A 72,089-nucleotide genomic window follows, 5' to 3' on the forward strand; every position below is an offset into this window, starting at 1 on the left:
AATAGCAGGCCAAATAACCTAACAAGGAATGGTGTTCTATTTGTGTGGTTTGGATCCATGATTTGGAATGCTCTACTGAAGCTGTAATTCCCTTAAAATCATATGGATGGTATAAAAAAGCATTAGAAAGATTTTGTGCTTTTAACTATATAGACTCTTATCAGGTAAACTTTTCCTTTCTGCTCAGCAGCCAACAAACTGTGCTCTGCATGGAGTAGCTGTGGGTTACTTGGGTAAATTGGATTTAAATGTTGTAAATTTTAGCACCACTGTACCTAAATTTTGATTGCCCAGAAGAATACAGATTCTTTAGTGTTGTTCCTAAATTTTCCATGACGTAAGTGAGGCAATTACACTGGACAGATAGCTGATTAAAATAGGCCCTAATAAAAGTGGATGTATCTTTTTAAACTACTCTCAGGCACCCCTTGGCAGATACACACTGAGAGGTGCTCCATTTCCCTCCAGTTTCTCTACTCTGGACCTCCTGAAGGTAGGTACCTGAGACTTGATTTAAAGGAAAAAAAAAGCAAAAAATTTACTTTTCTTCCCTCTCTGCAAATCACAGTTGGTCAAAGCCTTATTCTACTTCTTGCACAAGTCATTTTGGCTTTGGAGCCATGATAAAATCATGCTTTCTTTGCGGCTAGCTCTTCTACAAGTCAGAAACTGTGTGGGGTTGAATTCTCTCAGGAAGAAGATAAAGAGCTACAGTTTCTTGCACCTTGGGTGAGTTTCCTAACTGCTGATCCATAAAAGAAGAAATACCCTGTAGGTGTCCTCATGGGATGCATAAGGCTCAAGGCTCTTGTATAAAACAAGCAGAGCAACACCAGGTAGGCTCCCAGGTGTTCACCTTCCCTGAATGTGCCCCACAAATTCCAATTCTGAAACCCGCTGTGCTTCTGCACTGCAGTGTTTTCAAGACTAGATGGTACGTTATCGTGGACTTGGATGATCATAGGATGCTTAAATTCCTACATTGATATCATCTTCATTCTCCAGTGTATAGGATAGCAACAGAGGATATCACAAAACACTTTATACCATAAATCTGTGTCTGTATTACTGCCGCTACCACCCTCCCCAGCCCATAACATGCTATCTCATCACAGGGTTTCCTAGATGAAGCTCGCATGGTAGTGATGTATTGACAATGTAGAGAATGGATAGGTGCTCATGGTGTTTTCCAGCATCTTCAGGCATTGCATATAAAGCAAACATGCTGGCTGTGCTGCATTTCAGAAACTAAATCTGCCCAGAAGTTGAGAAGGGATAGGAGTGGAACAAGGAAATTCTTGAAGGGTCTCTAGTTCAAGAAATAAGTTTAGGGTATGTCAGCTTCTCATCCTGGAGTGAGGACAAGGACATTCCTGAGCTGTCTTTGGAACTAGATGTAGCATAATCACATTAGATGGTATTCCCCTGAATTATGTTTTGCTGACAGCCAAGACTTGTTCAGTGCAGAACCAGATGAACATGGCTGATCTGTATTTAGCTGAAAAAACACTGTCTCTATGCAGTGCTGTAGCTGCTCATCTCTGTTAGCACTCCATTGCACAACTGATGTGATCTTTCAGTTCATGTTTTAAGGTCTTAACTGCTTACATGCTTAAACAGACACTTCTAAAAATCAGTGTCTGAAAATCATTGCAGTAGTTCTGTTGATAAAGTCCTTAATCCCCCTTTTCTCATCCCAGGAATGGCCAGGCCAAAGAAAACACCTTTTTTTTTTTTTTTTCTTTTTCTTTTTTAAAGATTCTAAATCTTTTGTAGGATCAAGATGGAGCAACCAGTAAACTAAATTATCTGTGCCAATCTGACACTCAGGTTAAATCTACCCGAAGGGCCCATGTATTATTTTAGCATACAGGATGTTCTGCATTAACGGATCACACTGTTTCCAGGTAACTATCCATAAAAAAGGGACAAATAAATCAAAAATAAGTAGCTTGGTAACACAGAAACTAGAGCAAAACATTTTTTAAAAGGTCAACCACAGAAGATGAGGAAGTGCCTCATTCAGGAAGTGGTGGTAAAAGTGCATTGAACAGTAGTAACGGGGGAAAATTCTCAGCTGATGTAATATAAGCACAGCCATACTAACGTCAGGCCTGCTGAATCCTTGATATTACTGTTCAGCGTTCACAAAATGAGAAAACATATTGACACATTTGCTTGCAAAATAATTATTTACTACCTTCCAATATACAGGCTTTTGCCACTTCGATAGCAGGGATTGGATGCTTGTTTTCCATAGAAAACAGCAAAGCCCCATCGTTCAAGACTGTCAATAGGCAGAGAATATTCTGCCACGTATGCGTTTCAAAGTTGGATTGAATGTTTGTGTTCCCACCACCACCACCACCACTGCACTATGCACTAATCAGCAGATGCGCTTGATTCTAGGTATCAGTTCTGGTCCCTGTGTATCAGTTCAGGATTATTTTATTAAGACTTTTTCTTCCATGTGAGAAGTGTGTGGGTGTCTGAGCTCACTTGATCTTGAATTCAGTGTGAATGTTTGTGCTCACTGTTTCTTTGAAGGACCACTGTAGGTCAGTGTTTTAAAGGCCTGGATAAAAGCTTTAATTCTCTTATCAGTCGGTCCACCAATGGTCTGGTTTAGCAGAATGTACAATAAGCTGCAGATTTTCTGGCATGATTGAGACTTTTTTTTTTTTCCTTTGTAAGGCCATTGCAGCCCATTCATTTTTTGGGGGAAAAAAAAAGAAAACAAAAAGAGCTTTTTCTTAACACAAGACTGCATTTGGATGCAAATACATTTTGAGATGCTCTTACAGGACTGATGTGTTTTTGCAAGAAACACTTAGTACCTGGAACGTCTTGCAGGTATAGACAACATTTTCCTGTTGTACCAAAGTAAAGCCATGAGGGTGCATACCTCTGTGTTGGTCACAATAAGTACCTTGCAATTATCTTCAGTCTGTTTTACACGCATGCTTGATCTAGGTAGGTCCTGAAGAAGTACTCATTAGTCTAGAGAACAAGCATACTCTCTGTTTTAAGGAAGGGTGATCCATATATGCTTTTAGGCTAATGGTTAACAGAGAAATCAATGTATCTGTGGACAGCATCGTTTCCATCACTGGTGCTGCTGGTTGGTTCCCTTCTCACTCTGGGAGTCTTGGCAAATTACTCAAGGCTTTGAAGATGCCGAAGTTCTACTTCTAGCCTTCCCCTCCATTTGCAAAATGCATTTCTGCCTCTTCAATTTATGTTAGTAAATCTTGAGGTCCTGGCACAATCCTGAACAACATCACTTTCCTCCTTTTTTTTTTTTCTCCTTTGGCTGGAGGTTGTAATTCTTCAAACCTTTGGCATTCAGTGCTTTGCCAGGCTATCTGAGGCTCTCTGTTGTTCTCTGCCAAACAAAACACAATATCCTTCTTTATAGCCTGGTGACTTAGCGCATGCTGTATATTACCCTCTGCAGCCTTGTATGGGAAATAAGGATTTGTACATTTTTGGGAGACCCAAATTTTTCTGCAACATCACACACAGATATATATATCTGTCTATATATATATATATATAATCATGCTGTGACATTACTCAAACAGCCCATCTTGATCAAGTTCATTCATTGAGCTTGAAATTAAAGAGTTAGTGAAAAAGTTACACAGTTTATCAATTAATCTGTATTAGCAGGAGGAAGTTTGTTTCCATGAAATTTTCAGGTAGGGGCCTTAAAATGATAGCTTTACTTTTTGGGCCAGCTGAACATCTTCACAATGTTGTTTCTTTCTGCTGTTACGGTGTTTGTTCTTGAAAGGAAAACCATTAGTGCTGTGAAACTGTTTGACATATTAAAACATATGGCCCATGTGCATTCTTTATGTGATGCTTTCTGCTTCATACTTGATTTATTTGCAGAGCACGTCACATGCTGCAATTGCAGCTTTCCAGTATTGGTGTTTATAATCTTCACTTAAGCAGCAGAGTCCAGAATTCTGTGTTATGAAAAGTTTTCTGCTCTCTTTCATTTTTCTTTGTAAAGTCAGTCTCTTCCTGCTTTGGAGCCAATTCTTTTCAGGCTTTCTGTGATCTCAGCAAACATTTTGCTTGCTATTTCAAGTTGACTGGTTAGACATGCGAAAAGTTACAGATTTCAGACCTCTGTATACAGCAAAGTTGTTCCCTTTTTCCCATTGCAGATATCATGACCTGCTAGACTTATCCAGTCTTCTAGACCTCACTTAAGCTCTTAGACTTGTCAACTGTTTCCAGATTTTTTTTAATCCTGGTTCTAGCTCTAAAGAAGAAAACACAGAGTTAGAATAAAATTTTTTTAAAATCTTATTCCCCAAATATGTCACTTAGGATTGACTGAAACAATTTTGAGCACTTCCAAAAAGTAAAACTTTGCAGAATAGTCAAATATTTAATTTAAAAACATTGCCTTTCATTTTAAAAATCTTCTTCCTAGCAAGCTAACTACCTTTAAGTAAATTTTGAATCCAGAAGTAAACCTGAATTAGTGGTATGTACTGCCTTTATAATTTCCTATTGTCAAGATAAAGCAGTTTTCTTCGGATGTTTTTTAAGGTTGGCAAAAAAACAACAACAACAAAAAACCCAAAACCCAAAGAAAACCCATACCAGCAAATATTCACTTTGATTAACAAATGAAAAAGCAATCCCAGCAATCTTGAGCACAGGTCTGGGGCCAGTTCTGGTGCTGGAGCCTGTAGACTTGTCTCCCCTTTCCCTACAGCACTGGGGTCCCTCCTGATTCTGTTCTTAGTCAAGATTTGAACATGTTAGGCTTATGGGGATCTATATAAGGGTAAATATAATGCAATATTACATGCAGGATGTGAGCATACAGGTACTGAGTATATGGGAACATCTACGCAGCTGCATCTGAGTTCCCGGTTGCTGTCTTTATTAACTGCATCCAAGTATACTAGCCCTCCAGATGTGATTGAGCAGGCCTGCCTCCCATGTGGAAGGCAGAGACATGAATAAATATTCCATTATTTCTATACACTATGTAATCTGTTGGTTTGATAGCTGAAAATGTGTGCCAGTATCTGTAATAGAATCTTTCCTTGAAGAGGGAAAGGAATGTTTTTATGGACAGGTACATACTTCTACAGTTATATTTGTAATTAGCCCCCTTGAAAAGAAAATATACGAATCTCAGGGGAAGAGCAAAATTCATTTGAAATTAGCTCCATGGGGAAATCCTGAATAGTATTTTGAGATCTGCTTGAAGTGTGTTCATTTATCCTAATGATAATTTATTGGGTGGATTTAATATTTCTAAGTGCAATGGGACTTTGGGTTTTATAATGCTGAAATAGATCGTATAGCTTTTCTAGCAAAACAAAGGGGAAGAGGCTGAATGTAAACCCCATTCTCCCCTTGAACATAAAAAAGCATGTCTGGAAAATGGTGAATACAGAAGAAATGTTTTGTTCATTATTATGCTTTTCAAAGGAATGTAACAGTAGAGTGGTACTTCTAGAAGTATGATAACTTTTTGGGGTGGGAGGGTAAACGATACTTAGAGTTAGGGATGCTTCAGTAATACAAGTATCCAAAACAGTGCAGGCAGCAATCTGACCACCCATTCTTACTGCAAATACCAACAGAGCACCACCCTACCAAGAAATGAAAATACTTCAACTGCTTCTAGGAAGTAGCGAGAAAGATGGATTTGAGCAGATGCCAGGAGATGTGTAAATAACGACTATGATTACATTGGCCTTCCTGCATAATTAAGGTCAAATGAAAAACATGGTCAAGCAATCTGTTCTGAGGATTTAACCCCTGAATGTCTAGTGGTGAAGCACTGTCAATTCAGGCACCCATGATGGCCACAATCTTCTCGGCATGTGCTGTGAAGGTCAGGGTACTGGAGATGACCTTCTTCCCCAGCAAAACACACATCTGTCTCTTCACTGAGTCCCAGAATGTTTCATGCTGCTGCAGCAGGCTCAGAGGCTTGATGATGGTGCAATATGGTGCCAACCAGCATTGTGGTGCTGGTTGGCACATGTTTTTTTGAGGTCAGATGTGATGAAAGTAGTTCTGGATCTTTCAGTTTCAAGCTGACTCCTATGGATACCAATAAGTGCAGGGGAGGGATCTGTGATTTCCTACCTGATCAACGGTTTGTTCTCTCCTTCCTGATGTACAGCCATCCACTGTCTTTCCTTGGACTTGCAGATAGACCAGTAGCATTATTCCTGGAAAAGCCATATGTGTGTTATGTCCCAGTTGCTGGCATCCTGTTATTTAAAAAAGCAGTAACTTCCTGAAATTGATCTGTTTCTGTCACTTGTAATAACAAAAAAATTGTACACAAGTCCTCTCTCACACAATGATGTGAGAGAACACAGGGGAAAATCACAGGGACATGTTTCTCATTATTTAAAAAATGCTCCAAACTCCAGAAAACAATAAACTAATAAAAATCAAATACGTGTGATAGTCCTTTAAAAACAAATCATATGGGTAAAATCTGAAGAGTAAAAATTTAATTTCTTACAGAACATCATTGTTTTCAACCTGACCTATCCCTGCAAAAGGAGTCTTATATTAACCATGTGCAGAATTTTGGTAAAAAGCCGAATGCATTTATTTCCTCTGCTTCTTTCACTGGATGAGTGCAAGACTACTGTAGAGATGTCTTTGTCTACTTGGATTAGCATTTGTGAGATAAGCACTTCTAAGATCAATTATGAATCTGTGACATAATGTTAGAGCGTAAAAGGAGTGATTTAATCAGGACTTTACTGATTACTAAGTTTCTAACCTATTTCTGATCCTTTACATCAGCCTTTACATCATTCCACATTACTGTTTCTCAAGTAGCAAAAGTGTTTCCCGCTGTCCTTCAGTTCTCACTTTCCTCCCAAACTCACTTCTATCCCCAAACAACATTTTATTGTCCATTCATCTGCGGCATGTTCCAGGGCTACGCTGACAGAATGTCCTATCAAATAATCTGAGTTAGATTTTTTTAAATCATCCGCAGAGGTTGTTTAATTGCCATGATTGTTCTGTTCTGTTTCTTTGTTAATCAAATTGTTTCACTAAGAGATTCCCACTTTCCCCTATCCTTCAGCAAAGCAGTTGCTTGTTTGCTTCTGTATAAACGGGATCATTTCACTTCTATGGTTTATTGCACAGCCCTATAAACAGAACAGCAACAGCAATAAAGTGCAGATTGAGAAGAGGAATAAGCAGTTAGGGCTGGGGAGTTCTTGTATCTGGGAATTTCTTACATTTGCTCTATGGCCTGGGAGAATGTTGCATGGAACAACTGCCTTGCTTTTTTATATTGTGGGCGGCTGGGGTGATCACGGTGGTAAACTTCAGCTCTGGATGTGCCTGAACTGTCTGAAAAGTTGGTCTCAAATCAGTCTTCCCGGCAAGTTTAACCGGAATGGTGCTTCAGGTGCTTGAAGTCTTGCTCTGTTAGGAGTTTCAAGATATTCCCTTGGCATAGGCTCCGTTTAGATCACTGGAGGTTGAAATTTCAAAAACAAAGGTAAATATGACTTACAGTTTGGGCTGAAATTCCAATAAACTCTCTGAAGTTGGAATAAGTGGTCACGGTCACCGAAATGACATTTTTAAGGCCTGGCTGAGCTGATCCAGTTGCTGTGGTTAAGCGGTAGTCGTGTGCGTATCGCTTCCCTGCTGCCCTGCTTGGGGACGTAGTCCTGCTCCTCCATGTGCACTGGCTCCGGCAGACACCTGACCCTGCACTAAGCCCACGCTCTGGGGACCGCAGCAGAGAGTAACCTGTTTGCTCTCCCGCATAGGTCAGCTTGCTGTAAATGTAGGTTTCTAAACTGACTCACCTTAGAGTCACATGAGTGATGGCAAAGCCAATGTGAGTTTTTCAGAAAGACCTCCAGGCTTGGCTGGGAGACATTACAAAGCAGAAATCCATCTTCTCTTTGACTGTCTCTTCTGGTGGTTTGCACGCTGAGGTGGATTAGCGAGGATGTGAGAGAAGCAAGGTTTTATGTGTAAAGGTCCCAAAAAGAGACACATAAAAAAAGTAGAAAAGCGTGGCAGCATGGCCATTTTTAGCTCCCTCCCATTACATTTTGTCTCCTTCCCGCAGGACAGAGTCTGGCACAGTGACTCTGAACGCCTGACTGTATGTTCTGCAGGAATACAGCTAATTACTTAGACACGAGTAGCGTCATTTCTGAGGCTGAGCAGGGAACACTTCTGCGTCCACGTGCATTAATACTGCTGCACGTATTTCTGCAAGATGGGAAGATGAGGTGAGCTTTTGCAAAAATGATCATTCTGCTTCTCCGTATATAAGCAGTTGGTTTAAGTGTCTTAATTCCTAATTTTCTTCCAGAAAAAATTCTGAGCTGTCTCATTTCTGCTGGAGGCAAAATTGCCCAGCATTCAGCAGTCCTGAGTAGCTTAATGACAACCATAAACCTATACCTTAGGTAAGGCATTACCCTACCTTGCTTCCATTTTCTAGGTGTGCTCAGAGTAAAGCTATTCCCACACAAGGGACTAAGAAATGAGTGGCATCTTGCATTCATCCTGCCAATATTTAGATGTTTCAAACCTTTAAAATGGGCATGGTGGAGACTGAATCAGCTCTCCTATTACAACTGGAGTGTATTTATTTTCTCCTTTTGATGCTAGTCTACTAAATACAGAGTGCTAAGTAGTTTTTGGAATAAGGCTGAAATCTAAGTTGCCCTGGTGAGTTCAGTAACAGGCTTTCTCTGAGCTACTGAAGTTCTCCCATCCATATGGTCACATGGATTGCAACTGTCTCATCTGCTAAACAAGGACTGTAAAGGCTAGACATATGCATTGAGAAGGTTGGTCATTTAATGGCTACATATGTTGAATTTAAAAGAAGGTTTTCACACCTCATAAGTGCTAAAGCAGTGATCAAATCATCTATACAGATCTTTAAGCACAAGGCAAGAGTATACGTGTGACACTGAATGGGGAATTACAGATAAATAGGTATTAAAATTAATAAGCTCAATTCTTATACCAATTAAAATCTAGAAAAATAACTTAAAAATCCAGTGACTATTATATAATGTGCCAGGGCACACAGCTGCAAGGAAACGGAACCATTACCATTGACTGGCTGTCAAACTGACCCAAAGGTGTCACAGAACTGATTCATTATTTTCCTTTCAAAAGCATAAAATATAAAAATTATCACAGTTCCCCTGCCTTGGGGACCAGAATGCCATCCTCAGTCTTTATGGAATAACACTTAGCTGGGAGAAAAGCTTACAGCTTCAACAGGTCTTTACAGCATCCCAGGAGTGTACAACATTCACACTTTAAGGAGCTTGTCACAGTTCTCCTTTTACTTATGTAAACAGAAACAAACATTTAAACTGTAGGCACAAACTCTGCTGTAGGCAGATCCCAACAGAGGATTTATTTTTATTGCTTTCATTTTTTTCCCCACATAAAGGCTGTCTACATGTAGGTGACAGGAAATGTTCTCTATCTCTACAAAGACATGAGAAGAGAATTTCAAAGATTTCAGTAACTATGAAGTTTTACTTACTTTGGCCTTTCAAACTGTGTGTGCCCCTGATTTAGCTGAAAACGGGGAAGTCTGAGGCAGGCTAGAGTTTCCTCCATTAAAGAGTCTTCATTCTGGTTTTCATGTGGAAATAGAAGAAGGTCACGTTACCCTAAAATGTGCCTTGCTGGATCAAAGCCCTGGTGCTTTTGAGCCGTGGAAACTACATATTGCAGCTGACCAGCCTCCGAAGTGCCAAGACTTTTTCCTTTAATCCCAGCCATACTCACACTGTGCCAAAGCCTGCCCTATAAATTGAAGATACTCCCTTGTTCAAGAATCACCATTGGCACAAGAGGCTTGGAAAATGCCTGTTTGCTATGAAAAACTGCACTTACGTACCTTACAGCCCATTTTTACATCATCCTGCTTTTAATTTCACGAGGGGGTGGATATTACTCATGACAGTAACACCTGCAGAAGGTCCCGGTGCCATCCTTGCCCCCCAGCGTGCCCCTGCCAGGCAACAACCCCTTCTGCAAAGCAACATGCGTTTCTGGAACTGGATTTCTCCCCGGTAGAGTGCCAGGAACTCAAAGGGAGAACTCAAGGCAACTAAATCAGTGTTAGCTCTCTAAATTGCTCTCCTTACTGAAACAAAAAACCTGAGCGAGTACATTTTCATTTCACCCCAAGAGCTCTGCTGTGGGTAAGCCCGTACCCCTGCATAGCCAAAGCCATTCCCTGGCACAGGTGGGATCTGCTGTCCTGGGACCCTCCTGCACCCTGCCAGGTGTCTCTGGGTGCTCTCAGACACATGCAGGCAGCCCTGTCAAAGGCAGCTTTTTAGGCTGTCAGCGAGGCAGCCTGGTGGTTGGGAGGCTCTGAGGAGCACACTGGGCTCAGTCCTGCTCATGCTTTTGCCCTGAGCTGCAGTGATGCTACAGCCTGAGTGCTGGGGTACAGATGTTAGTTTTTAAAGCATGCAGCAGAGCTTTTGACTTTTATGGGAATGTTTCAGTGTGGTTTGACCTCAGTGGTGTCTTCTGGTTCAGTTTAGCAGAGCAGTATGGAGAAGCTAATCATAAATGGGTTAAAAGCAACCAACGTGCCCCTTTATAACTCTCCTGTTCTCCCAGTTTCCTCTAGTGCTCTACCTACAGGAGAAATAAAACCCAACCATTGCAACCACCCTTGCCAGCTTGCAGCATTCTCATAATGGGACTCAGGTGTCCCCAAGGCTGTTACTGGAGCCTTTGCTCAGAGAACGGTGCACTATCACCAAGCCTTGCATCAGAGCACTCTGTGTGGTTGCCCAAAGCCGCAGCTTGTGATCACCACACATATGCTCAGTGGCCCCGGGAACTGCTCTGTGCTGTTTGCAACTTCAGGCTAGTTTTGATTTGAGATAATGGAGTTCACCATGTGGGCAGCACCAGTACATGGATACTCCAGAGAAGAAAATCTTCTTTGGAAACATGGTCACTATGGTGGATTCTGTGGATGCGTCATTTTCCATAGTGGTTCAGTTAATGGAATTCTCTCATGCACCCACAGCTATTAGGTTAAATGCCATTTCCTACACTGTGTAGTGACAAGGCCTTGAGCTAACAAACATTAACCCTATGAAATACAATTTTGCTTCACTGAGTCTTGCAACAGGAGCATTTAGTGACATGGTGGACTTGTAAACACTGGAAACATTCTTTTAGTGTGATGTAATACAGTTTCTTTGCAATGCATAAGCTGAAAGCCTCATAGTAACAGAGACCTAAATTATAAGCATCAGGAAACACTCAACAGAATCAGAAGTTAATGTATGTACAAACATAAAAGTAAAAGTAATGATCATTCAATCACAAGAGCTTCGGTTTCAGGGTAAAAAAGTCCATGTTATTGCTGGAGAAGGGATGGAAACCCATACAGCTGAGGTAGGCAGAGGTAGAAGAAATTCATTTAGCTGAATCTAGTTATGTTGGAAGGCAAGGAACTCTGATGATGTTCATCCTCCTGAGAAAAAACAGCTCCAAAACTTCCAGGGCTTTAAATTCCTTCTACCCTGTGAGAAAGTGTTTCGCTGCTGAGGACAAACCACATTTGCAGGCAAGGGTGGAGAGGCTGAAAGAAAACACCACATTGCTACATTTACCTTATTTAATGGTCTAGAGGGAAGCTGAAGGTTTTTACTATTGCCATCACAGCAATAGAAAAAGCACAGTATTATGGATGAGATTTTAGTCATCCATATATGTGGGGGGGTGTGTATGTGTGCACACACATGCTGCTCTCTCAACACAATCAAATTGGAAATGGTTATTTCAGACAAGACTGCATTGTTATATGACAGCCTTTTAGGAAGACAAGTTTACAGTTTAATTTCCTATAAGCCCAGTAAGAGAACTGAGAGGGAAAGTACGAAACAGAAAAAAGAAAGCTGAAATGGAATAAGCCTGTTGATCTGGCTGTTTTCAGCAGCACTCAGATTGACATGAAAATCACTTACTGATTGACAGTTTAACAGGTATGAAACTTCCCAACATTGTCAGCACTGACACTTTAGCCGGGTACATAACAGTGATCATAATAGTGAAAGTGGAACTCAAAGAAGACAATATTTCTTGCAAGTGGTGTGAAACTGTATTTATTCGTAGTGTGCGGCTAGTAAGTCTGTGCCACTAGGATTGATATTTGTGCCTGCATTTACCCATTTAAATGAAGAATGTGGTTTTAATGTTTATGAAATTACAGCTTCTGTTCTCCACCTAGAGGACTAGGAGGTATTTGAAAGAAAACAATAGATACAAATCCATATTGTGCCATCAGTATACCAGTGTTCTGCTTTGAACAGGCTGTGCTCAACACCAGCTATTTTGAGCTGCTTTAGCTTATTTCATAAAGCTTCTACTCCTCTCCATGGGTTTGCATGTAAGCAACCAGCCCCTAGGCAGCCTGAGAACCCACTCATTAAATCCCCGTACAGAGATCACAGCTGGAAGTAAAATCTTCTACTTCTAAAGGGCTGTAGCCCCCTGTCCCAGCGAGTTGCCCATCTGTGTTGAGGGAGGGAGTGAAAATGAGCATGTGTTCCTCAGATAGATGTGTTTCCCCTGGGAGTTAGGCTGAGCCCATCCCACAGATTTCACATAAGCTACTGAAGAGCCCTCACTTAATTAAGAGCTCTGAGTGGTTTGTTGGTGGGGTAGGATCTACCTAGCCTGAGTGAAGGAAGGTATCATATCCCATTCCTACCTCCCTGATCTTCCCCAGTCATCCAGACATTCAGTTCTTAATGTCTGTAAAGCAGTACACTAAGCTGGATTCAAGGGGTGTATCTTCAGAGGGTGACATATGAAGGACAAAAGCTGAAAGAAGAGAACAGGGAATCTCCTAAACCTTCCATCCAACACGAAGAACCTCCTCCAGGCCCACCAACAGCAGCCTTCACAAAAACACAAACCCAGAACTAAACAATGCTCACAATTATGTTTTGTGCTTGAAAAAACAATTAGATAAGTGATACTTCTAAGAAAGTAAACTACTTCTAAAATGCTTGCTACAGACCTCAACACTTTCTGAGACATAGCAGCTTGCATCTGGAGAAAGAGTATGCCACAACATTTATGTGTAATCATTAAGAATTATGTTAAACAGTTTGATTGGAAGAAAGTGCAGTTTTTCTGAAGAAAAAAATTCTAAAGAAAGAACTTGCAACTTTTGGAAACAAGACCTAGTGTACCAGATGTCTCTGATAAGACTAAGTAATTTCAAATGTTTCTTAGTATTGCTATGACTTGTTCTGCTTCATGGGGTTCAGCAAAAGCCAGCATTTTTGCACAGACAGACTTCCACACAGCTGTTAGTGTCTCCATGACAAGCTTGATCACAAACCCACTGAAATCAAGAAAACCTCTCCTCATTTTCCAGTGGGACCAAGTTGGATGGAACATTTTATAAAACTGGAAACAATGGCCAAGAATTAAGAAAAGGATTCCTGAGAATTTCTTAGGAACAAACTGCAAGACACCATACAGGATTGACTCTTCATCATTAAGAAGAGTCAGCTTCTTTTAGAAATCCAGGATGCATTTTTTTCTAACCTGCTGTAACATTAACTACTCCAAGTTCTTGTATCCCTCTGATGTTATAACCCAGCCCAGTCCTTGGAGTGATGCTATCACATTCCCTTTTAGCTTCATTTCCCTTGCAAGGGACAGAGGAAGGAGGACAGAGATAGCGACAGAGAGTAAATAACATAAAAGGATAATATTAGTAAATATATTTTATTCCTGTCAATCTCAATACAAACTGGAGAGAGGTGATAAGAACCACTGCTCCTGTCTCCAGCCAGGGCCCTTGCTTCCAGTTGAGGCAGACAGAGGGAAAGAGCAGATGCCTCCGTGGGTACAGCAGAGACAGGGCAACTGACAGTTGCTTCTTCTTATGATGCGCTTAATTGTAAACAGAAGTTATTTTCTTTTACAAAGCACATTGCCCTAACATTTCTTTTCTGTGTAGAAACTTCCTGCTCATCTGTGAAGTTTGTCATACTCTTCCCAGCTTGGTAGCTACAACCAAAGACCCCAGTCAGCAGAGGTTTAAGGCAGACTGATTTTAAACCCTACAGTTCCTGCTAGTGAATCCTATAAGGAACCAGAGAAAACTTCCTTTGACTGAGTCCCTGTTTGCTGACCGAGCACACCATGTTCATTCCCTCTCTGTATGAACTGACACACTGGTCTCTGGAAAAAACACAGGACAAACAGACATTTGGATGGATGTATCTGTCCCTATGCCTTTAAGATGATTAAGTTTAGTCCTTGGATTGCTCAGCCATGACTGTCCTTTGAAAAAAAAGAAGAAAAAAGAAAACCTTGGGCAAAAAGATTCCTTGAAGAAGAAAACTTATTCAAGAAAGGATTTTATTCGGCGTTTATTACAGAGTAGACTCTGACATGCAGAACATCAGTTATTAAAACAGTCAAATAGAGTTTAGTCTGGTCAAGGCAAAAATAAAGATGGGTTATATATATATTTCAAATACATAGTCATATTACATGGCATATCCTTTCAAAGGAAAAGACTGTCGGGCTATGATGGATAGATCAGCTGCATTAGATCTTCTGTTACCAAAATGCAGCAGTGAAATAGTTAACAAGTTTGGCTTTTACATTGTCATAAGCAGACTTCATTGCTAGCATCCCACTGAGATGAATGAAGGCAGCTTATGTCTAGTGTTATTGTTTCCATGTGTTTGGCTCCAGACTCAAGCCAGCATTCCCCGCAGTTTATACTTGAAAGGTTATCTTCACAACCAGAAGAGACAGAAACTTTCTGAAAATATATGTATGTGTAAAGAGAAGGGCAAATACAGGTTAACTCTACTTCTTCAGTCCCAGCTTTCCTGAATTAATGTTTTGATAGTTATAGTGAAAATAATTTTGTTTACAAAAGCTTCTGATTATCTGAGTGGCTGAGATGCCCCTTACAGCACATTTGCTCTGTTTTAAATATGAACAATACTATCAGAATTTTTATCTCACGATTGACGATTTTTAGTCTTTTAGGCTAGGCAATGAAGTACCAACCAACAAAGAACACTGCAAAGTATGCAACAAGGGATTGCAAATGCAAGAAACAAAGTCTGAGTGCAATTTTGAAAGGGAAAGCCAGACAATCTGCATTTAGGTAAATGAAAATATACTGCTTGTAACTAAAGTGCTCCAGAAGGAAAATGTGTGTAAAGAGTAAAGTTTCACCATGTGATTCTCTCTAAAGCCTGGGTTTGTTTCCCTTTCTCCAATAGTAATCTACCACTGAAGTTTCTGCAGGGAAGACTACACATAATTGTGCATTACCTATGCTTCCCTGGAGACAAGAAGGATTCAGAAACAGCTTATGTAGAGCATTATTTTTACCCTACCTTGAAAATTATCCTTCTTCTTTGAATGACAGGATTCAGATAAAGGATAATTATTGAAGTATTTCTCTTAGGGAACAATAAAAGTGCGAAATACAGTGTCTCCAGCAATATCTATTTTTGTTTTTTGCTGAATCCAGAATTCTTCTGATACAGAGTCTCATACATACTCCCTAGCTATAACACTGTGTGGTTCATATTTTCTGTAATACTAGCTGACAGCTCAGGATTTTTCCTCTTCAGAACATGAGACTTTTATTTTATTTTAAAACTGATCTATGAGGATATCATTCCTCAGACTATTTTATTAGACATCTGGCAACAAAAGAGGGAATACATTGACAAGGGTGATGTAGGAATGGCATTGAAGTGCCTAACTTCTAGGCACCCCCTTCTCTTAAGGTCGTAAAAGCCTTATACAGAGAGCCATCAGAGTCATATTCAGGTGCCCTCAATTCCAGCCTTTTCCTGACCTCACAGTTTCTTGTCAGCAGGAGGCCTCTGAGAACTTAGCACTACCACAAGGGAACGTGGACTGAGGTGGAATTTAGGATGTCTGAACGTGGTCCCTGGGACCTCAGAGAATCAGGCCCACAACAGGCAGTCTGCAGACTGGGGGGAAGACCTGTACACCAGTTGCAAATGGGAAAGAGGGTGCTGTGCCCTAAGCTTTGCCCTGTTCAGGAACAGATCCAGAACAGACACTTCTTCCAGAAGAGAACTTTAACACTTCTATTCTGTGGGAGATCCTTCTTTAGGCACCTTAGTCCAAAACTGAGGTCAAGATACCATTATTCATGTGCCCAACAGCAATAGCATAAGCTTCCTGAGGGGCTCTATCACCGCCAAAAATTAGTTACTCGGATAAGTTAGGGATGGGTACATAATTTGAGAATTAAAAGTCCTGCTGTAGCACCAAAAGTTCACAAAGGAAGGACTAAATCTATTAAATATTAAAAATACATTAAAATATAAAGCCCATATTATTTATTATGGGGTTTTTTTTCCTGTAAAATTAGCTTTTTCACAGATTTCTAGTCTCCACAACTGAATTTTCTAGACACGTAGAGACAAGGTAAATTTTTAAATGTACTAATGTTCTAATAAGCTTTTGCTAAAGGAAGCCTTTGGCCACCTCAGTATCAAAAGCAGCAGGCCCATTTCTCATCCAGCCTAAAGCAACATGAGCATTATGCTGACCTACACCAGAATGCAAGAACCTGTCATACAAAGAACTATTCCTCTATTCAGCTTAATCTCATGGAATGTTACTTGCACTAACCAACATAGCTACTCAGGTCCATTAGCAATGTCAGTCCTCTGTTGCTAGTGCGACAGGCTTTAGGAATAGCTGTTCAGTGAAACTCAAAGCTGTGCGTGACTCATATTCAAAACTTCACCAGCTGGTCATTACAGCCAGTTCTGAGACTCATAATGCAAAGTTTGAAAGGTCTTGCAGAAAGCCTGAGAGGTCTGAGAGGTGGATGCAGATGAGATGTTCCAGAGAAAACAAGCCAAAAGAGGGTGACCTGGAAAAGTCTGTCCCTTCAGTTGCTCTTATGATGGCATGTTGCTGGAACAACCTTAATGGTCTCTTAACAAAGATTTATTTTTATGGGGGGAAGCAGGAGTGAACATGTTTGTTGACTTTTTTAAGAGATACTGAAAGAACAGGCTACAATCAAATTCCTGTCATTAGTTAATGACAACAGAACAGAAATCATGAGGTTAAAGCAGTAGCAGACAAAAAATAGCCTAAATGGAGAACTTCTCACCTGTAGAGTTACACAGAGATGGATTTTTGTCAAAGCATGTTATGTAAACATTTTCATCAAAAATATAGAGGCTTAGATTAGATACCCTTCAATGAAGATGATTCCCAGGATAACAGGTTTGAGATGCTGGGTGGACTAAATGTCCTCCTTCTTTCAGCTAGGTCTCAATCCATTGTTCTTTATGTACATCATCCTCCTGTCACTGAATGACTCAAGAAAAACTACAAAAATTCCTTGGACTATATTATGACCCAGCCTTTACTCTTTTGCTTCCATGACCATCCCTTCTCAATCCTCTGGGGCCACAAACTCTGTCTCCTTTGGCTGCAGAAATTTAATAAAAACCAAATTTTGATCTTGGTTGCATCTACTCATCCCTAGTCTAATAAAGAGCATTATGTGAGTGAAATGGTAATTAGAAAACACAGCTAAGTTTAAGTGTGAGGGGAATCTTTCAGTCTCTCTCATGCTTTTAGGGCTCAGGTTCTCCTTTATGGCTACATACCAAACAATATTATGTTCCCAAAGAGAAGGCAGTAATCTTCTCTGGGACGCAGGCTTGGAGCTCTTTTGGCTGCTGGGCGGGGAATGCGGTGGCTTGGCAGCATGGAGGCAGCTCAGCAACAGTTTTAGCCTGGATCATCCTCATGAGATCTGCAAATATCAGCAAATTTAGCCCTTCAGCTCCAAAACTTGAAACGATCTAGTTCAGCAGAAACAAACTCATGATGGGAATGAAAATAATATCTGAAGGGAAGAGAAGGATTATGAGGAGGTAACACTGCCTGAATATGTAAGAGACTCTATTATGCTTTTCTTGTATTTGCATCTCATATTGGCATTGAATACCGTAATTTTTTTGACCCTGAGAGTCAGAGCTCACCTGAGAGGTGAGGCACAGTCATTGAAATCAAGTGAATTAAGGTGCTCTTTAGCACTACCTCCTGAGGGACACCCACATCTATGAAGTAAACTGTACTGTAACAGAAGGCAGAAAATTGGGTCGCCCAGCCTCAGTGGAGTGAGGAAGGGTGGACAGACTATAGTGGCTGACACAGATGCAGGCTTTCCTTGTGCAAGGACAACTGCAAAGGCAGGATCTGTTCTGTCTTGAGGTGTTAGTTAGTCAGTGGAAGCCAATGAGAACATCATTTCCATCATGCTAGCACTGCACAGCAAACGCTGCGGAGGGCTCTCCTCTCCTTTCTTCAGTGTTCTGTTAAAGCCATCAGTGTAACAGCTGCAGGGGATGCACAGGTGGGACAACCTCAAGCCATCATTGCAAGCAGACACACCCCAGCCAACATGCTCCATTCACAAATTTACCATCAGGAAACCAGCCCAGCAAATGCTCCACCATGGGGAAAGGAGCCCCCTTCCAGCTTCCAGGGAGAGCAGGCAACAGGGAGGTCATGTCGTACCTGTGTATGATGGTAGGCTCTGAAGAAATGCCCCAAAACCAGTTCCAAATCCCCTTGAGCCTGGAAAATTGCTATAAGAAAGTTATACCTGCCTTTTCTTCTTTAGCCATACAAATTGTAGGGTATTACACCTGGTTTTTAAAATCTCTCTCAGACACACCTCCATGTGAGAAGGCTTGCCCAGGGACCACAGGCACTTTGTACCAACTGCACTATAGACCCACCAGTTCTTATATTACAGGTGAACACCCATATGGTACCTTATTTTTTAGGTCTTCTAATCTCTTATGAAGACTTCTAGCAGTTGTCATAAAGGCCTAGTCTTTTTCCTCCTGGAAAAGCAGATTTAATTTGTGGTGGTTTCCCTTCACTTTGGAGCACAAAGATAGGATCCTGTCAACAGCAGGGAAGAAATACTTAAAGATTTAATTACCTTCCCTGTCTCTAACCAAACGGCTACTTAAAAAACAGCTGCAACAGAGGCAGTCCTGTGATAGCATGCTGCTTTGAGGAATCTTGTTATTTTATGTGCTTTGAGGAAAGAACAGGAGGGAGCCAGGTGACTGCGAGGACTGGTCCCTTCTCTCTGTCCATCCTCCCCATGCAAGCCCTTGATAGTTTTAGGGGGGGGGGGGGGGGGCAGGGAAGATAAATCTTCAGGTACCAAAGAGAAGCTTAATCCCGTGGGACTATGGAGGAGGGCACAGAGCGGTGGGGACTTTGTATGTGATGCATCTGGTGAGGCAGGAAGAACTTCCCTATAGGCATGTTTTTTCATTAGAAAAATGAAGATTATAGAGCTCTTGCATGGTCAAACTTAAAGCCTGTCACATCATTAATGTAACGGGTAGGCTAAACATTAAAAGGAGAGAGCTTTGGGAGGAAGGAAAGGACTCTGTGTCCCTCAAGCTGCACGTGTACACTACTAACAAGATACTAGTCCAAACCAAAATGTTTCCAGTTGTTACACTTCTGTCCCCATGTTTAAAAGCCATTTGCCCTTACAAGGAAAACAGCCTGAGAGAGGATTTTATGACTGCCTGATGAATTTCCTACACTCTTCTGGAAAAAATACAATAAATCTGCAATTCCATTATTTGTATGGGGAAAAAACTTTGAGCGTTGACAACTGTCGGAGCCTCCTTCTGTTGAAATTCATGGGAGATCTTTTTTTTCCTGTAGGCTGAACTGGAAGAGACTCACTACTGTGACTTGTACAAAATGGAGAAGTTAAACAAGAAAGGTAAAATGGATGTCTTTGGGATGCCCCTTGTTTTGGACCACCGGAGCCAAGTTCTGAGTGATGCTGGCTGCTTTGAAAAGACTGGCTGCAGCTCCCACCTACCTTTGATATGCTGCCTGCATGAGGGTGTAACATAGAAGGAGCAAGAGGAATCCTCCCTGGCCCAGGGATGGGTCTGCTGATGGCCAAGACAGCTTGACGCTGGGCAGTGACAGAAATCTTCTGTAATGCACCCTGACATCTGGCCCATGTCATCTTTTTCTGGTTCAGCTGATGCCTTTTATCATGTGAAAATACTAAAAACAGATCCAAAGCCTCTATGTATAATTGAGGCTGTAGCTGTTGTTTCATTTTTTTATTTTTTGAGAAAACCTTTATAGCTCCCTTTAGATTTTGCTGCTCATGAATTATAAGCCTGCTCTTCAAAGCAGAGTAATGCATCTCTCTGGCACTGGGAGCCGTCACATCTCCTGTAGGAAGGTAGACAGTTTGACGGCTCCAAGCTGTATAATTACAACAGCCAAAGAAAGGATTCACTTCTTTTTCCTTTCTAGGGCATACAATATGAAGATATGGACAGGCTGTCTTTACACTGTCCCTCAAAAACATATCTCCACGCTGTCCTTTCTAGCTAATCCCATTTTTGTTGAATGAACAGAGCAAGAAGAGGGGCAGCACAGACCTTGCCTTATTCACTTTCTTTCCCACGGAGCACTTCACATTATCTCCAGAAAGTCCAAGCTCTGGTAGACGTTACGTGGGTCTACAACCACTTTCTCCAGGACACTTGGAAGGACAGGCTAAGGGGCAAAAGAGCAACCTTGTTCCATAGCGATCACACGGAGCAAGAAGGGGGTGATAACAGGGGTATTTTGAGGGTAGAGCACCATAGCCTTGCTATGAGGAGGGATCGTCCTGCCAGAGCCTCCCAGCATGCCCCCTCTGCAGCTGGCAGGCGGCTGCTGTGGTGGGACCCGTAGCTCTGCAGGCACTGGTGGGAGAGGCTGCAGCTTCCTGAGCGCTGGCAGTGTGCGCCCCTGCCCAGAGGCAGATGAATCAGTAGCTGTAGGGAGCAAGGGAGCTCATGGGTATGGAGGTCAGAAGAAGTGTGCTATAGGAGCTCTGTGGGATGTAAAGTTCTCTTCCTGGGCTTCTTCGTTTTGGCTGCTTTCATCTCTAGAGGCAGAATGCCCTGTCTATGTTTTCATAGCCTGTAATAACAGATGCTTTTTAATGAGTGCACAGACAGACAGCCTATTGTCTGGGTTTGTGCCTCAGAACTGCATGGTGGGAAGGGCTATTGGCACTTACTTTTGTTTACTCTGTTTCTAAGGATGTGTGGTCCTTAGAAGGATGGGGGCCTTTCTGTCTTTCAGGTGTTTTTATGGGCCAGGCCAGAACATAGCCTGCTTGTGTTATTCTTGTTTTTTTTCTCAGAATAACTCAACTAATGCCACCGCCCAAGAAGGACATCTATGTACATTTAATCTGAACAGACTCTGAGGGTATCTAAATGGCCCTGATAAACAAGGGTGGCCTATCTGAAAATATTTTCTGGTTGTGAACATTGCAATGTGGGCTGAGCCTAGTTAGAAAGCCTGGCCTGTGTGTACATATTTTCTCTTCGTTTAGTGTCCCAGCGGGGCAGAGAGTCCCTGGAAGGCTATCAAGCATGGACTGGCTTTCAGAGCTTACTCCTTGCCAGCAGCCTCTCTGTGTGAGGCCAATAAAATTTGTTTGCACTTGACAACAATAGAGTATTTTTGCGTTTCACAGTGTGCCTCCTCGGGACTAACTGCTATTTGGGAAGGCCCAAGTAGTTCTTAGGTCTATCCGTCCCCTTTATCCCATGCTGGATGAAGACACCACACTTTCATGCCCTGTATCTAGAAGACAGTGACTGCTGTAAACGCTGGGGTGGGCTTAAGGCTGCCTGGAGAAGAGCTGCTTCCAAGCACAGACCTAGGAGGGGTCAAAGGAGGGGTAAAAGCTGGGGAAGTGGAACTTGGCTCTGAAGTAAAATAATTAATGGGTGAAGGGTGCTCTTTGAAGAGGCACTGAGATGTGGCAGGAGCATGGGGCAGCTAGCTGTTCTTCCTGCAGGGCTAGGGGCAGATCATCCAATGTAATCCCCTCTTGTTCACCCATTTTCCCACCCAGCCTCAGCTGTCCACACGGAGGAGCCAAAGGAAGAAGGCTGATCACTTATGGGGAGGAAAGGCGTAGGGGAACTTCCAAGCGGATGTGAAGGCCAACTCAGAGTACAGCCACATGTTCCATCTATCCTGCTAAACGATGCTTGGGAACCTGGTTTTCTGAGTGGTGGGATGGGAAGATGACATGTCCCCCTGCAGCACGAGGCTTTCTTTTCTACTCCCCTCCCTGCTAGAAATTTTAAATAAAAAGGCAAGCAGAGAGCAAGTGTTTTTAGTTTAGCCAGTGTCTCTCTTTGAAACACACTGGTGTGGGACATATGCATATGACTAGTGTGCATCGCAGCATGGAGATGGCCCATTGGTGATCAGGGAGGCATCTGAGCATGCCATGCAGCTTTGCTGGGTCAGAAAGGAGTGATCTGTTCTGCAGGGCTAGAGCTGGGCTATGCAGAGGCCTTTTAATTCTAAAATTGTCAGCCCCAGGTTGATCAACTCATGTCTGGAGGACAGTGTGGTCCCAGGAGCAGTGCTAACCCCAAGTGCCCGAGAGCCTGGGTGGCAGCGTGCTCCAGGAGCTCTGCCCTGTTCTCAGTACTGTAAAGAGTGTTTCACCACTCTAGGGTAACACTGAGACGGGTCAGGCACTAAGCATTGCAAAAGCTTTTCCTCTCCCTCTCTGTGGCCATCAGGGAAGCTTTTGGATCACTTTTTTTCTTTCTAGCCTTATGACATAACTGTGGATGCTAAAAAACATCAGCATAGGCTGGAAAGTAGGTCATGGAGTTGTGCATAGGACTGATGGCATACAGCAGATGCAAAGGGGCAGAGCCTTCCTAAAGGGTGCTGTAATGAGCTGCGAGATACATGTTTTGCCTGGGATGACCCAAAATCCGTGCAGCAGGGTCTTGCTTGTGGCAGTCTAAGATGCCCTATGAATAAGTGAGAAAAGCTCCTTCACGGAGATGTCACACCCTTGCTGGCACAGCAATCCGCGGAACAGCTGGGCAGACCCCACCATGAGGGGGAGACTAGCATTATGCTCACAGGCTTGCTAACCTGATAGTTTGCTGACCGTAGCTCTTCCATTCACAGCATCTTCAAAACCTCACACAGACGCCTTTTGTTGTGCTGCACGCGTCGGTTCTAAACCACTTATAAAATAAAATACTGTTCCTGAGAAGGATAATTATTACAGGTCTTATGATCCAGAAAAGTTTTATAATAACTCAATTCTACATTGCCTAAATTATTATGTAACGCTAAGAAAACGACAGTGTCTCTATTTAAAAAATGGTCAGAGAGGGTTCTATTTAATCCAGTTGTCTAAAATACTACACAGTATATTTTACTACTGTACAATAAAAAAATATAATGTGAATAGTTATATCTTCCTCAGGCTTAGCAGCTGGATCTTTTTTTAAAATCTTAAGAGATTGATTGGCCCAGTTTCTGTACAGGACAATTAAGTTTAATGATCTACACTTCAAAAAATGACCTGTGATTTTGAGAATTTCAATTTAATGGTTTCCCCATTTGAAATATGTCAGAAGTGCTTTATTGTTCAAACTGATGGTGTTTTGTGGTTCTTGAAAAGCAAAGTGGAAACATCTCGTGGAGACAGAGCCAGCTTTTCCCATGTAAAAGGCTGACATACCATAGGGTAAAGCTGTTCTTACAGATGCCTTTGCCTTTTGGTTTGAATACATATAACTAATTGCAAAAGGTGCTTCACTGAGTTTTTAAACAGGAGAACATAAATTTTGGAGAATAAACAAGTCTTTTAGTTAAAAAGGAATGAAAATTGGTTTCTGATGATGCTTTCTAATTTGTACAATAGCCTGATGTGACATTTCCATTGTAGCTGTTTCACTTCCATACTAGATAATTTGTATGGTCAGTTTGGCAAAAATTAGAAGCTTTAATGAAGTTTTCTGGATCATCTATAATCTGATTACTTTTTTTTTAAGATTTAAAATTACTGACAACATAGAAAACCTGAAGGGGTAAAGGAGAAAAAGCAGTAGAAACCATCTTATGACTCATGTTTTTCATCGCACCGATGCATTTATTTCAGGAAGTAGTTCATATACTTATTTAGTTTTGGAAAGGATTATTTCTTTGAAAGGGATGCAGAACAGCTTTGGCTGCCTGTTACTGATAAATCAACTTTTCTGGACGTTGACTGGCTCCTTTGGAGCTTTGAAATGTGTTTGCTTAGCTGAACAAGATAATGAAAAGCAACCAGTCTGGCCATTAATTATATCATTAGTTGCATTTAAGTCAGCATTTACCACAGCACAGTGCTGTACATGAGAATTAGCTCTTGCTGCTGTTGCACGCAGGGGCTCCGTATACTGGCACTGAAGTCAGTTAGATGGTCCCCGTGAAGCAAGCAGGCAGAATTGTTTTCAACAGGGGACAAAACTGAAGTCTTGCTGTCAGACCGTCATAGCAAAAGCTGAATAAAGCACAGCAAGATAAAATCAATTAGGAGTTGAGGCCTGCACACAAAATATTTTTATGCTAGGGATTTAGTGCAATGCTCTCTGTATAAATATCATAATCCATTCCATTCTTTAATATAGTTAACCAATGGGTGTTCCTTAACAAGGGATGTCCTTATATGCGCTATTTTATGCATTATGGTAAGAACAGGCAGCGTTCAATCTTGACAGCTATAGATCAAATTACAAGCAAGACAGAGAATTATGTTTCTGCAGAGGGAACCCTTAGTCCCCTGCTGGGCTCCTGTGAAAGAGGTGGCCAAAAGCCAGCTAACTTTGCTCCCCAACTGCAAGGAGCCAGGCTGCATTACACTGCTGGCAGCACTCAGCATCCCCAAGGAGGTTTTTCTGAGCAGAGTCCAAGCGCAGCCACCACCCAGGGCTGCACGGTCTGGTCTGCAGCTGGGGGAAGCTTGTGCTGTAACTCATGGCCAGGGCAGGCAGTGGCCAGGAGAAGAGCCAGCCAGGGCAGCTGGAGCCTCGCCTTTTCCAGCCACCAACGCTGCTCCTGCAGGACATATTGGTGCCAGTGTGGGTGCCACCACATCCATGCCTGTCTGCTAGCGATCGCCCCCATGGGCTGGGGGAACATTTCGCAGGCGCTGCCTACAGTGTTGTCCTCGCAGTTACACCATGTGAGCGGTGATGGCCACCTCCTTAGGGCGCAAGACCCCAGGTGCTTGCTTCCCCATTTGCCCCTGTCTGAGCGCATTTGGACTGATGAAAGAGTACATCCCCATCTCACATTCTTCCATACAGAGGAGAGTTACTTACACTGCAAAAATTTGCTTCGCACAGGCATAGCTGTGCTCTCACTGTGGATTGTGTAACTCATTTGGTAAAACCTGCAACCCAGCGATACACTGTACGGACCAAATTTATTAAAAAAGCTTTTATTGGGTACAAATGGTGAAGAGATTGTAGCGTTATATAAGGCCATGACTTATATAACGTGGTGGTGGGGATGCCTTTACCAATTCCTATTCTGACAGTCACCATTTACAATTACTAGTTCCATTGTTCACCAAAACATTTGCAGCCATGCTTAATACTGGTTTTCGAAGTTGCAGCTGATGTTCATTTGTGCTCTGTGCCAATACTCATCTCCTGCAAGACACATGGAGTTTTATATATATGTGTATATATAGTAAAAATGGTATTTCTTTAAAGGCCTGCTGGAACAACTAAAATTCTAGTATGGAGCTTGGTGAGGCTGCCCTTTTTTTCCTTAACAAAGTACCCAAGGTGGCTGCAGCTCTATCAAAAATCCATCCTGATGACTGTTTAGGTAGAGTTCAGTGCCAACTTTCATTTTAGCTTCAACTTAGCGCCTCTCATTAATTTCTTACATTCCTCTGGGATGAGGATTTCCATATTTGGTTTTACTCTTGGATTATGTCAGAAAAGTTTGAACAAAACAGTTTCAGCTAAATGAATGTGAAAAAAAAATATCTTCCATATGTTGTTATCGAAATCTTCTGCATCTGTTGAAGTCAAAAATGGCAAGCCAAAAATCTTTATGTTGGCTTATGATGTAGCCTCTTCAAGAAAACACTCTCTCGGGTGGAAGAAAATTGGTTAAGTAGTTTTAAATCAACTTGTCATTTCTCTGCATACTATGTAGACCTCTTTCATTTTTCCCCCTCTCCCTTTTTCTTAATTTAGTTTTAAACTCTTGTTTAAAATGAGTTTGTCAGGGACTCATTTACTAAGAATATCTTTAATGACATCTCTGTTATGGATACATTTGTCAAGAACCCCAGCTGTTAAGGCCAATTGACTTGAAAAAGCCAGAGTGGAAGCCATTACTTCAGTATATGAGGGACAAAAAGTTTTAGAGTTTACTGTCAGCTCTCTTTCCCAGTTCATACCAGTTTAAGCATCAGACCTGATGACCTTACTGACATAATTTTGCATGTGTACAGTCAGACTGTTTCTTGCCCTTTTTATCTAAAACAGAGAAATAAAGTACAAAAACTAGGATAAATAGAAAAGTTGACAAATACCCACTTAAAAGTCAGAAAATCACAAAGGCTGAGATTGCTACAACAGTGCTAGGATTTCACACCTCTTTATATTCTTCTAAAGCTTACAACCCTCTTTGACGAAAGCCTGTGTTTAGAAAAAAAAAAGCGCCTTTAAACTCAAGTACCTAAATCCAGGAAAAAAGTAAGACTTAAGGAAGCTCATTCTCTGGTCCACCAAGTATCTAATAATTTGGAGCCCAATGGGATGGTCTCAATGAGAGAGATATTAAACTCTCCCTCTCCTATTCTTTCTTTCCTGCAAAAGTGAATACATTGGGGGCGGGGGGGAAGACTTCTCTGTGAGATGGGTATTCAAATCTCTTCAGCCAGGCATGTAAGCTTGCCAGCAGTTTCCAAGAGCACTCTAACTCTCAGCTATTGTAAAAATTAGTACATAAAAACATATGCGGAAAGTCTCCCACATCCTTCCTTCCCCCTCCTTACTGTGCTCCCCACTGGCTAAACAGGGCAGCTGGGAGCAGGCCATTGGAAATGTTTTTCCCAGGTAGCTAACTTTCTCCAGACATTATAAAGGGAGCCTAGGCATCAAATCCATGTGTGAAGTCAAGGAGTTATGCTACTCCCCCTTATACAGGGAGAACTACAGCGCAGAACAATTAAAACCAAAACGTCTAAATGGTCCACTGCTTTGCATTCCTCATTCTCCTGTAGAAAACCTTAAATACCAAAGGACAGACTGTTCCCATTTTGTTAAGTTAGACTGGTAAATATTCAGACAATCTGAAAAAAATAACACACAAAATACTTCTAAAATATTGGACTAATCATTTGCCGAGGTTGTGTGGCAAACCAGGGGCAGAGACAGCGGCAGAGCACATTTCCCTGTGACTCCAGTTCAGTGCCTTGAGCATACAAGTCCTTTCTCTTCTTCATTCCTGCTTTGCTACCTGAATTATAGAGATGTAAGATGAAAGAGATGTCGACCTCATTCTGTTCTGTTTTGAGGAACACTGCATTACTGTTTTATTTGTTGATCTACTGCATAAATAACCATGTCTCAGATGGTTACAGGCATACGAGGGGTAGGTACTACTGAAACCCATGTGACGGCTGAGGGAGGCACGTTACAAAAAATCCGTGTTTAGGATGAACATTATTAAAGTTTCCATGAAAACTGTGTTTGTTAAAAGAAGCCAAGTTAAGTTTTTATGCATAACTTTATTTCTGAGAGTTTCTCAACCTTGGCTTTGTACTTTGTTTGCCTTTCCTTGTTTGAAGAGGGAACCGGGCTCATAACAGATATCTGAAAGTCACAGTCCTGCATGTTGTTTTAGTGGATAAATGAGAAATTTTGATACTTTAAAAAGAAGGAAAAGGGAAAAAAATGTTTTTTTCTGAAGTGATCAGACTGACAAAAGTCTGAGATGAGGGAATCTCAGTCTCCACCTTGATCAGACCATGGTGATAACAGCTCATGGAGTGACAGAAATCCACCACACCCCCTGTTGGCACTTGGGTGGTTAATAAGATGACATGCACGGAAGCAGATGGCTGAATTTCCCTCGAAATAAGACTGGTTATATTCATAGAAGAGTGTTAAAACATATACATTAGGAGAAAATATCAAATGGAGTAGCGTGTGTCCTGGCTAGACATAATATGTAATGAGTGAAATTACATACTTCACATAGGCGATGGAGCACCTAACGCAACGTTCCCTGAAACCTGCAGCCTGTTCAAACGTGGTCAGTACAGTGAGGTAGACATGATCTTCACTGCTGTTGTTCATAGACTTTCTATATATATATATGTATATGCATATGTATACATACACACACACACTGCACTACAGTGTGTGTGTGTGTGTGTGTATATATATATATATATAAGAGGTTACAGACTATGAAAAGGTGGATCTGGTTTTAGCAGCTGAAGATCAGTGCAGAAGGGAGAACTCAGTGAAGGATGATGAGCACCTCTCTCTTTGCCGAAAAATTTTCTTGTCTGATTGACCTCTGCTGCTGGTCAGCATGTTACAGATGTGTTTGCCACTATGTACAGTTGCACTCTACAAAGTATTTAGGTAACACATTTGCTGCAGGTCTATCATAGATTATAATAGATAGATATACTTTTAGATATGTAAATTGCTACATTTAGCAGATGGTCTTTATACCTTTATACCACACTTAAGCGGTTTAATGCCAAATGCTAAATGACTGGGACACTCTTACTGGTAAAACAGTTCCTCCTCATGAAACCAGAGTGGCAGTACTTCAGTGCTGTTTTGTTTGCAACTGTTTTTCTATACAGGCTATAGATTTTAATGGGGATCCTATTTTTTGCTGTGAGTGTAAAATACCTAACTCAATACAGTCCACCCTTTAGACTGAATAGTTAACATGTAATTGAATACTACACTATTATTTTATAAAATAAATGTTAAAATCAATTGATTTATTTCCAAAATCTGTTTCTGCTTAAAGACCTTACTGATAACCACATTAAGAATAATATGTGGCTCTGTTAGTGCATGTGTATTTTTATTTAGTTGGATGTTTATACATATGTATCTCATGAGGTAAATTCTGGACAACTGTTATTGTACCCTCCCTTTCCTGTACACCAGCTTAACTTTTACTGAAACACAAGACAAAGTTTCCCTCATCTCTCGAGACCTTTTGGAAATCACTACATTGAATTAAAATTCCAAAGCAAAGATATATAGGTAGCGAAGGGATCTTAAGCTATGCTTTTGACCACCACTGGCATTAAGGCATGATACAGACTGTCCCTTTCAGATTATCCGTTCTAACCTCAAACCTCCACAGGAAAGAAGGTTTTCCACAACTTTCCTGTTGTGTAATCTGTTAGACCATTGAATTATGCTTGTAGTTAGAAATCCTTTCCTAAAACTTAAGCAACATCCTCTTTCTTACAAACTATACTAATTGTTTTTCATCCTGCCTCCAGCTGACACAGAGAACAACTGATTTCTCTTTATTATAACCTTTCACATGCTGAAAAAACAAACTAAACTCCTAGCCCTCCAAACCTCTCCTTACCTGAAGTATACACAAACCCATTTTCTTTTCCTCTGTAAAGCCTGTGTGTTGCTTCCTTGTGCAACTTCCATATTGCCTAAGCTTGTTCTTAAAGTGCACCTTTCTTAGAAGATGCTCAAAACGATCCTGTTGAGCACTTGCCCCTGCACTTGACAGAGGACTAAAGCTTGACTAATACTTCCTGTGAGCCAGCCCGATCCCAGGCTCCTTTCCTGTTGCCTGGATAGTCCCCGTTCTCTGTTTCTGAATTGGATTCCTCCTCATTCCTGAAGCACAGTCCTTTGCTGAACTTCTGCTTGATCTTTGGATCATGTCTCCAGTTATTACCTTGTGAAGTCCAATAGTATTCTGAGTTCCCTTTTAGGTGCACTTCCAGTCCTCCCAGTATAGCAGCAAACCATTTACTGTTACACCTCAAACTTATTTTTTTCAGCCGATTTTGCTCAGTACTTGTTTTCCTAGTCCTTATTTCCCTGGCTGTGCTCATGAGAATGTTGAACAGGACAGCATTGGAAACATTAGCGAAGTCAAGATCCATGACAGCTGAACTACTAAGCTGGATATACTGTCAGAAGAGAAAAATTACATTGACTTGACATGTTTTATTCTTGTGAAGCTGATCTTGACTATTTCTTACTATTTTGTTCCCCTATAAATGTTTTTGCTTTATTGTATTTTCAGTTATCTTAGTTGGCTGCTTTGTCTGTAATTTCCCTAGTCTTTGCTTCATAGTGTTGTTGCTCCACATAAGACCCATGTCTCTTTGCTCTCTGCCAGTCCCTCCCTTTTCTTCTTTTTTTTTTTAACTCCCCAACCACTTCTCACTCCTCTTTTCCCCCAGCTCTTTTGTGAAACCCTACCTAAAATCAGTATTGTATTTCCCTTTCTCCAGTTCTCCAGACTACCCTATTTCTTTTTGTTGTCAAAATCTCTCACTAATGGCTCAGAAATTGTTCAGCTAATTTCCTAATGCTGTGTGAAATCCTTTGACTATTACTTTTTTAAATTAACTTATTCTTTCCTCCTCTTGGCATGTTGTAGATAGGGTTTTCCAAGTTTAACACTCTTGGTAGCAACAAGTGCTAGATGTGTCAGTGGTTACATTGGCTATAACAATTTTAGGGAAATTCCCTCCCATAGCTCTCCCATGCTGCTAGCAATACAGAGACTATAAATATAGCCAAACCACAAGCATTTTTACCACTTTAGCTGATTTATGCAACATGATGGTGAAAATGTCATCAGGCAATCCCTGCACTACCATTCCTGTCTACGTTAGAGGAGAAGTTGGAGAAGTTTTTAAACTTGTGATTTGCGGGTAAGGGCCTCTGATAAGTTTGGCACAGTGTGCTAGAAATGGTAGTGAATACAATCAATTTAACAAACCAGTGAGGCCATTTTCTTTCAATGCCATGTGAAAATAAATAATAAAAATCTCTAATGTGCTTTTTCTTCTATTTAATGCACAATATACACATGCATCTCATTGGGCTGCTGGTTCATGAGGACTCACGGCATTTCAGGTGATGGGTCTGAATCAATTTCCCGGTAGTTCCACTTTCTTGTTTTTTTCCAGTAAGTCAGCTGGAATACATACATTGTCTTCTGATATCTGTAGTTTTAAAATGCAATTTGGACTGCACAAAGTTCTTATTAATACTTTTAGGATTCACAAATAGTGACTGGAAAATTCAGCGTGTTAAGGCACTTTCTTAAGAGAAAAGAGAATCCATGAAGAATCTTCATTTCTGTACTTCAGTATGCCAATATTTAATAAAGGTGAGGATGTATTTTGATAAAGAATGAACAGCCCCAAAAGAAAAATCATGTATCTACATGCAAATTTTCTTCCTAAACTAGGCACCTCCCTTCCTTCCTTCCCAAAAAGCCACACTACTCCCAGGGTGGGAATTGCTGCCAGTGCACAAAACAGCTGCCCGAACGAGTGAAGCGTATTTTAGTTTCAGTACATGAAAATAGCCTCAAAGTGTCACTAGAGAGCTATCGATAAACCGGTTCTAGCTACATTTTAAGGTTTTGGGGGTTCGTGATCTTTTCAAGAGCCACTTCTAATTTAATCCTTTTTATTGCTTAAAATGCCAGTCACTACATATGGTGGTGAAAATGCCCTGGCCACTAGTATATGGATGGCAAGTCTCAGTATCACAGTTCAGGTTTTATGAAGGCACAGAGCATGAAGTAAAAAAAAAAAACAAACAACTTGCAAATAACACAGATCTTAAAAAAAAAAAAAAAGGAAGTTGGTAATTAATTCCCTCCCCCATCATAATCTTGACCAAGACAAATAGAAATGTGATTTTAACAATGGTAGGAAGTGAAACAGCCTAACCTTTCTGCATTTAGCCTGGAAGATTTTTCAGAGCAGAGACTGTCTCTTGTATATGTTTACACAGTGCCCAGCACAAGCAAGGCTTGTAGTTAATCTGGGCCTTTTGAGCTTGTATCACAATATAAATATTTCCTCATAGTACTTCTTACGGAACGAACCTTTGTTTGCACTGCTGTTCAGAAGCTGTCCCCGGCTGTGCTCCTCCTTCGGGATTCCTTCCCAGCTGGCCACACCACTGTCATCTGCTATTCGATTGCCTTCAGTGCAGCAGATTTATATGAACGGAAGCCTGCAGTGAGATCATGGAAAATTTTAAAATGTCCAGTTTCACTTGCAAATGGTGCATGTCTTACATGTATGTTGCTTCACTCAAATGCTACTGGGAACATCTGGCGTTCAGCTCCCTTTTACAGTGTCATTTGAACTTGTGTGGCTTTCCTGAAGAGTTACACTATGCATGTTCCTCATTTTACCTTTGTCACAAAAGATAAAGAGTGTATTATTTCTCCTAAAATCCTCAGGAAAAACTTAGCACCACCATCTTCTGCGTCCCTACGTGACAGAGCCATGCAGAATGCTTCCAGGATTGCTTCTTGCAGTTACACCTGGTATGTCTACCATGAAGCGTTTAGGAGAAGAGAAGCTTCAGAAGCACTATTTTGTTTCTAGTTCTGTATATCCACAGATTATTAAACTAATGACTATCATAACATGTACGCAATAACAACAACAAGATGCAAGTCAAAGCCCTAAAGCCTCTTTAGATTAGATTAGATTAGATTAGATTAGATTTGCACTGGGATTTAAATAGAGAACAGTTGGCTTTGAATCTCTCTCCTCTGTTTATTAAAGTTGGATGGTGCTATTCTAACACCCCTGGAAAGCTATTTTCCCCTTCTTTCTCCCCTTTGGCCCAATTTGTAACAACATCAGAAGCCCCGTGATTTTGAAATTACATCTTTCCATGTAGGCATCACAAAGACAAAAAATTTACCAGATAGCACAGCATTCAGTGGATGTCAACAATCAACACAATTATAATTTTTACACTGAAAATAGCAAACTTTTCTGCTGATTTATCCACATGAGCTTTTAAATACATTTCTGCATCATCACTTCAATGTATAGGCTTGTCGAGTATTAGACTCCTTGTGGTGGTGGCAGGGGAAAAGCTAGGCCTGATGAACCTCCAGGGTGTAAACTCTTGCATATGTAATGATGAGGGCAAGTTTCCAGCAAGTTTTCAAGTTTTTGTCATTTATGGCAGCAACATGTGAAAGTGCTCCTGTCCGTTCTGCCATTGTAGTCCTGTGTGTCTTCAGTCTCTTAACACACTTCCTTGCTCTTTTACTGCACACGCTCCATTTCAGGCAGAAAGCAAGTGGATGCTGCCTGGAAGAATCAAATGTGTTTCTCTTATCATTAGCAGCATTTATAGAAGTATCTTAGAAGCGTTTTGTATTGGATAACTTTCCTCTCACGGATCTCAGTGACAGAAGAATAAGGCTAGACCTTCACAAAATTCCTTATCTAATTTAGTACACCTATGACGTTGTTTCTCCATGTGAGCACTAACGCGTAAAGTTAGGTGTTAAACACCAGAATCAAATATTAAACCAGAATTCAAATAAATCTATGTAAAAACATCCAGGGAAACAGATTCAGAGAAATTTTGGAATGATTCTCTCTCCACTGGTTTAAGTTTTCTTCTTGGATATTTATTAGAAACCAAAGACATACTTAAGATATGCAAAAACAGAATGACAAGGAAAAAAACCCTCATGTTCCTTCACGTATTCTGAGTATCAGTCCATTATTTCAGCCATTTTGATTGATTACTGAGATTGAAAATATTTGCTGCCCAGTCTCTTCAGAGGTACTGTGTCTGGTAAACTTGCTTTAACAGGATCCTGAACTGCAACGTAAGGCTTGTGACTGGCCTAATGATTCATTCCTGAAAAACATTACCTTCATCAGTTTTGGATTTGGTTTCCTCGGTGGTTTTCCAAAGGGGCTTGTCTTTGGACGCCAGTGAAGACAGTGTCTTGCGTAATTGAATTATATTTCTTAAAGACAGAAGGTGGGGTACTTTAAACCTATGACAGCCTTGCTCCAGAGGGCTAGAAAAAAGCCATTACTTCCTTTAGTTCTAACATTTGGTGGGTTTTTTTCTCCTCTCACTTTCCTTTTGTAAAGGCCCTGCCTATGCAGGTCTTCACTAACTGGTCCGGAATGTTTCTTTTCCAGTGAGGAGCCTATTAGCAACAGCTCCACAATGGGTTTTGTTTCCTTTGAACTGCACGTCACCCTCGTAAGCATGGTTTTTGTGTTATCAAATTAATTTAAAATATTCAGGTGCGCCTACATACCAAGTTTCAGAGAGATAACTACTCCAGTATAGGTTAGCAAGTCACTTCTTGCACCTATTACAGCTACTCCGTAAGTATGATTTCCCTAACCAACAGATTCATAGGTATTTTAATTTCTCTCTCTTTTTTGGAAGCTAAGCTGTGAATTTTAGGAGACAGAGTCTAGTTTGGACTAAAAATAAATTTCTAGTCACTGTGGTCTCCTCTAAGAGCAACTATCAAATACTGTATTACCAACGGTATCAGCTGTGGTGCTGGAAAGGACCTCAGAAGGTAAGTGTTGCTTGGCTCAAAACAATTCCTCTCCAGTGCTCGTCTAGTGCAGGTTATCCCATACACAACCACAAGAATTAACCTAAGAATCCCAAGTCCTGGAACATTTACCTACTTGGTGATAACAACTCGTACACTACCAGCAACACTCCTCCGTATTGCTGTTCTGAAATCAGAATTGTGTTAGGTACCAAAAAACCCCCAAAATCCCAAAATAAAAAGAAACACCCCTTTTCACTGACTAATGCCTTTGACACTTTATCTGAGTTCATCATAGCTTTGAGAACTAATATTCCAAGTTATCTTGTTTGGGTCTTTCTAAGCAGGTATTAATGTCCTGTTTCATCTCGTATCTTGGTAGTCGTGTTCTGGACAAACATGTCATCCTATAACAAAGACTGAGGGTAAAGATGTATAAATGATACTTCTAACCCTCCTCAAGATTTCAAAACATTCTGAAAGCAATAACTGAAGTTTTATGTCGCCTCTATTAGGTAACAATATCTATACCTATATTACGCCCACTAAAATAGGGGCATTCTGAAGCCAAGCCTCTTTCTTTTGTATAGAAAGTGTACTCAATAACATAGCACGAATTTACACATTCCTAACTGTCTACCTTATTCACAGGGCAACGCTTTGGTCACTCATCTGTTTAGCCGTAATCATCATTTTGATCCGATTGCTGATCCTCCTTGGGTCTTCCCAACAGGCAACGTTCCCACTTCAGAGCGATCTCAACAGTTGTCTCAGTAAACCCATCATGAAACACACCGCTACAGCTTCCCTTTCTAAATCCTCAAGCAAGCAACAGGCCTTAAAAGCTCACCAGCACACCGGCTCTCCCCAGGGCAAGCCAATACAGAGACTTTCAGTAGCGCTGTACTTCGCTGTAGCACCACCTCTCACATTCCTTTATTCAAGTAACAGGAGGCTGCCTGGCCTGCTCGCCTCTGCCCTGCTGGACTCGGTTGCAATCGCCATAGTTCCCATTCATTGTCAATTAGCTGAGGTCCCTGGAATTGTAAAGAGGACAAATTAACCTCACTGTCTACAGTATGTTATAAACACAATACGCTACTTTCACTTGCTGCATACTTCAGGAAGGAAAGTACCTGCTTCATTCTACCCCAGTGACCTAGGCTGGGTAGAAAAATTTGCCATAACCTAGAAACAGGATGCTTTCAACTAAGCTGCATCATTATGGAAAACACATTTTACCTCAGTCTCTTAAGACCTAACAAACGAACACCGAAATGAGGCGGGTATCACCAACAATGACCTTTTACTACTCTTTTACTACACAAATAGTGTGAAGACAGAATTGACGGGGCTGATTTTGCAGGAGACCGTTAACCGGTATTACAGCTTCAGACTAGAACGTGTTCTAGGTTTTTTAAAAAAAGTAATAAATAAAGGACTCACGACTTAGAAAACCCCAAACATCAAAGCAGATTAAAACCTTTGACCTTTATCTAATCATCTGCAAGTGAAGTACAAGAGTTAGCCATTTCAAACAGTATTAGATAACGAAAAAACATTCCTAAAACACAGACAACATCCTCCCTCATAATAAAGGAGTGAAATACTCGTATATGCACCGTTTGAATCAGATACAGCCAACAGGAGTTTTTAGGTAGGTCAGAAGCTGATACATGGACACTTGATTTGTATACAGTGGTTGTGTACACAAGCGGGAAGGTGAACACGCTCCAGCAGAATCCAAAGCCTAGGCTCCATTTCCCTCACCCAGCTTGCCTTTCCCTTTTTTTGCCTGGCTTCCTTGCCTGAAGGCAAAGTCTCTACAATTTCACATTAATAACTATCAGGACCAGATATGGAACTCGAGTACTTGAGGTCAGACATTGTGATTCGGAGAGTCTGAAATTAAGTTTAGACATTACCAAGATAGGCATGAAATTTGAATGGACTTTTGTACAACCAGGTTTTGACCTTGAACAAGGGAGACTGTTGCCTCGGTCTAAGTAAATAAACATAAAAGAAGTAAACGTCTAGAGCCCTCGCCAGGCAAAACTAGATTCCAGTGTAAGTTTTACCTAAAAATACGGTATTGTTTCAGCACAATGGAAGTTACCTTGTTCACAGCAATAATGACATTCTGCTTAAAACGAACTACAGCAACCCATAAGAAAATCAACTTGAAATCACACATTTTAAAGTCACATGCATTCATATTTTGAGAGAATTTGTTGAAATTACAATACTTATTACGATTAGTACTTTCACTGAGACATAACAGCAACCAATGCAATAAGGCAAAAAGCTTTCTTGGCAAGATGGACCAGTCACTAACGCCTAGCCCCTTCATTTCCCTTGTACATAGATGAAGATATTCTACAATTGTACGGGAGTGACCGCTCAGCCCCTCGGGGACTGAGGGAGGAAGGATGCTCTCGCACAGTTCTTTGGCAGGAAGAAGCAGCTCAAAGCTCCTCCTTTTCCACTATTCGAACCCCCTTCTGATTCCCGCCTTCTTAAACTGCACAGTGGAAAACCGGTATCATAGAAACTCTGCTAGTGTTAAGACTTGGAAAGAGATTTCAAGTCAAGCCAAAAGCCATGGAACAACGCAGACCCAGGCCAGGAGCCCAGCTGCTGGGGCAGGAGCGATTCTGCACCCCCAGGAACTAGAAGTGCTTCAGAAAATGCCACCAGCTGAGTGAGAAAAGAACGTAGAAGTTTGAGGTGAGCAGGTTGGGGAAAATCTGAAAAAGAACTTTACCAGTGAGTCTTTTCTTCATATGTACACATGCAGTTTGACAAAGAAAAAAAACAAAAGAAGAAATTCAGACTTCTCTTTAAGAATCCTTGGATTTAAATATATATATATTTATTAAAAAGAGACATTGACTCTATGGCCAAGACATCATGCGTCTCAGAACAGGTTTTTACAGCCATGTTATAAAAACCCCTTAGCAAAGCAGTTATGCACTAGACTTCAAACACATGTACTCCAAGAATGACACTGGTGTGGAGGATCTTGTTTTACATCCATTTATTTTTGTCCCTCAGCAATTATAGCATAGTTTCAATACATTTCTAAAGCTATAGAGAAATACCAGGGCAACTAGAGTACATACAAGCCAAAGTTAAAATGGTAGACAGCTGAATTAAAAAAAAAAAAGAAAAAAAAACCAAAAAACAACAAACCAAACAAAAAAGTACGCATTCAGCAGGAAATCTACTATACTTCATTCAGTTTAGGCTTTGTTCTTTAGGGAACAAGGTGCTAACGTGCCATTTTCTCATAAAATGAATCATAATTGCTTCCAAAGAGTTTCTGCTGAAAATTTAGGTGGAAGCAAATAAGCGTAACACTAAACTTTCTCCTATAAACTTAGAAGCAACACTTTCTTGAATCAATTTCCACCCTCCAAATACCACTGCTGCTTTTCTTGCATGAACCCACTGTTTTATTAAGGCATAATATGCCCTGAGCAATATGCTGGAAATTAGCCAAAAAGCCTAACAATTAAAAGGCAAGCACCAAGTGATTATTTTTATAGACAAATTTTGAAATCTGTTTTGTAACTCACCTGTACTTCGAGTAGCACTTGAGGAAAAAAAGAAAATATTGCTTTTAATTACTTTGAGCAGAATGGCAGTGTTAATCCTCCCCTTTCTCCCTCCAGGCTAAAGTTTTCAAGCTAATTGTCTGGGTACCCAAGTAGGACCAGCATACCAAGACGTTAAGCGGGACGTCTGTTCGAGAGCTTAATTTTTAAGCAACTCGGTGTAAAAATTTCAGTGCCCCACCCTAAGCAATTCAAATTAAATCTTGTTTTCCTCAAGACGCAAGTCTCTCACATGCTGGATACCTCTGGTCTTAAAAGCAAGATGGAGCCTGGACAACAGGAGAATTGTACACTGTACATGCTCACACTGCCTTCCAGTCTTCTTTTTAGAGCCAGAAAAGCCTATAAATTAGCTGCTGCACTGCCCAATTTCTCTAAAAGATGAACAGTTATTACAGAGTCCAGGATCTGCGAAGGTAGTTTTCAAAGCTTGTGCTAACTGCACACATGACTTTCTCTATACAAATTTAGGCAATACTGGCTAGTCCCTTTAAGCTACCAGAGTATCCATAAAAGAAAGACAACCAAATTATACATTTTATTCACATTTATTTTTCGCTTTTAGTGTGCTCACAGAAAATTAGAACACCTTAAGCAGGAGTTTAATAGCAATTTTTGTAAGCAAAGTTACATTCCATCTCTAAGTCAAATTGGTCAAAGCTTCTCCAGTATTTACAAAAACATGATAGACAAGATGCTACACAAAAAAAAAAAAAAAAACATTGCATCTGAAGAGTTTTCCTTTATTTTCAAAGACAACTGGAAAAGAAAGCATTGTCTGCTGTAATCAAAAACATACCACAGTATAAACAGTAACCATTCCACTTATCACAGCTTGGTTGAGTTTAAAATTTGTGTTTAAAAGGTCCAAGATGACTGCAGTTTTACAAAAATGGGCAGGGTGGAAAGAGTTGCAAACTTCATGTGCTTCTGGATATCAAGATTTGTTTTTTTGTTTTTTTTTTTTATACAATAGTCACAGTTAAAAACACCCTGCTGGTAATACATAATTACACTTTATTAAGGTCATAAACCAGCAATAAACAATAAAGCCTATACAACTTGTATTTCTACTTAATCACTGACTGATACAGCTAACATGAGATAAGTGAAAAGTTCCTATGGTTTAAATGAATTCCTAAGACTATGATCTCTTTATCTGGGTATTGATTTTTATTTTTTTTTCCTTTTTCCTTTCCTTCTTAATCAAGACTTGTAGTGTTGTAAACCTTATAGAACATCTGCCTCACAAAATACATCGTAATAACTTTCTTTTAAAAAAAAGACTAACCCCTTACATCATTTCTGGCGGGGCGCGCTCCCGGCAAGGGCTGCGCACCCCGGGTTCCCCACTGCGGCCCCTGCCACTTCATTTGATATCCCTTATTGACCCACCCATCTCCTTCATATATGGGCATGTCCATAGACCGATCGGGAAAAGTTTTATAATATGAAGAGAGTTGCAAAGTATTTAAAAAAAAAAAAAAACTAAAAAAAATCCCCCAAAACAAAAATAACCCAAAACCCAAAACATTAATACTGATGAAAAAAAATCTAAAAACCAAAACAAAACAAAACCAAAAAACCAAAATATAGAGGATGGGAGAGGAGGGCGGGGGGGAGGCCCCCCTCCGCCCGTTGGAATGGCGGCAACACACAACGATTTGAGATGGGAGCTGCGGGGGGAGAGAAAAAAAAGAAACGAGACATCTTTTAAATCAATCCCTGGTTGTAGACAAGTTCTCCGAGACCAGTACCTGGCACCACTCCAACAAACAAACAGGGGGGAAGAACAGTCCGTCGGCGAGGGGCGGCGGCGGCGCTTACTCCGCCGACTCGGCGGCGGGTCCCTCCGGACTGCTCTCGGCGGGGGGCTCCTGCCGCGCCGCCGCCGCCTCCTCCGCGGGGGCCGCCTCCTGCTCGCCGCTGCCCGCCTCACTCGTGGCGGCGCCCGCCGCCGCCTCCTCCTTCTCCTTCCCCTTCCCCTCCTGCTGCTGCTGCTGCTGCGGCGGCTGCTGCTCCTCCGCCGCCGCCGCCGCCGGGGCCTCTTCTCCCGCCGCCTTCTCGGGGGCGGCCTCGTCCGATTTGGCCTCCTGCGAGTCCCCCGCCTCCTCCTTCCCCGCCTCGGCGCTGCCGGCGGCGGCCGCGCAGGCCTCCTCGGCGGCCGCCTTCCCCTCCTCGCTGCCCGCCGCCTCGGGGGCCGCCGCCGCCTCCTCCTTCCCGCCCTCCGCCGCCGCGGCGGCGCCGCCCTCGCTCTCGGCCCCCTCGCCGGCCTCCTTCTTGTTCTTCTTGAAGGAGAAGCCGCTGAGCTTAAAGGACTTCTTGAAGGAAAAGCGCTTCTTTTTTTTTTTCGGGGTCTCGCTGCTGGACGAGGGGGTCGCGCCCTCCTCAGTCTTGGGGGAGGACTCGCCCTCCGCCGGGGAGGCCGGCTCGGTGCTCTCCGCCTCGGCCGCCTCCTTCTCGGAGGCGGGCTCCGACGAGGCCGCCTCCTCCTTGCCCGTCTCCTCGGCGGGCGCGCTGCCGTTGGCCTGCACCTCCTCCTTGCCCGCCTCCGCCGCCGCGGGGGAGGCGTCGCCGTTCACCTTCACGTGGCCGTTCTCCTGCAAGACAGCGACGGACGTTACCGGCGGCGCCGAGACGGTGGCGGGACACCGGGGTGGGGTGGGGGGGAAGGGGGGCGCCGCCGCCGCCGCCCTCCCCGCCCAGCCGCCTTTCCTCGCTCGCTCCCGCGGTTTCAGCCCCGCGGGGCCCCGCCGCCCCTCGCCGGGCCTGGCCGCGGCGGGCGCCCCCAGCGGCGGGCGGGGCGGGACGGGGCGGGCGGCGGCCGCCAGAGGGCGCCGCAGCTCCACGCACGCAGGGGCGCCGCGCACCCCCGCCCCCGGCGCGCCCCGTCCAGCCGCGGCGGCGGCGGCGGCGGCGGCGCGGGGCGGGGAAGGCTAACAAAGCTCGGCCGGCCGCGGGCCCCCCACCCGCCCGCCGCTGCCCCGCTCCGCCCGGCCCCCGCCACCCCCCCGCACCGCATTTGCATCTCTCAGGCGCCCGGAGCGCGGCTGCCGGCCCGGGGCGGCAGCTGCGGGGGCGGCGGGGGGTGCCCGCCCGCAACGCCAACGCCGCCGCGCGGGGCAGCGGGGGCACGGCCAGCCCGGCAGCCGTGGTGCCGCGGGGGGTGGTGGTGACAGAAATCCGCGTCCCGGCGAACCCCCCCCGCCCCCTCCCCGGGCGGAGGCGCCGCGGCCGGGGCGGGGGGCGCAGCCCCTTCCCCCCGCGCCGCCGCCCGAGGGGTGCCCCGCCGCCGCCGCGCCCCCGGCCCCCAGTCCCGGCGGCTCCGGCCCCCGCTACCGCCCGGTGCCCTGCCACCGCGGGGGGCGACCCGCGCCGGTCACCCAGCGGCTGCGGGAGGAGGGGGCTAAGCGGGCAGAAAAGCCAAGCGGTGTAAAGATCCTTCCGTTTACGGAGCCATTGGGACACTTCAGCGTAATACACGAGGGATTTAAATTAAAAAAAAAAAAAAGAAAAGGAAAAAAAAAAAAGATGTGCCCCCCCGCCCCCCCGACGCAGGAAAGATAAAGGAACAAATCATTCAAAGCCGAACCCGCGTTAAAAAAAATAAAGATATTATTCCTTTGCTTCGAGTTGCAAAGATAAAAGGATCGACCGTATTCTCCATTGAACGTGCCACCACGGGGGCATCAAAGGAAGAAGAATTAAACAGGATGCGAAAGAGAGTCCGTCGAAGTTAGATTAAAAAAAGGAGTAGGTTTAATAATTTTTTTAAATTCTTTTTTTTTTTTTTTTTACCTGTCCATTCGCCTTGGATGGAGACGCAGCCACCCCTTCCCCAGGTTTCTCGGCGGAGGCTTCGCCCTTTGCAGCGGTCTTGGAGAACTGGGCACCCATGCTGTCTTATTCAACAAAGAAACTCAACAGATCCAAAAGGAGGGGAAACAAAGAGCGTTGGGTTGGTATAAATACTGGGCGACCAGCAGCAGCAGCAACACACACACACACCAGAGGGGAAAAAAAAAAGAGAAGAGAGAACAGAACCGATTATAATGCACTCCTTTTAAAAAATTTAAAGTTGAAGAGATCAAAAAGCAGCAGCACAGGAGGGAGGGGAAAAAAAGGGAGGAAAAAGTCGAGCAAAAAAAAAAAAAAGGAGCCCAAGTTTAGTAAAAAGAAGTAATAAAAAATCCCAGATTTGTAGCCGTACTGTAGACAAGGAGAAAATGGAGAAATCTCCCTGGTTGCTAATAAGATGCGGAGTCCAACGCCCAAGTGCACAGATGAATGGGCTTCCCGAGCGGTGACGGCAGCCCTCCGCCCGGCGCCGGCCAATCGCCGCCGCGCCACACAAAGGGGGGCGGGGCCTGGCCGCCCGGCGAACAATGGAGCCGCGATGGCAGCGGTTTGAAATCAGCCCCCGGCCGATAATGAATGTGCCGCTCCGGCGCGGCGCGGGCGGGCGCGCCGAGCCCCGCGCCGGGCCGCGAACAAAACACCCCAGGAAAGCGGGGCGGGCGGGCGGGGACAATGGTGCGAGGGGCCCGAGGGGGAGTGGGAGTGGGAGTGCGAGTCCGTCCCGGCCCCGCCGCCCGCCCCCACCCGCTGCCGCCGTGAGAGAGCAACAGATAGCGTGTGCGAGCCCGGGGCGGGGGGAGAGGGAAGGAGGGGATTTGCTGCCTTCTTTTTTTTTTTTTCCCTTTTTTTCTTTTCCTTTGCTTTTTTTTTTTTCTTTTCTTCCCTGGGTTTAATTGGTCGCGATTGTTAAATCGCCCCCAATTTGGAAGGTATTTGAACCACGTAGATCGGGTTTCGCCAAACGAGATCACGAGTCGAAATTAGTAGGTCTGTAGGCCAGATGTTGCAAACGCTAAAGCAGCGGCGGCAGGAGCCGCTGCCGAAGCAGAAACGGGCCCCTCCCCCATAGCGATATTGGCTTGGAATAAAATATTTTGTGATTAGCCTACGGCTCTAATTAAATTCTGCTCCCTGATTATTCCTGATTTGTGTTTTTAAAGTATTTTCTGAGGCGGTGACCCGTTTCAAGATTCCACCGCCATGCGCCCCAGCAGCGGGAGAAGCGACGTTATCAGGGAAACATTTGCGCTTTCCCAAACCCCAGCCCCGAACGTGTATTTACGTTGAATTTAAACCCTCGAATAAGACGTAACCCGAAACTAATGCACGCGAATTAACGGTGATCTGGAGCGCTTAGCAGCGGTGGGGTGGGTGAGATATCACGGATCGGATGGATTTCCTTTCTCGGGGGAGGGGGCGGCGGGTGCGGGAGCCAGCGGGCTCCGCCGTGCCATGCGGGGAAAGGTTGGCTCAGAGCCCCCTTCCCGCCTCCCCCCCCCCCCCCCCCCGGGCACCACCACCCCCTTTTAAGGAGCAGAAACGAGCGTCAGAACGATCGTTGCCCAAACTCGGCTAATTTTCTCCAAACGCCTCTTGTTTATAAACAAGGATGTTAAAATCATGCCGGTACCGAAGGGCTGCGGCGCGGGGAGGCTCGCCCCGGCCGCCCACCCTCCGCTCCCCGCGGATCACCCGGGGCCGCCCGCCGGGCTTTGTGCGGCCGCCGCCGCCTTGCAGGTAGCCCCGGCGAGGGCAGCCGGTTATTTTCAGCCGCTCAAGGGAATACGTCGTTTCTTGGGGGCAAAAGAGGCATTTGGGGTTGGGTTTTTTTTTTTTGAGGGGTGGAGCCTTCCCACCCCCCCTCCACCGCCTTTCACGCACAGCTCCCCCGCCGCCGAGAGCCGCCGCTCCCTTTGTCTCGCCCGTCGCCGCCCGCCCCGCCGAGCCCGCCGCAGCGGCCTCCCGCTCCCCGGCGGGCTGCGTGTCCGTCTGTCCGTCTGTCCCCCCCCCCGCCCCGCGGCCACGCACCCCGCGCCGGCAACACCTCCTCTCCCGGGGGGCCGGCGCGGGGGGCGGCCGCTGGCTCTGCCGGGGTGAACGCCCACGGCGGGGCGGGGGGGCAGGGGGTGCCGGTGCCGCCGCCGCGCCCCGGGGCTCCCCCGGCGTGGCCGCGCCGCCGGGCAGTTTCCCGGGCGACGGCGGGGGCCCCTTGGCGGGGCTGGGGGCGGCCCTGCCCGCCCCGGCGTCACCTGTGACCGCCGGCCCCGCCGCTGCGGGGCTGGGCTGGGCTGGGCTCGCCGGGGCCGGGGTCGGGGGCGGCCGCGGCGGCCGCTCCCGGGGGCCCGGGTGGCGGGAGCGGCTCTCCGGGGGCCCCTCGGCCGCCGCCCCCCGCCCCCCCGGCGTTGCGCGGGGGAGCGGCGCACGGCGGAGGGCGCCGGCGGCAGAAGGGACGGAGGGAGCTGCGGTGGGCTCACCTTGCGGCGTGACGGCGGCGCGACCGTGGGGCACGGCCGCCCGGACAGCTTCCTTCTTTGTGATCCTCCTCCGCTTCCCACGGGGACTCCACGCGTAGCGTTTTCTCTGTTCCTTTTAATCTGGATATTAAGCAGATCGTGATTTTGGTGTTTTTTTTTACACTGGTTGATATAACAGATCCCCTGAGAAGACCTGCTGGAAGACCATGACAGGACTTCACAGCACGAAAAGTCATGCGACCACCTTGCACGGGTATATGCAATTTCACCTGCCTGGCATACGCAGTTTTACTTTCCACCGTAGCTACATCTGAATTTCAGACTACTGTCGCTGGAAAATTTCACAGAGTGACTGTGGGACTTTTGACGGCGTATGCTTTGTGTTATGCTTTTGATATGTTTTTCCACCATTTCAATATTTTACAACTTTAAAAGAAAAAAAGAAAAAGCCTTGACTGACGTTATTCTAGGTGCTTGGTTGTAGAGTCTCTGGACAAGCAGGAATTCTGGAATATACGTACACTCCCTCTGTCAGTCCCAGTGCACTACAGCCTGGACAGTTATCTCTGCTTTCTAGCCCAAACCCTTGGACATGAGGTGCAAATATAAGATTTAAACCCTTGACTGACCTCTTGAGCCCAGCAGTTACCAGGCTGCTCCTTGTCATAACACACCTTTAAGCTCCAAGCAGATACGCTGGAGGGGAGATTCCTCATTCTTGAAGTTGCACTTTACTCAAGTTCCTGGTCTTTTCATCTCCTTCCAAGGGGAAAAAAAGAAAGGAAGGGGGAAGAAAAAAAAAAAACCAAACCCCAAACCAAAACAATCCCTGACTGGTGTATTGCAGCAGGAGTAATCAGATATGAATATCAAAATACCAATTTTCTACAGTGCCTTCCACTGAAAAAGATGTTGCAGCATTTCTTTGGCAGGAACAAGGATGTGCCAGTGTAGAGGTGCTTGCGAATAGGCTGCTGGAGATGTAGTGCCTGAAAAAAACAGTACCATTGTAAGTGTATTTGCGTAAGGGCTTTCACCACGATAGCTATGTCAGCAAAAAATCATATTTCCCCCCTCCCCCATGTGACACAGGTGATGATGTTTCTAAGAAGATGACAGCCATGGTTGAGAGACAGCTCAAGGAGCCCAAAACTAAACAAGAAGAAACAGGGCTGGGTAGCTGTTCTCAGGGTGGTGGCAGGATTCGCCTAGCCTAGCTTCACCAAAGGTTAAAGGCCCTGCCACTCTTAATATCCTCATTTCTTATTGTGTGTTGCACCCTCCGGATGAAGTTGTCTTTTTGTAGGACTTTCAAAATGTGATTCTTCTCAGCACATTTCACCTGAGATGATTTTAATCCTCTCCATTTGGGAAGGGGGAAGGCTGAGGTGTTGACTGATGAAGTGGTTTTACAGTGCTTCCCAGCAAATCAGCGTCACAGCTGACTCAGATGCTTGCTGATGCTTGGCTGTGACTTTGTGATCATTATTACTGAGCCTGTGCCTTGCAGCTATGACTTTGATCAGGCATAAATGCAAATCTTTCTGTCAAGCTATCCAGGTATAAGCATGGTAGATAGTGCTTATGCCAACTTTACGCTAACCTTCTGTGGGGAGGCTAGAAAAAAGGCTGCTAGATTTCAGACCAAGACTGAAGGCTGAGGCAAAGTTGCCCCTGCAAAGCGTTTGGCCGCATTTGGAACAACAGCTGGATGCCGTGCCATGCTCTGGGTTATGTGGCTATGGAAATCCTGACCTTGCATCAGGTCCTCCAAAACTGCAATTTGCCACCCTATGAAAGCCCGGCTTCCGACTCCTGTTAACCACTGCCCAACCTCCCATCACAGTAATACCCAACTTTTAATTTTTTTCCCCAATAATGTATATGCATTCCTTTTCATCCATTCCTGCAAGGCAGGTAAATGAAATGTTACTTTCATTTGACAGTTCGGGGAAAGGAGAAAGCAGCTAAATAACAGCTCCCTGCTGGTATAGCAGCTGCACTCCGGAGTCCCAGGAAAACCCATCAGTGACACTCACCCTTGGCTAAGGTAAAAGCACAATCATGAACATGTTTTAACTCCTGTTAAATCTTGAAACTTTTAAAAACGTGTCCTAACTTGCCACGTGTAGATGGGACACAAATGTATTTTAACACGTTTGCTGGCAAATGCGCTAAAATGCAACACACCCTGTCAACACTGAGAAGTTGAAAACATGTTAATTAAAGGTTTTCACTGACACTTTTTTTTCTTTTAGTACACCTTTATCCTCGTCCAGACAAGCCTTTAAAGAAGGTGAATCTAAGAGCGGTTTTGGGAGCTGGAATCCAGTGTTTACAGAAATCCTGAAACAGTGTGTGCTTTCTGATGTTCCCGTTGTGCCTCCCCCCTGGGCTATCTGAGCTCTGAGGAGGTGCTGGGAAGCCTCCTTGTGTCCTGGGGTACACGGAGACATTTCCTCTGTGCAGGGAGGGCAGCAAGCAAAACAAAAAATGATAATCAAAGTTTAAACTGAGAGATAACATTCCCTGTATGCCAATCTACCCCAAAGTCCTTTCTTCTCTTGTCCCAGTCATCATGGAGCAATAGTGAACATGTGCAAGGGAAAGAAAACACCTTGCTTTCCCAGGAGCTGTCAGGCTGGGACAGTGAGGGGATTTCATTCTTGTTTTAATCTGTATATACTTTCTGATAACGAGAGAACAGGGCAATACGATGTGAATAATGTTAAAAGTTTCAAGTTCTAAAACTAAATTCAGATTTGTGGAATAGTTGCATCTTTTCCTGTTTCCCAAAAATGAGTAGTTCATGATGTCCAAATCAGCGCTGGGATTTCTTATCGACACATCAGTCAGTTTCTTCAAGCTTTACTCCAGTTTGGTGCAATGCTATTGAAAGCTTTTAACCTTTGTGTCACTCACAACTATTACAAGCCCTTTACTAATATTTGCCAAGCTTTTATTAACCGAATACATTCAACAATGTTTGTTAAATAGGATCCAGACTGTTTGAATGTACAGTGTGCTGGGAAACTGAAAACTTAACAGAGCTTATACATTTTAAGGGTTTCATACAGTTTGTCTTTCTCATACCTAATGAAAAATATCTGTCAACCAGCTGGATAACCAGCAGCCAGTAATGAGGCTGGTTACTTCTGGGGAAGGAAAAAAGAGATCCACAACTAAAATCGAGCATAAGAAAACCCGACAACAAACCCAACCCAAAACAAACAAAAATTCTTTAGATCACACAAAAGCAAAGCCACTCCAGTAAACCTCAAGCCCCTCCCTTAAGAACAATCACATCAAGAAACAACTAACAAGGAAGGTGGGAATATACCACTAAATGACTGGTCCCTGCTGTATGCTGATTCTGCTTTAAAGAACAGCATTTCAGCAGCAAAGAAAGGGCATTGGGGCTCTATTGCATCAAGCAGTTCATGAACAAAAAAAACGGAAATAGTAACCCCGCAGTAGGGAGTCGTGAACATTTTACATCCATCAGTTCTAAGGATAAATACTGTTCTGACTGTAGTTCCCCAACAGTTTTACCCGGGCTAAGTCAATGCGGTGTCAGTCCTTTGCTCCCTTCGTCCCTGTGCTCTGGCCCTACAGCTCCACTCCCTCCATTGTGCATGCCCTGGCTTTCCTCTGACCTCCTGATAAGCCATTTTAGAGAGTTAAACCAGCAGAAAACTGTTGTCTCTCTTGTTGTTTTTTTTTTTTTCTTTTCCCTCCCCTTTTTGAGGGGGGAAGGGTAGTTTCCTGCTGGTTTAGCTTCTGTAACTTGTGGTACGGCCAGACAAGTAGCAGCGATGACAAGCAGGTGATAACCTGATTCAGCATGAAATTAAGCTGCAGTTCCAATGACATTTGCTTCAACAGCATCGCTGCCTGACACAATCCCCCTTTTCTGCAGCTTCTTGTTTCCGTTCTAACGGTCCTCCTTCAATTGGGCTGGGAGGACTGATCTGAGTAAAAAATGCCTAATAAGCAGGTATTCATTAGAATGGCATTGACAGGTGATATCAAGTGTTTTTGAAAGACCACGTGTGCTTTAATGATGAGCGCTTTGTGTCATGTGGCTACAACATTTTCGATGGACAAGCCAACCAGGCTTCTGTGAATTTCAGCTAGATTGGTGTGTAGGGGGAAAACTTAAATAAGAGTGGAAGCATACACAATTACACTGAAAAGTGTCACAAAGTGTGAAATGAAACTGGTGGCCCCAGCTAAACAGAAAGCCGTCTAAAATAGGAAATAGGAAGCCATTTGTGCTTGTCTCAGAGACTTGGATTCCTGATATTAGTTGTTGTGAATTAAAACTGATTTATGACTAAATCAAGCCAGAGTTCGGGACTGTGAACTTCACAACCTCCACGTCAAGTGCCTAGGCTCTCTGTAGGGCTCCAGCTGCAGGGAGAAAGCCGACTACCAAAGTCTGTAATTTGCCCAGCTGGCAGGTAGAGGCTGGTACCCTGAGTCTGTTATGATTTCCACTTCTTGAACAAATACATTGTAGCCACAAGATGGAAAAGGCTAAACCAGTGCAAGTTTTTGTTGTTATTATTATTATAAATATTACTATTATACTCAGCTCAGGAAGACTGCTTGCTTCAGGTAACCGGCATAAACACTATGTAGTGCATCCCAGTAAACCTGGCAGAAACATGTGTGACCTGTACTGTCTGGTGTCCTAATAGGCCACAGATTTGATATCAGTGGTCATATAAGCCCTGGCTACACAGAAAGGCATCTAAAATGGGAAATAGGAAGCATTTGTGTCTGTCTCAGAGACTTGGACTCCTTATTTTTGGTTGTAGGGAAGCACATCACTTCACTCGGGAGCCAGCGCTCTGACCTCTTCCCTGCCGTGAGGTGTTTTAGCCCCTTTGAAAGCTTAAGAGGCAGTCCCCTTTCATCCAGCAGCTCAATGGAAACACAGGTTTAATTCCCACCTAAGAAAACTTTGAATCCCTTCATTTACCTCCCCCTGCTTTTCCCATGAAGTTCTAGGGTGAGGGAATGTGAGCACAAATGTTTCCATTTTCTCTTGCTGAAGCTGTTCAGCAAATGAATTAAGAGTAGCTCTTTGGCTTGGAAAATTGCACAGTAATTGCTCCAAAAAATGAGCATGATTCTGCAGTGTAATTGTTTAGCATGCTTGCCTGGGAGCAGGAGACAGCTTGCCCCTGGTCCTCGTTCCACTGAAATTGCTACTGTTTCCTAGTTTCTAGCTGTCGGAGCAAGCAAGGACTGGCACCCAGAGCCCAGGGTTAGCAGTCAGGCACAGTGACCACAATATACAGTTGTGATCCCTTTTTATCTCATTTATCAGCCCCCAAATAATAATTTCTTTGCAAAGTGGAACAAACTGAGCAGAGAAAGCTGGTGTGCCACGGAGCTATCATGCTTCCAGCTAGGCAGGTCAGCGGCACAGCTTACACTAGGGGTAAGAGAGCATTGCATGCCATGGTCCCTTTGCTAGCGACAGGACACACAAGGTAGGTCAATGCCCACGGACATCACATGCGTGGAGACCTCCTCTGTGTCTCTCCAGGGAAGGCCCTTGGCCACCTGCTTCTGGAGAGCTCTGAAGAAAGAGAACAGCTGAGGTGTGACGCTGTCTGTTTGTTGGGCACCTCTGGTAGCACCTCTAGCCTCTTTCTTTCTCTGTTGGCATTTGGAAAAACGGACAAATCACACCTTCAAGTTAGGACTACTGGGTCCAGTCTGATGAATTCGTCAATGGAGTGATGGTTTTAAATTCTCAGTTTGGGTTTGGATGACCAAAATGCACCTATGTCCTTTTGTAGATCTAGCTGCAGTTTTTAACCCTTCAGTAGAGAGACAGATTCATTGATGCTTCATATTAGATACATCAGACTTTCCATCTTTTTTTTTTTTTATTTGCACAGTGAAAGAATGAATCATACTATTCAGAATATTACTCCAGTATTATATACCCACCACAGTTTTATTTTGGTTTACATTATGTCTAAACATTTTCATATTAGAAAGTGTTTATGTGTATTTTGTCTTTTAGCGCCTTGCTTTTCATAGTGACCTCATGCAGGAGGATTAAGTTCATACCCAGTTCTGCAAACCCCTAGAAGAATACACCTTACTTATACAGTGAGTCCAGTTGTCATTAGGAGTATGGATCTATAGGATGAGAGCCACCAATTTAACAGAAATTACTGTTTGCACATTGAGGGGATTGATCCAAACTCTTAGTGTAAGAAATGGGTAGTGAAGGTGTTTGGATTTTTTTTTCTTAACAATGTCTTTAGAAGTTTGCTGTATAAATGTTCCTGCAGCCACCTACTGATTTTTGAAAATGTAGCAACTGGGACTACTGAGAGATCATTTCTGTAGCCAGTTTTGCAAGAAACCACAGCTATGAGGCTCAAAGGCTGCAGGCTAGTAAATTAAGGGTTGATAAAGCAAATGGGTTAACAATTACAAATTCAGCTGTTTGATTTAGAAAGGCACATATGCGTAATGCAAGAGACGTGAGGGCTTATTGGTGAAATAACTAGTTTAAGATGGGGACATTTGTGCCCATATTCATGCCATGTGGCAGACTGCCCGTGTGATGGGGGTAAGTCTCTGCACATGTATCTGCCCTGCGGACCAGGGTGCTGGGTTGGGGCACTCGCTGTGGATATTGGAAGCAGACACGGACATAAGCACAGATGAATTGACTCCACATCTAGGTGAAGAAATTTTTTCTTTCTTGAACTCTCTGTCTCTGTGTTGCCAAACGCACCTTGTAGCCAAGATGCTATCCAGCCACTGTCAAGCAAAGGCAGCAGGAGGGCTGCATGGATGGACAAGAAGCTTCTGACTGAACTCAAAACATAAGAAGGAAGCACTCAGGAGGTAGAAGCAAGTGACCCAGGAGGAATATAAACACAGTGTGAAGGGATGGAGTTAGGAAAGCCAAAGCCCACCTGGGGAGTTGAATCTGGTGAGGGGTGAGAAGGGCTTCTACATGTACATCAGCAGCAAAAGGAAGATTAGGGAAAATGTGGGCCCACTACTTAATGGGGCAGGGGCCCTGGTGACAAAGGATACAGAGAGGCCAAGCTACTGAATGCTGCCTTCACCTCCGTCTTTGCTGGTAAGACCAGCCTTCAGGAACACCAGGCCTCTGAGATCAGAGGGCAAGTCTAGAGCAAGGAAGACTTATCCTTGGTGGAGGAGGACCCTGTTGAAAGGAACATTTAAACAAATTCAATGTATACAAGCCCATGGGATCTGCAGGATGTACCCACAAGAGTTGAGGGAGCTGCCTGATGTCACTGCAAGAATTCTCTTGGTTGTCTTTGAAAGTCTGTGGTGATCAGGGTAGAATCCTGAGGTCTGGAAGGAAGCAAAAGACACTCCTATCTTCAAGAAGGGCAAGAAGAAGGATCTGGGTAACTATTGGCTGGCCAGTGTCCCCTCAGTTGCCAAAGAGAGGCTGTGGAGTCTCCATCCTTGGAGATTTTCGGAAGTCACCTGGGCACAGTCCTGGGCAACCAACTCTAGGTGACCCTCCTTGAGCAGGGGGATTGGACCAGACAATCCTCAGAGGGGCCTTCCCACCTCAGCCGTGCTGTGATTCTGTGTGCTTTGGGTGTAATATTGTCTATAGTGCTGCTTCAGCTATGCCTATACTCACTTCAGTTTCAAGATGTTGCTTTTCTGCAACCCTGTGCCTCGGTTAAATGGTTTATGAGACATGGATATTAATACATCCTCTTACGTGCCTTGGAAGAATGAATACAGATTGTGAGGTGCTTTCAGTAAATGGGGCATACAAATGTCTTCTGTACACATTTATAGGAAAGACAAACTTTACAATATTTTTTCCCCTGTACACTACAAATTGCATTAAAGTTCAAGAAAACAATATCTGTAATAATGTTCTTGAAACTAGGCCCTAGGAAGCTGAGAAAATCATAGGTTTAATGTGAAGCCCTGCCTTCATATGTTCCCATGCCTTCTATGATACTATGTTAGAGGCTATACAGAGCAGATGAAGTGGTATCATAGTAATTCTTGTTTATTCCTTTTAAATTATACTTTCTCACACTTTAGTAAAGTCTCCCATTTCCCCTACACAGCTATAAAAGGCTGGCTTCAGTCTGTTTAGGCTCAAGCCATGCACACGGTCCTTTATTGACAAAAGCAGATGGCGATTTCCACTACAGTCCGTTTCCTTTTCACTGGCTGGCATGTGAAACATGGAGAGCATACTGGAGGACATGCTGTCATACCACGCCAGCCTCAGAGTGCTTCCCTTGCACAGGAGAGCCCAGGACCTGCCTGCCCATGAGGGATCTGAATTACTGGAAACTATTTCACATTTGCCTTAGAGCTATTTTGACAGTCTTCAGCTGTACCCTTTATTTCTTCATTCTCAGCATGTAAATGTCCTTTTTATAGCAGCTATTCTTACAGAATTTATAGTTCTCTTTTCTTAAAGCTTCTCATTCCCACTTCCTCATTTTTATTTAAGTCAGTCCCTTTTCATCTCCTGGGCATAACATGCTACGCAAAATGCATACATTCAAGTGGTGAAATCTCCTGTCTTCCTCAAATTATCTCATGATGCTGGCCTCTGTTATCCAGTTTTTAATCTTCAAAGTGGCAGTTATGTCCTTTTTGCCCTACTGCCTCTTATGCTTATGAGGATCTCTGCAAAATGTATTATTATCTTCCTTTGTACGCTTCCTTAAAACCCTCCTTTGCTATAACACCTACCGGTGCAGTGCAATAACTGGTTACTCCATTGATTTCAATTTTTGCCCTTGGATTTATTGGTAGCTATTTGGAGTCTGAAATCTCTGTGGAATCAAGCCTATCTTTGTAGGCTGACATTGCCTTATCAGTTAGCACACGGACAGAAAAAGCGCAAATTTAAGCCTCTGAGGTGCTTTAGTCCTGGCAGTCCTGAGGAGAGTTCCCCTTTCCGCCTCTTACTCAGCATTGCTAGGGAGGATGTGCAGCTCACTCAGTGTGTGGGCATAAAGCCTGTAAAGAGCTTTGGAACAACAACTGGTTTGGCACAGCACATGTAAGGAACAATTTATCTTTCATTCTTAGACCCCCATACGTCATGGGCACTTCAATTTCTTGTTCTTTACCTCTGTCAGGATTTTTAGATTGCTTTTCATATGGCTATGTTCAGCACTATTTCTTTCAGAACCATTTCCATTTAAATTTTTCATTCATGCACAAAGAAAAATTTCTGAAACAGACTAGTAGAACATCTGACTCATTTAAATTCTTACAAGCCTAATATTGCATTCACATTACTGAAAAATACTGAAATGTTTTTCTTTAAATATGGATTTTATGAAACATTTATAATCACAGGAAAAATTTGTATTCTTAAGAATCATGAAGTTTATACGTACAATAGTATTTGAAATGCAGTCATGGGTGGTCTGAGAGACTGTGTGCAGCAAGCATGAAACACCTCCACGCTAGTCAGGGCAGGAAAAATTCAGGCCAAAGATGATGGGAAGGCTGCAGTTATTGCTGAATGTGCAGCTGGATTTTCAGTGCCCAAAGGAAACAGGTAGCATCACGCTTTTTGAGATCCTCTTCCAGGCTCTGCACATTTGCAGTGAAGTGAAATACAGTTCTTCTACAGGCCGCAACTTCTGCAGTGGTGACAAGCAGAAACTCAGGCAGATTCAAAATGGAGCTGCACCTGGCTTAAACAGGCAAATTGAGAGCATTTAGTCTGCGAAGTTCATTCTTTATGGAAAACACAATTTGAGTCTTCAATGATAATGATACTAAAAACATCTCAGGGTATAAACACATATTATAGTGCTATCAAAGTGCAAGCAAAAGGCTGGTGGGTTTCTTGGAAGATTTGCATAAGGACAGTTTCTTTCTTCCTTATGAGCTTATCACTCCCCAGATAAAGCAAGGCTAGTTCTCTAAAGGCTTTCATATCTCACCTCTCATACCTTACACCTCATTTATAACCTCTTTATAGAGGGCAGGGCACAGGGTGACTCCTGCCCTCCTCCCCTCAGGGTGCAGGACCCCATTTCCAGCACAAACCCTTGTTCTTCTACTTCCCTCCCCTCCCTCTTCTTGGGACCTACAGGTCCACAAGTGACCCTGCACATTCAGAAACTCGACCCTGCCTTGCCACTTGCTTGAGGAGAAAGAGGAGCATGGCTGATGAGGGTGAAGAAGGAGCCAGGAGCTGAGGTGGGTTTGGCTGGACCTAGCCAGTGGAGTGGAGGGGCAGGGCACTCAGCTCTGCAGCAGTGTCAGCAAACCGTAACATCATTGTCCTTTGGTACCATTGTCAGCAAGCACAGCTATCCTGCCCCTCACTGCACTGCTCATCATCCCAGGAAAGGAAGTTTTCTCTGTTCCGTACCATCAGCTTGCGCTTCAAGGCAAATAACTGTATCTTGTAAACGCCTTGTGTAAGATTAGAAGCAGCCAGTCTGTCTGAAAGGTTTCAGAGGGAAGGTTTTGGCACCACGGCACCAGAGAATGGGAAATGATTGGATTATCTAGCTCTTTCTCCTCAGAGATATAAATTGCATCTAGCTGCCCAGCCAACAAAAGGGAGAAAAGAGGAGGAAGGCTGACCACACCTTTCTTCAGGTTGTCAGTTCCCTTTATCTTTTTCTGCCAACACGAGGGAGGAAACGCAATTTATGTTTGCCTGGGTGTTGATACAGGCTGGTGATACAAGGCCATGGCATCCAGCTCATTGCTAGGATTGGAGAAGTGCTCAGGACAGGACATTTTACTCACTCTGTAGGAAATGCACATCTCTGTAGTTGTGTAGGACCCCCCTGAGGTGTTTCTAGAAGTACTATTCAGAAACCCTGGCCAGGGGGACTCCAGCTCACTGCCCCAGTAGGCAGTCCTCTGCCCATGGGTTGGAGAGCAGGGGTTGTCATGTAAATTATTAGTAAAACACAAGGTCCCTGAGCCTCAGAACAAAAAGTGGACTTCTCACAAGTTGCATCTGTGGATGTATCATAATATATCATAATGTAGTGTGTTGCTTCCCTTCCGATGCCTCAAAAAAAGGTCTGGGTCAAATCACCCTGCTGCTTTCTCTTCCTCAAACCTTCATGGGTGGCCCCACAGAAATATCACCAAGTCTGACAAGGGAATGAAGAAAATGTAGTGGTTTTATTTTTATAACTGTATTTATTTTTCTGTTTGGTTTGAGTTACTTGGAAATCTCTTTATATAAAAATACTTTGCAATGTCATTTGTTTCTTTGGGTGGAATTCATCTCCAGCTCTGCAGAAATGCTGTACAAATGTGATACTCTCACAGTTGTACTTGAGCGGTTATCAGAGTTTTCAGAAAAGATAACAAAATATAAACCAATAGAAGCATTCAGACCCAGTATTTCTTAATTTTATTTTTAGTAACTGAGGATAAATTGTGGGTTTAATTAGATGCAGAGGAAATCTTCCAAACACAAAGTTTTTCACCTTAAATTTTGTACTTCAAAACCCAAATCTGTATATACCTACAAGTACATCTACACAAAAATATATCTGTTATGTATTGACCCACTAATCCATTCATCATACATACACCTTTACAAGTATCACAAACTTGCTGCAGTTAAACAGAGATAAGAGCAGCTCAAGTTCTGGTTTCAATTCTGCTTTACTCAGCATGTGTGTTTACGTATGTCAGCTGAAGATGATGTTTCTGAAAGGCGTCCTTGGTAAATTCAGTGCACATTTTAAGTTACTCTTACACATCATTAATGAAGTCATGGTTTGGTATTTACTAGATCTTAACCACTGAGGCAGCAGATGTATAGGATTAGGAGAAAATGTGAAAGGTAAAGCGTTGCACTGCTCAGCTCACCACTATATTTCTGAAACAGAAAATCAAGCCAGCTCTGGTTTCTGAAGAAGTTATTGAAAACCTCATTGACAGCCGCACTTGCTGGTTGCACAATGCTTTTATTAGCTCTATTAATAGGGTTAGGTAGATACATATTTTTCTCTTTCAAGCAGCTCTCACAGGGTTAGTCCCTGAAGTGCTTTGTTTTCTGAATAATTTTAGTGATAGTTGATAGCAAAGAGTACATGGAAATTCTAGACATTTGCTTTTCTGAGAACTGTTTTGTAACCAGATCCAATGGCCCTACAGAAGATCTGCCATCCCCCTGTGTTAGTCTCCTTACCTTGCTGCAAACATGAATAACAATAATAATAATGTTTATTAGAGTAGCAGGGCCAACAAAGTAAGGCTTTTCAGGGCAGTGGTCAAATTCTGAGTGGTAGATAGCTCCCCCCAAGCCCAAGGTTTACAGTTAGACAAGACAAGCACAAGAACGGGGAAGAGAGCATGGCAGCACAAGCAGAAGCAGCCACAAAAGCGTTCCCCTTTTCAGGGGGTGCGAAAGGGGCAGCTTGTCAGGGAGGACACTCCAGGGGAATGGAAGAGCATTGTGGGGCACGCTGGGAGGAGGCAGGGAGAGGATGAGGTGCTCTGTGAAGCTGGGGAGAAGATCAGCCAGGACCAGAGCAACACTCTGATCGGCACAGAGCAAAAAAAGACTTCAGGAAAGCCTCTGAAGGCGCAAATGTCCAGCACTTCCCTGTTTGGCTCCTGTTATTCCTGTGAGCTGGCAGCTGCCTTCCTCTTTCTTTGCAGTCCTTCCACAAAGCCATATGGAAGATTAAGGTGGGTGGAAAGCAGCACCTTTCTCCTCATAGCATCAAAGCCAGGGGATCTCCTCTGAACCGCTCAGGGTCTGGCATTACTGCCACCATCTGTTAACTGCTCCTCTTCTGTATTACGGCCATGGTGGTGTTCAGCAGCCTCAGAAAAGATGCAGACATGGTCTACTGTCTGCAAATATAGTCGGAGGCAGCTGGGAGAGCTTGCTGTATCATACTGGCAGATGGGACAAAGAAAACATCCTCTCTCTCTTTTTGTACATAGGAAAAAAATGGGTTAAATGATTTCCATGAGGTCACAAAAAATGTCAGCAGAAAGGGGAGAAAAACGCTTACTTTTCCTGAGCTCAGTGCTACACTTCAAGTCTAAAATCCCTGCAGGTCTGGTACAGGCAAAAGGGAAGGTAGGAAAGAGGAAAAAGGATTAGTGAAGACAGGACATACTGGCTCATGGCTGCTCATACGAAGCGCCTTAATTGAAGCTAAGCTTTTACACAGCAGCACTGCAAATGGCATAGAATTCACATCTGAAATGAAAATACTGGCAGAAGTGAAGTCTGGGACTGCATTTTATGTTCTGTTTTTAGGGTCTATATCACTGTATCTGAGCACCTCATGATCACCAGTGTATCCTCAAAAAATCAAGTAAGGAAGAAAAGTTTTATCCCCATCTTAGGAAGTCAGAATTTAGACAGATGGCTGATGAAATGTTATCTTGGGGTCCCTAGTAAAACTGAGGCTGGGTACAGCTGTAGAGCAAAATCTTTATAAATTTCAATCGATATTCTTAAATCCCTTAAATCACCTTTTCTAAATCAGATTTTTATGACTACTGCACAGTCTGTGTTTATATTGCTCTCTGAGAGAGATGTGTGGCTCCTGCTCTCTTGCTGGGTCTTGCCTGGGGAGTTTGCTGGGAGCCTTTTCAACAGAATTACGAGGAAAGGTGTGGGCCTGCTGCAGGGGTAGGGAGGCTGAGGACAGGGAAATTGAAGGAACAACAAGTTTTTCTCACCAACCTCAGGATTATTTGGCCATATGAGTAGCCTTGGGAAGCTGTTTGTGTGAGGATCTGGAGGAATGAACAATTGCTGCTGAAGAAATGGATATTCGGCAATGGATCTGATGGGAGGTGGACATGATTGCTCCCAATGATACCCCTGTCATCCCTTTCTCCTGAGCAACGCCCCAGACATCATCATCATGACATACTTTGTGGCTCTAGCAATTGTCCTTGGGAGCCCATGGATCAAGGGACTGATGTAAACACTGGGATCCTGGAATCTCTTCTACAGTCCTCTCACAGCTCATTTGGAAGAAATTTCAAGCCTCTCTCATAGATTTACCTTGCCATTTGTCTCAGTAAATCATTTTAGGATGCATTCTCTGTATTGGAATGTACTGATTGTAATATACTCTTGAGATCTTGTTTGTTATTGCCTTTTCCTCTCATTCTGAGTCATAGAAGAGCTATTCAGTTTGCCCCCCTCCCTGTCCCCCATCCCGCCCCTCAACTAGAACAAAGCAAATCGCTGCATATGGGTCCTGCTGCTTATGAATGCAGTTTTTCTGAGGCCTCAATTAGCATGACATTTCAAGGTTTAGATCTGCATTTCCCAAATCAGGGCTCAGAACCCTAAACAGAGCCTAGATGGCTACTAACACATCCATTAACCAGAAAGAAATTCACATCCCTTCTATATCTATTCTTACATGTAGCTTAGAACTGATAGATCTGTAAGAGAACCTGCAGCTGATACTCCTTTGGGCACTGCAGACTTAGATGCCAGCAGAAATCTGTGATGATCTGGAAAAAGGACAGGCTATTTTATGGACATTAAATAGGCCAGTTATTTGTATTTCCTTACTAATACTTTAAGCATTGTCTGTAGGTCTGAACTTCAATTGTCAGTTGCTCAACGACCATGTAGACAAGTATACATTGTGTTTATTGCCATCATGCTAAACACTGCAAATTCTATCTGTCTTATCACTGCAGGATCATGTTGTGTCCTATTAGCTGGTATCACAACAGAGGCTTTGTTTGTGTAATGCTAGACTTGAGTGTTCAACATCATGAATACTCTCTTACAGCTAGTTCACATGAGGATTGTTGCCATTCTTCACAATGAGTTTTTTAAAAAACATATGCATGTATATAAACAGTCAACATACCTAGAAGAACTTGAAACTCCCAGCTGGATGGTGTATTTGATTCTCACATCCAGGAATTTTTTTCTAAGATACTATATAAAAAAAAGTGTTCTCTTGTTCTTTTTTTTTTTTTTTCCTATAATTGGAGGAGAATGTACACTAGACAATTTTATTTTTTTCTGCTTAGTGCTTAAATATTCTAGACGTTATAACTTTTTATTTCACCTAGCTTATTAGTCTCTAAAGAGCCTACCAAAATATCAGTCACATTTCTCTGATTCTCTGTTCCATAAAGCACTATTCACCACATTACGCTATTTTGATTTTTTTTTCTCTTATCATTGGTCTGTGTCATCCCTGGCAAGAGAAAAAACATGGTAGATTCTCAGATATCTGGTTCCATCATCAGAGGAGAAAGGCTTTGGTATTAGCTTCTTTTCAGTGTCACAGAACTATGCATAGAAATGAGAGCATCCAATCACAACTTTCTTCTCCTCTCAGAACAGTAGCTACCTTCAAACCACATCTGTTTGCAACCTTTTCTGCCATTATAACTGCTGTAATACACTCAAGCGTAACCAGTATTGTTACCACAGAAAGGAATACAAAATAATACATTTATGTCTCTACACTCAAGAATAAAAATGTATAGAGGAAAAGGCATAAAGAGGTCATGCCAGTGCTTGAATATACCAACTGTAAAGCAAATGAGCTGGGGACAGGGTCCACACTCAGAGTTTTGGGACTCTAGTTGTGACAGCATTCGCAGAAGCTGCGTTACATATTAGAGAATTGTTTTCAGTCAGGCTGTTGTTTTCAGCTCTATCTAACTTTGCTAACCTTGGGATTAGAAAACACAGAGGTAGAATGGTGAGCCTGTATAAGCCTCGTCTGAACTTCATCTTCTACCTCTTTGTGCCCAGTGGAGCTGCAATACAGCTATGAATAATCCAGAGGAAAACAAGACTAGTACATCCAAGACAAACAAGAAATACAAAGTACCAGCTCTTATGGATATATGGTGTATAAACCTGCATCATAGCTGCCATTATGTCCTGGTTTCAGCTGGGATAGGGTTAATTTTCTTCATAGTAGCTATTATGGGACTATGTTTTGGATTTGTGCTGAAAACAGTGGTGATAATGTGGAGTTGTTTTAGTTGTTGCCAAGTAGTGCTTACACTAGTCAAGGACTTTTTCAGCTCCCCGTGCTCTGCCAGGTGCACAAGAAGCTGGGAGGGGGCACAGCCAGGACAGCTGACCCCAACTGGCCAAAGGGGTATCCCACACCATGTGATGTCATGCTCAGCATATAAAGCTGGGGGAAGACGAAGGAAGGGGGGGGTGGGATGTTCAGAGTGATGGCATTTGTCTTCCCAAGTAACTGTTACACATGACAGAGCCCTTCTTTCCTGGAGATGGCTGAACACCTGCCTGCCCATGGGAAGGAATTAATGAATTCCTTGTTTTGCTTTGCTTGCATGGGCAGCTTTTGCTTTACCTCTTAAACTGTCTTTATCTCAACCCACGGGTTTCCTCACTTTTACTCTTCTGATTCTCTCCCTCATCCCACTGGAGGGGAGTGGGCGAGCGGCTGCATGGTGCTTGGTTGCTGACTGGGGCTAAACCATGACACATTAGCAGCTACTACACTTGAATAGGGATGACTGGAGACTTTGGTAAGAATTATTTTTCATTTGAAAATGCAAGTTTGAAACAAAAGATTTTCACATTAACATATTGGTTTTGACTTCAGATGGAGCAACTTTCCAGTTCAAGCTGAAATTTATGGTCAGAATGAAAGTGAGAGAAAGAGGATGAGGATGGAAATTCATATTGTTTGGGATGATGCTATGGTACCAGCCAAGACAGATATTTTTGTCAGAGGAGAACCTCATCCTCTGTAGCCTGCAGCATCATAACTTAGATCTCAGTGCTGGAAGATTAGATTTCATCATGCCAAGATATTGTGGGGAGCCTTCTTCTTTCTCTCAGTCTTTCCTTTTGTATATATCCCACTCTATACTTAATTTTGTGTTTATAGGTAGAAAAAGGCAAATAATTGAAATCTAAAAAAGTTTAACAGATGGTAAAACTTTTATCAGTCTGAATAGCAACAGTAATTCAGTGTTCAGTTTTTACTGAAAATAGGCACAAAATTGCCTGTTAGCTATCATTAGTGCTCTGTGAATGGTCAGCATTTGTCAAACTCAGTTCAATGTGCACCAATAACCTTCTAAAACCACCCTTTCCCTTGTATAGGCTGTTCCTAGATATGCTGTTCTTCATCTGATCTCCCTAACATTTTCTCATCAATTTTTTTACTGTCGCTGTCACTAGTTCATGTCTTTTGCTGGTACCCATGTCAGGAAACAGGTATTATCAAGCAGGTCAGCTGAGAGAGGATGAGGTGGTCAGAGGACTGTAGTCTGGTAGGACAAGCCATGTGGAAATTGATAAATAACTCCCTGCTTTTCCATCAGGTCTTCACTGCTAGCCTAAGGATCAAGTGGGATTTTAATACCTGATTGTACAGGCAGGAATGAAACCAGTTCCACACAGCCCAGCCCATCATCATTGTATCTTTTAGAAGATTCATCCTAAAAGATGACAATCAACTACTGTGTGGGATTTCTTCTCCATTCTTCTTCCCCATTCTTCTTCCCCAAGGGGCAAGCATACTTCACAGTGCAATTGACATGCCAAAGGTCTGATGAGTAAAATGAATACTTTCTGCGTGGCGAATTTTCACCATGCTTGAAAATCACTCCCCTGGACCTAAAAGAATTTGACTAAAACACCTAAGCATAAAGTAGGAACAGCAACATGATGCAAAGTGAAGTGAAAATGCTGATAACTCACTGTAGTCTTCCCTTATTTGTTCTGTTGCTAAAGCTTAACGAGCAGCTACCAAGGAGTTCTTTTCTTGCCAAAAAAAAATCTGGCAAAGATGAAATTTCAGATACGCTGAAGAAAATAGGAGGGGATGCTGAAATATGGCTGTGGGTGGAGATGTCTGAGGGGATGTGTGACCATGCAGGCAGTCTTTACATGTGAAAAAAATTGTAGTCAGATAAATATTACCACAAACTTAAAAAAAGTGGAAGAATGCTCTCAAGCCCCTGGCAGCCAAAAAGGCAGGAAATGTTTATTCATATATGGTTCTGTGTATTTAAAAGAGTATAAAATGTTGCCCTCTGAGGATGACAGCTTAGACATAAACTATAATAGGAGTTGTGATATGATTAAAGAAAAGCGCATACCTCTGAGGATAATAAAGAACTGATTCCCTTAAACATTGTGCAAGCTTTAAAATCAGTGTCTGTTCTGGACAGCATCCTAGGAATCTATCCAGATACAGTAAATCAGGGAGAAGTGGCTGAAGTGTCTGGGGACTTTTATTCCTAGTATAATTGTAGTCAGAAAAGTTACCCTGAAACGGTTTGCACAGAAGATAGTGGCAGAAAAATGTTGTTGTTAAAGAAAGGAAAAGTATTTAAATTACTGAGAAAGGATCACAGACATCCCTGCCTGAACTGATAGGATATGGACCTGCAGACAAGGGAGTTGCTATACAGGTGTTACTGTCCACAGCACTCTGATGAGACTTACTTGCAGTACCTGCTCCACGGAGTGTACGGGGTGGGAATATTTTACAGTCCCTCTAAGGGGTTAAAAAGAAATCTAAATGTCAGAAGAGGGAGCTCAGATGCAGTTGAAATGACAGCAGTGAAGATTAATATTCAACCTCTGCCCTTGACAAGTCTCTAAGGCTTGGCAGTTTCTCACTAGAAGTCTATAAAATGCTTAGGCATGATTGCTACACTTTGGGAAGAGCCAAATTCCTGAATTCTCTGAAGGGAACAAAAAGAAATTATGTTCATCATATATACTTCACTCCCATGAGAAGGTTACCGAGTTGTTTATATATTTTATATCAATTCATATCACTTCCTACAGTTGGCAACAAAACCCTCACCAAAACTTTGGCAAGCAACTAAGAAAATGTTCTGCCAGACACCATTAATACAGATCAATCTGGTTTCCTTTGCATGAAGCAGAAGATTACTTTCCTGAGGCAAATCACAAATATTCTTTTCCTCAAAGGCTTGCTTTTTCAATCCTACTGCATGCCGATAAATCTAGGATAATTCATAGATTCATGGAAGTTAAGGCCAGAAGGCATGGTTAGATCATCTACTCTGACCTCCTGTACATTTTAGACCAGTACATTTCACCCAGTTACCCTTGTACTGTGCTCGCTGACTGGTGTTTGGCAAAAGCACTTCCTCAGAAAGTTATTCAGTCTTGATTTGGAGACACCAAGAAAAGAAAATCCACCGCTCCCTTGGCAGTTTCCCTCAACCCCATTAATTAGTGACTCTTACAATGATGAAAAAAAAAAAAAAAGGGCTTTTCTTTCCAGGTGGAATTTGTTTGGCTTTAGCTTTCAGCAACTGATTCTTGGCACACTTCTCTCCACTAGATTAAAGATCTTCTTAGTATTATCTCTTCATGAAGAAACTCACTCATGTACCTCTCAATCTTTGATAAGCTAAATAGATTCGATTTCTGAAGTTTCTCACTGAAAAACACTTTATCCAGCCCTCAAGCAAATTTTGTGGTTATTTTCAGTATCTTCTCCAATTTTAACATTGTCTGTGAACCTTGAATAAACTATGGTTCTCATGAATACTGAAGACTGAGGTAAAACCCATTTCTCTAGTCTTATTCACAGCCCTTCTTTCAATAAAAGTTAGGATAGCTTTATTCAGAGTACTTTTTGGCATCAACACAGTGCAAATCAATGGGCATGGGGTAGGCTGGATAGGAGAAACTGGAAATATGGCACAATTCTTCAGGTAGGGCCACTGATCACCCGAAGAGATAGTCAAAATGTTGGCTTTCTACTTTGTAATGTCTCCCAGCCAAGCCTGGAGGTCTTTCTGAAAAACTCACATTGGCTTTGCCATCACTCATGTGACTCTAAGGTGAGTCAGTTTAGAAACCTACATTTACAGCAAGCTGACCTATGCGGGAGAGCAAACAGGTTACTCTCTGCTGCGGTCCCCAGAGCGTGGGCTTAGCGCAGGGTCAGGTGTCTGCCGGAGCCGGTGCACATGGAGGAGCAGGACTACGTCCCCAAGCAGGGCAGCAGGGAAGCGATACGCACACGACTACCGCTTAACCACAGCAACTGGATCAGCTCAGCCAGGCCTTAAAAATGTCATTTCGGTGACCGTGACCACTTATTCCAACTTCAGAGAGTTTATTGGAATTTCAGCCCAAACTGTAAGTCATATTTACCTTTGTTTTTGAAATTTCGACCTCCAGTGATCTAAACGGAGCCTATGCCAAGGGAATATCTTGAAACTCCTAACAGAGCAAGACTCCAAGCACCTGAAGCACCATTCCGGTTAAACTTGCCGGGAAGACTGATTTGAGACCAACTTTTCAGACAGTTCAGGCACATCCAGAGCTGAAGTTTACCACCGTGATCACCCCAGCCACCCACAATATAAAAAAGCAAGGCAGTTGTTCCATGCAACATTCTCCCAGGCCATAGAGCAAATGTAAGAAATTCCCAGATACAAGAACTCCCCAGCCCTAACTGCTTATTCCTCTTCTCAATCTGCACTTTATTGCTGTTGCTGTTCTGTTTATAGGGCTGTGCAATAAACCATAGAAGTGAAATGATCCCGTTTATACAGAAGCAAACAAGCAACTGCTTTGCTGAAGGATAGGGGAAAGTGGGAATCTCTTAGTGAAACAATTTGATTAACAAAGAAACAGAACAGAACAATCATGGCAATTAAACAACCTCTGCGGATGATTAAAAAAACATCTAACTCAGATTATTTGATAGGACATTCTGTCAGCGTAGCCCTGGAACATGCCGCAGATGAATGGACAATAAAATGTTGTTTGGGGATAGAAGTGAGTTTGGGAGGAAAGTGAGAACTGAAGGACAGCGGGAAACACTTTTGCTACTTGAGAAACAGTAATGTGGAATGACAGCCTGATGTAAAGTAATAGGTTAGAAACTTAGTAATTAGTAAACTTCATAAAATGTTTTTCTTTCAAGGATACTTACTGTGCAAGAAATATTTATATGCTAGAAAATTATACCTTAATTAGATAAACTTAAAGGCAGATGGTAGAATCAGTTTTAGTAATAAACTGCCACTTTCTTCTACAGAGTACCTAGCAAGTTTCCTTGGAGGTTAAATTACACAGTAGCAAATGTTCTGACCGACAGTTTCCCCAGCACGGTAACTGGGGGTAGCAAAGATACGAGTTCTTGAGGAGGGGGGAAGTATAAATTGCATATACAGCCCCATTTGCCTTACTCGTTTAAGGGCAGGCCCTTCCTTGTTATCTATTTGCTTGCTGATGACAGATTTCCTTACAACTTATACAAGAAGTTATAAGTACCTGACATTGTCTTGCCTGTTTTAATGTATATATCAATACATAGAAACATATAAACACATATGCATTTACATATATATATTTTTTTTCATGGAGCCTGAAACTAGAAACATTATCTTTCTTTCCTCATTTAACATGGTCCTTGAAGAAATTCCTCACTGCCTATTTTGCTCCATGGTCTTTCTTTGTAGTCTGCTTCTGTAAGAGGGGATATGTCTGGTCTTCAGATGACCAGTTTTCCTCAGCACGGCCCCTGTGGATCACTCTTTTACAGTAATAACCCTCATGGTTTATTCGTCCTCTTCTGTGGAAGCCTGTAGACCCATGCCAGGCCTCCTCGAGTTCCCCAACATGGAGAAGGCCCCTAGTTCTCATTGCGCCTTGCCATGGTCACTCAGGGTTTCCTCCAGGTTGGTGCATGCCCTCAGAATCTCCATCATCTCACACCATCTCCTCAGGGAGACAAAAGGGAGCACTGAGACACTGATGTTTCCAAATGGACCAAAGAGATCACATTACCAAAGGGTTAAAAAATTGCTTCTGAGGCTTTGAAAATCTCAGTTACTTGTACTTCCCAGCTCCAAAAAGTTACTTAGAATAACATTTTGTGGCTGGGCTTAATGTTAAGTGATGCTTTTGTGGTATTAGTTATCAGTTAAGAAAAACAGGCTGGTTTTGTGTACATCTTTTCTCATCCTGTGGTAGATATTTCAGACAAGTTATATGGATTACGTCCCAGAAATACCAAATTCATAGCTCAGAATCCCTCATGTACCTTTCCCATGCATCTCTCTTGGCCCATAGTAAAACTTAGGAAAACCTTTGTGCTTCTTTGTGCTATCTTCCACAAGCTAAGACCTGTCAGGCTTCTGTGTACAGCAGCCAAGCCCCCGATCACCATCAAACCACTCTGCTTAAATTCCCTTTGTACATCGTAACACCAACAAAGAAGACGACATTTTGCTTCTATTTTTTTCCCAGAAGTAGCCACAGAAGCTGAGATCAGTGTGTCTACACCTAAATCATCCATCAGCCCTGCCCATTTCCACCTCTGAAGCAGCTGCCTCTCCGGTCTAAGTGACAGTGACAGTGAGGATCATGGAATTGGGGAGGCTACTGTGTGCAGGGTGTGAAGAGGGCAAGGGCTACCATTCTGGGCTGGAGCTTTAATGTTTGTTTTGAGCCATGCAATCTCTTTTCCTCTTCATGACATCATGCGCTGGGCACAGCTGGGAGCAAGAGGACAGCTCAGTTTGGTCCAGATGCTGAAGGAAGGAAGGGAGCGTGTAGTGGGGCCAGAGACTTGACAGGCATGTGCTCCTCTGCTCTGTCTGCCTGGTCTCTTCCCTGCCCTGCGGCACTGTAGGAACTTCTGGAGACACGTCCCTTCTGACTCCAAGGGATACAACAGTATGGTGGGAGTTTTAATCCCTGTTTTCTTTCCAGAGGTAACCCATTCACCTGAAAACTATTTCAGTGAAGATTAAAAAACTAGATGAAGAAGATTAAAAAAATAAAAATTAACCTTTTCCTCCTCTGCTCTGCATCTCCTTGGTCTGATATCTGCAGTACCTTGTTAAATTTAACAGCAACTTACAAATTCATGTAAAAGTGGAAAATATCTTTATTTGTAGCAAGCATTTTGGCCCAGATTGATGTAACTATCACTGCTGTAAGTCTGGGTAAAGTTTGTTCTCTCAATGTAATTGTACAATCTCCAAGGCCAAAATTTTTTTCTGCTAGTCCAGAATCTGCTTCTTGAACCCCTGGGAAGTTTATTGGAGTCCATCAAGGGAATGGAATAAACTCTAGAATGCTAAAGTCCCCTTAAAAAGCCCTGACTTCTTTTTTTCACAATCAAACAGGTACAGTTACTCCTGCCTAAGGTCAGGTGGGGAGAATATATATCCTGAATTGCAGTCCAAGTCTTGAAAGCCACAGCGTTACTCCACGTCTCCTCCCCTTCCCTTCCCTCTCCTTCCCTTCCTTTTGGGGCAGAGACAGAGAAGAAGAAGAAGAGATGTTGCTCTTTTCATTGACTGTTTTTAATGCAGCCTGATTTAGTGCATCTAGAAGTCATTTATATAGCAAGAATGAGCCATTTTGCAGCACTAGAATAATTCCATTGTACTGTATTTCTGAAGAGTAGCAAAGCTCGTTGCTATTACTGTTAAATAGATTTGAACAGGAACCATAGGCTATATAAACAGCTCAGTACATAATTCTAAATGAAAATAACATACTAATGTGTGAGTGATTTACACCAACATCAGCTGTCTCTGTGAAAAGTTAGAGTTTGTTCTCATGCTTTCATTTTCCTGGGTGGAAGATTAACTACACATATTTTCTGATTTCTTTCTTGAAGTGGTTTCATATTAGCATAATATTTTTGTTCCCACAATTTCACTCTCACACAGATTAGTAAACTGGAATACACTGTTTTTTAAATACAGTTCTTATTCATCAAATGTGTTATTCAGACTTCTCATATTCACAGCACACAAGCATAACTGTCGCAAGCACATTCTCCCCTTTGCTGTAAGCAAAGTTCTTTTTTGTTTTCCTTTAGACAACTACGTCAGGCTGTTGCAGTGACTGCATTTAAGTGCTTAAGTACTAACACTTTTCTTATGGGCTGGATACTGTGTCTATGAACACTACTAGTGAACCTAAGTAAGAGGATTACTGCTACGACCAGGCACAGAATTTGGCCCTACATAAGGACTGATTTATGTATGTGAAATTAGAAGAGCTGTTTTCAAAACTGTGTGAATGACTGAAGGCCGAGTTAGACGAAGATGTGGGGTAATGAGATATCAATGGATCCAGGTGGCTGTGCATCTTGTCTGTAGCAAAGGAAAGCTAATTGCTCAACAGTGAAAAAGTGTGTTCAGAGTTTTGCTCACAGATTTCTATAATGCAAAGGGTTTTAGACATACTGTGGGTTCAGTGAGAGAATTTTGCATTTTATCCACCCACTATTTAACACTTTTTGGAGTAGAAATGAACTGATGCCACATGCCTCATCCATAAATGCTCTAATTGCTTGCACAGAAGGTCTCACTCTTTTTTCTTCCTTCTCTCTGTCTTCATTTATCTGCATTTCTCTTTTTTCCAGAGGGCTACATTTTAAACAGGAGTTAGAAACATTTCCCCTTCTCCTCTTCTTGGCCCCTGGATAGCTGCAGCCACATGTTTAGGGATCTTCTACTATAAAAAGAGACATAAGTTTCTTCTCCACTCCTCCCTCCCCAGGGCTAAGATAGACCGTAAACCCCATTTTCTTGAACATCATATTTAAAAAGGAGAGAGTGTAGGGTTGTTAATTCCAGTCTTCCATGGGCTAGGGATAATGGTCAGGGCTGAGGGTCTATAAAACCCTCAGAAGTGCAGAACTGGAGACAAATGCATCCCTTGCGAGTTCCTCTTGACTAGATTTGGCAGTTTCTTGCTCTGTTAACCAGTGACCTTGAATCTTCTGAAGCGGTTGACTTTCTCCTAAACTAGCATTACTAGTCCTGTATTCAGAGCCTAATTGTCTTAGGAACTGACATGGAGGTATTGCTCTGGTGAGGGTCAGTGTATCTCACGCCTTGGCGGAACAATGCCTCAGGACTGATGTGAGATGATCTCATTGAGAGCACATGCTTCTACGCATTGCTTGAGTGTAAACAGGGAAATGAATGTTGATTGTGTGACTTCCCAAGAAACTATAAAAAACTTACTGCATGGGGCAAAGAGTAATTTTCCTGCTAGCATCCTACTGCTTAGGATCCTTTGCATCCTAGACACAGAGAGGAGGTGCAGGGACTTTCCTATGACCTTGTGTCCTACTTCCTCCCAAAACTTCTCAGGGGCCTTCTCTTGCTGGCCAAATTTTTCTGTGAAGATAACTGCTGCAGAAGAAGTCTGATTATGACTATTTTAGAGATTTTATTAACATCAGCATAATTTGATAGATCAGGATGCCAAGTCAGAGAGATGGAGTTATTAAATGTATGGAGGAGTACAATATTTTGGCAGGAGAGGGCAGGATAGAAACTATAACACAATCTGAGGTGAGTTTGTAGGGTAAACAGGATTGGCAGAAGAGTTATTAAGCTGGAAAATGGAATTAAATTCTAAGGATTGGTTAAGGAGAGTTTTCCAGATGTTTAGTGTTAATAGAAATAATGATGTGGGAAAATAGTAAAGACTTTAAACTGGAAATGTCAAGACCTTCAGTGCTCATTTCAGTGCTGGCATAGACATTAATAAATAACAGATTTACTTCAGTTCTGTTTTCTGAGAGTACAACAGCCATTTGAGTCTCTTAAATGCTTTCCTCAGGTGTCCAAATGTTACAGGAGCATGTTGCCTTAGCCATGCTACTGAATGTGAACCAGGAAGTCTCAGGATGTCAGCAGGCTTGCCTCAACTTTCACAAATATTTAAAAACCAGCCATCACTTCCCCTGCTCACAAATGGCAAAAGAACATTTTCATGTCAGATCACACTACTGTTTTCAGAAATCTGTCCCCAAGTATCACGGGGTTTAATCGTTTCTGTTCCCTTAAAGGAACTCCAAGAATCAGTTAAGCCTATATTTTCTGTTCCAAATTAAAGGAAATGAAAAGCTGCTTAGGAGTTCAAATGGCCAGGAGAGGGTCTGGGGAGTCTTTGCTGGGGTGTGTCTGTGGGAGTGGCAGCTTGCCTGGAGAAGCAAGGGGTGGCAAGGCACGAGAGACAGGTAAGGTGACAGTGAGTGGGGCAAATATGAGCACTTTGGAAAAGGCTCTGTCTAAAAGTGTGGGGATGGTACCATCATGTTCTGATCTGGCAGATTTTCCATGCTGAGGGAAACGAAGAATTGTGAATTTCTTCTAAACAAGGTGGCATCAGAGAAAGCCCCAGTTCGTCAACAGTTTGTCTTCCCAGCTGGAAACCCCTACAAATAGCTAGACCTTGGATCAAAGGAGTAGTAATAGTATCAAAGCCTTCAGAAATGGTGACCTGAATCTAGACAGACCATTGTTTTTTACAGAGCTGTTTGGATCTAAGCTGCTGCAAATGATTGGTCACCAAGCTTATTATTATCAAGTGGCTTTATTAGTTTTTTTTGTGACTAACTGTTTTGGGGCTTTCCTAAATAATAGTTATCAGAATGGCAAAACTCACCAGGACCTTTGACACTGGCTCATGAGACAAGATGCAGGCGGTCTTTTCAAGGCCACGGTTCTACCTTCAGCTGAGGTCTGTAGCATTTTGCTTACCCCTGCTGAAATGTGAGTCATGCTTTTCTTCCTCCCACCCTCATCCTTCTTCTTTCTGCCTTTCTTAGTCCCTGCCATGTCATACTACGTATTTTTGATAGGTTAGTTTTCAGCACAGTCAGGTCAATTCACAGAAAGGAACAGTGGGCACCAAAGCCAGCACAAGGAAAGGGGCAGGAGTCTATACCTGGCTGTAAGGTTGGGGCATACCCTGCCTTTTTCAGCTGTTGATGAGTGATGATGTCGGCTAACCCTATATAACGCAGTTGTATGTGAAAATACAAATACACTCCTTCAAGTTAAGTGTAAAGGCGGGGGTACTCCTTATCTAGCAGCTGCTCAAGCTGTACCCATTGTAGGCAGGAGGGTTTACTTTGGTCTTTATGCCTTCTGCTTTCTTTTTGTTTAGGCTTTATGTCTTGTCCTTTTGCTACATCTGTATCTCCACAAGTGAATACGAACGAGCTCAGAAGGAGCTCTCACACATCACTTCTTGTGAGCCGGACAGCTGATTAACAGCAGTCTCGTACAATGTGAGCAGGCAGAGGTGCACGCAACGCTGCGTCCAGTCTGCTGGGGAGGCGCGATGCTGCCAGCATCCGTGTTCCAGCGAGGGCAGGACAGTGGCTGCTGTAGGAATATATTTTTGTGACATTGAATTTTATTCACTAGGAGTTTGTCGTCTAGATTTCTACTCTTTGAGCACAGACACTATCTGAGGAGACAGTTAGGTCCTGTCTGTACTATGCAAGCAACTAATTGTAGCATCTTTTTTTTTTTTTTTTTCTTTTTCTTTTCTTTCAGGTAGGATGTAGCAGCTTTGTGTTAAGACAGCAGCTACCCACATCTTTCTGGATGGAATGAAACAGTATTATAAATGGTCTGCTAAAGCTTGCTCTGCTTTAAGATACTAAAACAAGTTTAACTGAACTATATTTTAACAGGCACGACTTACAAAAAGATTTTAACTAACAGCAATTGTTTCTTTTACAAGAAACAATTTATTTCTTTATATCTGTTGTTCTGGGGAGACAATCCACAGAAAAGGCTAGAT

The 72,089-nt window shown here is 43.1% G+C and overlaps 1 protein-coding gene and 1 long non-coding RNA gene across 2 annotated transcripts; both read right to left on the reverse strand.

Annotated features, from left to right (window-relative positions):
• Positions 1 to 24,286: 24,286 nt before the first annotated feature.
• LOC135312609 (uncharacterized) lies at positions 24,287 to 45,857 on the reverse strand. Its single transcript, XR_010372225.1, has 3 exons — positions 44,507 to 45,857; positions 32,095 to 32,225; positions 24,287 to 24,487 (listed from the first exon to the last, which is right to left on the reverse strand). It is a non-coding gene; the product is annotated as an uncharacterized LOC135312609 (long non-coding RNA).
• Positions 37,578 to 42,740, reverse strand: MARCKS (myristoylated alanine rich protein kinase C substrate). Its single transcript, XM_064447438.1, has 3 exons — positions 42,385 to 42,740; positions 41,973 to 42,145; positions 37,578 to 40,774 (listed from the first exon to the last, which is right to left on the reverse strand). The coding sequence occupies exons 2-3, from the start codon at positions 42,069 to 42,071 to the stop codon at positions 39,998 to 40,000; spliced, it is 876 nt and encodes a 291-aa protein (XP_064303508.1). The 5' UTR covers positions 42,072 to 42,145; positions 42,385 to 42,740; the 3' UTR covers positions 37,578 to 39,997.
• Positions 45,858 to 72,089: the final 26,232 nt, after the last annotated feature.

The sequence above is a fragment of the Phalacrocorax carbo genome, chromosome 3 (genome assembly GCF_963921805.1).
Source record: "Phalacrocorax carbo chromosome 3, bPhaCar2.1, whole genome shotgun sequence".
Taxonomy (NCBI): domain Eukaryota; kingdom Metazoa; phylum Chordata; class Aves; order Suliformes; family Phalacrocoracidae; genus Phalacrocorax; species Phalacrocorax carbo.

Coding starts and splice junctions, on each gene's coding strand:
- MARCKS (XM_064447438.1), bottom strand. CDS start 42,071: ATGGGTGCCCAGTTCTCCAAGACCGCTGCAAAGGGCGAAGCCTCCGCC. Junction 40,775..41,972: donor CATCCAAGGCGAATGGACAG/GTAAAAAAAAAA, acceptor GCTGTCTTGCAG/GAGAACGGCCACGTGAAGGT.